Source organism: Rhipicephalus sanguineus, chromosome 8 (assembly GCF_013339695.2).
Source record: "Rhipicephalus sanguineus isolate Rsan-2018 chromosome 8, BIME_Rsan_1.4, whole genome shotgun sequence".
NCBI classification, from domain to species: domain Eukaryota; kingdom Metazoa; phylum Arthropoda; class Arachnida; order Ixodida; family Ixodidae; genus Rhipicephalus; species Rhipicephalus sanguineus.
Window position 1 is genome coordinate 160976429 of NC_051183.1, and position 72089 is coordinate 161048517.

Consider the following 72089-nt stretch of genomic DNA (forward strand, 5'->3'; position numbering starts at 1 on the left):
TCTAATGCAACATAAAAAAAAAAAAAACACCAGGCCTGCGCTGAAACCGCAGCACAGTCACAGCAAAAGCTGGAAGAGCGGCGTTTCTAGAGCCCGTTATAACTCTCTTGGGGCTACAATACAAGTAGACTAGACAGGTACCCACTACGCCATAAATCACAATTTTTGTGAAGTTGGGAAGCACCTACTAAGCCATTATTCGTCATTCTGCGGAGAAGCGAGGCACCAGCTACACGTCTGTAAGGCATTATGTGCACTTTCTTGACGCGACGACTGATGACGATGAAGAATTATGGCTCAGCCCTTTTAATGGGTTGGAAGCTTTAAACGGCCCACCAGTTATGTAATTTGCATTGGGTGACGCCCGCTCGCTATTTCCCTCTCCCGTCATGCTGTATAACATACGTCGACGTGGGAGAGAGACGGGGGGGGGGGGGGCGAATAACTTTACTGAGACCCTGAGGAAATGGATCTGCGCTTATAGGCTTCCTTGGCAACCAATAGGCTCCGTGCAGACGTAACTCCGCTCGGCGTCCCTAGCGGCAAGAAGCGCAGATTTGGCGGGATGCTCTGACGCGCTCGCAATGGGGTGAAGTCGAGGAACTATGCCTTTTACGATGACTACACTTTTCGTGCTTCTCGCACTTGGCTAGTGACCAGAGTGACGGTACGTCCGCATTATCAACGCGATCAGTCAGCCGCATGTGGTGGATGATCAGAATAATGTAGCATACAACATCGCTCCGCGATTGCACCCCTGCTCGCTCCACGCTGCCGCTGTGACGGCGCGAGGTATTTTCGCGGGCAGTTCGTTTTGTGCCGGTTCCGCTGTTCGTAGGAATGTCGAACTCCAGGAATAATTGCTGCGTTGTTGGGTGCAATAACCCCTACAGCAAATCTCCGGGCACGCGTTTTTACCGGTTTCCATTTAGAGAATATGAACTGAATCGGCGTGAACGGTGGATCGCACTCGTTCGACGACAAAAGTGAGTTTTGTAAATAGATGGGGTATTTTTTTTTCTGGGGTTGCATTTGCCCGTGATTGTTGATCTGCCGAGCAACACCTCTTCCACGACGCCGTGAACGTGCCCCGCTTCGAGGAGGTCCCCGCCCTTCTTCAGATTAGCTCCTCGGAGGAAACTATATCACGTAGCTCTCTGAATCCAAACGTAATAATAATTACCACGCTTTGCAGTGTCATGGCAGCAAAGCACGAGCCACGACGACGAACTCGGCTGCACTGATTAAGTCGGTGCAGTGAATGCAGTGCCATGGCCGTTCGATGGGAAGCGTTTTTTCATTCAGTGGCCGTGACAGTGCAATTGCTGGTATCGCCAGTTTCAAGCTGCCGCTGAGTTCGCTGCCGCGTTATCCCGAGGGTGATAAGCTGTGATTGTTTAGTGAGCGAGGCGGCCCGCGTTATACGTGCGCAGTTTCGCTCAACGGGCTCGTGACCTCCGTTGTCTTCCGCCAGCTCATGCATTTAATGTTGCCGCGTTCGCCTGAGGATACACGAGGTCTGGCGAAAAGAAGCACCCGCGCTAACGCTACGTTCTCGGACAGCTGCTAACAATTTGACGTCTTTTGGAAGCAAACGGGAAAGGAAACGCCTCAAGCGAAGCACCAAAGCACGGCGCAGTGGCTTGCCGCCGCCTGCGTTGTCTGCTCCCTTATCCCGCCAGATCTGTTGCCGTGGCCGCTTTGGCGCTGGAGGCAGCGCGCGACTGTGGCGGCTCCTAACGTATGCACGGTGCCCATACAAGTGCACTTGCGAGGAACCCACTACGCTCTAAATCATTATAATTTTTGAGAAGTAGCGCAGCAGGCACTGTGCCATTTTTCGTCATTTTACGGAGATCCGTGGTACCTGCTAAACGCATGTAAGGCATTATGCGCACTTTGTTGATGCTGTGCCTGATGACGACGAAGAATTATGGCAGAGATCTTTGTAATGTGTTGGAAGCATTTCACAACCTACTCGTTGTGCAATTCGCATTGTGTGACGCCTCGTTAAAGAATTCGCGTTGTGCGACGCTTGGTGCTTATTTTACTGTTCTACCACGCTATATTGCATATGCTAATGTGGTTCCTTCCCGACATGAAGCCTGTATAGGACCTTTTTGCTAAGCAGTTTCAAGCGCCGGCATGGCTCAGAGGTTGAATACTGGGCTCCCACGCAGGGGGCCCAGGTTCGAACCTCGTTCCATCCTGGAATTGTTTTCTTATTTCGTTTTTTTTTTCTTATTTCGATCGATACTGGTCACGGACACAGGCGGCGGCGGCGGACAACTACGGCGCCAAAAACGGCCGGTGAAATGATCTCATAACAGCTTTCGCTGTAAAAAGTCATGCAGACAACAAAAGAACACATTGCATAAACATTAAACTTTTTTTTTCATGGTTGGGGCTTATTTTCTATTGCGTAACAAATGTTGACAGTGATTCAATGTTTGCTATTGTTGGGTCAAGGCGGTTTCACTCCCTAACTGCTGTAGGAAAAAATGCGTATTTAAATCTGTTGGGGTTGCAAAAGCATTCATCTAACGTTTTGTCGTGTTTATTACGTGATATCCGGGACCTAGAGAAGTTGATGTAATTTGAAGAATTTATGTTGAAGCGGTTGTGCAGAAGGTTATGCATAAATTTTAAACGAGCTTGTTTTGCCCTAACTCTCAGTGTGACTACACCGGATGATGCCAGAAGTTCAGTGGGCGAGTCAGTACGTTTGTACTTGTTACGAATAAACCGTATCGCTTTTCTTTGAACTTTTTCTAGTTGATTTATGTTAGTAATATTGTGAGGGAACCAAACAGTGTTAGCGTATTCTAGTACTGGTCCCACAAAGGTTGTATAGCTGAGGAGTGTGATATGGGTGGGAGCAGACTTCAGGGACCTTTTAAGAAAGAACAACTTACGGGTGGCTTTTGAGGAAACACGGACAAGGAACTGCGCCCGTCTTCGTTCACTTCCTTGTCCGTGTTTACTTCGCGCAGCACCTTCTTTCATGATGTAGGCTTTGTCGTAGTGACTGCATAAGATAATTTGTGCGTCTGTATGGTACGGACCACCCGTCTTGGCTACGAGTGCGCGAGTCACTTATTTTGTGTTCGAGTCGGGACGTATGTTTTAAGAAGGATTTGATATTGTCGGAGCCGAAACAAAATGAATATAAAAATCGGTATTCGTAAAGATTTTTCGCACGTATTATATTATGTTTTTGAAAAAGTTGCGCGCTGGGATGAAAATAAGGTACATTGGCTACTTGTCGAAGTGCGCGTTTTCGAAGAACTGCACGCTTTTGTGGTGGTGGCCATACAAGCGCACAATAGGGAAGATGCGATTCAAACAAGGCGTAATATATTTGCAATTTTACCATCTCAGAAAAAAAATGCCGACAGCGAGACAGCACACCAGCGGCAGATGACACCGATTTTGAGATTGGTTCAACGTGATGGGTCCAGTTCATGTGTTCTGAAAACGTAACGCCTAATACTTTGTATTTCCTCAAAATTTCAATGGGAGCACCATCCAAGAATAATTCTTGATTGAAACAAGACTGCCTGCCTCTCGCCTTGAATAATAAGGCCTTCGATTTTGAGCTGTTAATTGTGAGAGCATTATTACGAGACCATGCCGACAGATTAGAAATTGTATCGTCAGCGTATAGCACAATAGATGCATCGCTAACAATTTCAGCATTATTATTACGTGAATGACGAGTCGGTAGACTGTAATCCTTAGACTATTGACAGGATATATTGCCACGCCCAGATCTTCTTTTATTTTGATCTATTCGGGTTTGACCAGAAAGGACGCTGAGCAACGCTCGACGCTGACCGTGCCGCAGTGTTAGAGAAGCTTCGCGATTGTAGTAGATAATTTTGTTAAGAGTGCGCGCAGGAAGCGAATAGTCTTAGATTATTCCGGAGCTTGAGCGACCACCAGTGATAAGACTGCAAAGTTCGATGCACGATGTATAAAAGACGGCGCGTCCCAGCCATTAGCAGAATATTAACGGCCGATGCCCAGTTCGCCGCTATCAGTGTACACAGCGTCTATTGCTGTAGTTTGAGTTTTCGTTTCCCGGCCACAAGTTCGGCCAAATAAACAGTTTCATCTCGACACGCCGACTGCTGTCTTCATCGACGTCACGACCACGTGACATCTGGTGCTGCTGCTTCCTTGATGTTCCGGACACCGACGAAGAGCCGAGAACCAAGCCCACAGCGTGAAGAAGACGTCGAAGATCTTATGCAACAGCGAGCTAGCCGCAGACTGATAGGAGTACCCCCCCCCCCCCCCCCGATTACGCTAACAAACGCCACGGCGACAAAGACAACAGCCACGATGACGGCCACAGTGAACCCTGCCGCAGTAGTGATGCAACCGCCCAGGGAGCCGCCGACATTCCGTGGTTCGCCATGTGAAGACCCCGAAAACTGGCTGGAGACGTTCGAAAGGGTTGCAACATTGCGAGCGTCGTCCGAAAGGAAAGGGCCGCAACCTTGCTGGAGGCACGGGTTCAACTCCCGAACGAAAACATGACCATCGTCGCGGAAGAAATGACCCGGATGTTCCGCCACGCTGACCCCAACATGCCAGAAGAGAAGGTTCGTTTCCTCATGCGAGGTGTAAAGGAACAGCTCTTCGCTGGACTTATGAGGAACCCACCGATAACCGTCCAGGAATTCGTCTCAGAAGCCACAACCATCGAGAAGACACTGAAAATGCGAACCCGCCAGTACAACCGCCGCTTGATCCAAGACAGCGCAGCGGTTCAAGCCATCGGCTGCGACGATCTGCGCGAGACCATAAGGGCTGTAGTGCGCGAAGAACTTCGCCGAATGCTCCCGTCGTGCCAGCCTCAACCTGCCTCAATCACAGACATCGTCCGAGAGGAAACCCAGCAGTCGGTGGGCATCCCCGAGTCGCTGCAGCTGCAAGCAATGAGCTACTCTGCTGCAGCCCGAACGCAACGCACCCCCTCCTCGCCCACGTCAAGACGCCGCGCCGCCCCAGCACTTCCGCCGCCACGCACCACCGCCACCACCACCGACGTCATACCACCCGCCAGCCGGAGAGCGATACACGCCGAGGAAGACCGAGGTTTGACGCGCCCCCGACCACCGTCCACTCTGCTACCATTCTTGAGAAGCAGGCCACACCTACCGCCGCTGCCAGTACCGACAGATGGGACTGCGTGGCTTCGCCATTGACGCGCCCCGTCCACAGCGGGGTGAAAGACCACATGACGTCGACCTCGCCGTGGCGGCAACCGATGGAGGTGCGGTTGCTGTACGACGAAATACCGAAGATCCTCCGCCGCCTACAACGACGCCGCGACGAAATCTCAAGAACACGGCGCAAACCAGACTTAGCCCAGACGACGAAAGCTCGGTCCCTGAAGAAGACTTGTCAACGCGACCTAGAAGCAGCGGTACAAGCCGACCTAGCCGTGACCCGATGACGCGATTTAACCGCAACGCAAGACGATGGATTAGCGACCTCGACGTACTATTCGACGGCCACAACGTCACCGCTTTCGTCGACACTGGTGCCGACTATTCGGTCGTCGCTGGACCATTCGCCACAAGATTGAAGAAAATTAGGACCGTTTGGAGAGGCCCCGAAATCCGGACCGCTGGGGGCCATCTAATAACTCCGGCTGGAGTCTGCACCACAAGAGTCACCATCAATAACCGGACTTATCCTGCGAGCTTTGTAATCTCACAGGATTGCTCCAAAGATGTGATAATTGGGATTGACTTCCTAAGCCACCACGGCACCGCCATCGATCTGAGGTCTCAGTCAATAACACCAACCTCAGAAAAAGCGTTGCCGCTACACACGACGCCAGGAAACCCCGTACTGAATGTAATAGAAGATCACGTCACCATTCCGCCTCTCTCCAGCATCATTTCCTTCGGCACCGAAGAACCCGCAGACCTTAAAGGTGTCATCGAGGGCGATCAGAACCTACTTCTGAACCGTCAGGTCTGCATAGCCGAGCTGCGTGATGGCAAAGCAAAGGTACTGCTGACAAGCTTCAGCCACGAATATAGGCACCTCAACATTGGTACGACGGTCGCCTACATACACGATTTCGTGGACGCCAGCAATGCTTTCACCCTCTTCGATGCTACCGAACCTGCTTCGACGGAACAACGAACCCAACCAGATTTCTACATCAACCCGAGCCTCCCGAAGCACAAGCAAGACCAGCTAAAAACCCTGCTCTACAATTCAAGGACTGCTTCTCGTCTTCAAGAATTCGACAGACCCCAGTCGCTAAACATCGCATCATGCAGAAGAAAGCACCCGACCAATCCGCCAGAGCCCGTACCGAGTTTCGACGCGAGAACGCGAGGCCGTCAAGAAACAAGTCGACGAAATGCTACGCGACGACATCATCCAGCCGTCCAAGAGTCCGTGGGACTCACCTGTGGTGTTAATGAGGAAGAAGGATGGATCCTACGTTCTTGCGTTGACTATCGTCGCCTGAGCAAGGTCACAAAGAAGGACGTGTACACTCTGCCACGAATAGACGACGCCCGAGGTCGACTCCACAACGCCAAGCACTTTTCGTCGATGGACCTCAAGACCGGCTACTGACAAATCGAAGTCGACGAGAGAGACCGAGAAAAGACTGCCTTCATAACACCAGACGGCCTGTTCGAGTTCAAGGTCATGCCCTTTGGTCTTTGCCCGGCACTCGCGGCTTTCCAATGTGTCATGGAGCAGTACTGGCTGGCTTGAAGTGGCAGACTTGTCTCGTGTACTTGGACGACGTCGTTCTGTTTGCCTCAAACTTCGACGAACACATACGGCGGCTGGAAGCTGTACTTCAAGAAATCAAAAGCTCCGGACTCACCCTGAAGCCAGAAAAGTGTCGCTTTGCGTACGAGGAGCTCTTGTTCTTGGGACACGTGATAAGCAAGTCTGGAGTACGCCCTGACCCGTAGAAGACAGCCGCCATCGCAACATTCCCGCCACCTGTCGACGAGAAGGCCGTGCGTCGATTTCTGGGCCCGTGCGTCTATTACAGGCGGTTGGTCAAAAATTTTGCCCGCATCGCCAAGCCACTTACCAACCTTACCAGGACCGACGTCGCGTTCAATTGGGAAACGCCGCAGGAGGAAGCATTTCCAGAACTAAAACGACGCCTGCAGACGCCTCCGTTACTCGCGCATTTCGACGAATACGCCCAAGCAGAAGTGCACACCGACGCAAGCAATGTAGGACTCGGCGCCGTTCTTGTGCAGAGGACTGACAGATTGAAAGGATAATCAGCTATGCTAGCTGTTCGTTATCAAAGGCGGAAGCCAATTGTTCTACGACAGAAAAGGAGTGCCTTGCCATAATCTGGGCTACATCAAAGTTTCGCACCTACTTTTACGGCAGGCCTTTCAAAGTTGTGAGCGACCACTACGCCCTGTGTTGGCTAGCTAACTTGAAGGACCCATCAGGTCGTCTCGCACGACGGAGCTTGACACCTCAAAAATCTGACATTACCGTCGTTTACAAGTCCGGAAGAAAACACTCTGATGCCGACTGCCTGTCTCGTGCCCCCGTGGACCCGCCGCCGCAAGACGACCAGGATGATGACTACTTTTTGGGAACCATAAGTGCCGACGACTTCGCCGAACAACAGCAATCCGACTCGGAATTCAGAGGCCTTATGGAATACTTCGAGTGCAAGAACGTCGTCGTTCCAAAAGTATTCAAGCTAGCACTGGCGTCGTTTTTCTTACGCAACGGCGTTCTCCAAAAGAAGAACTTCTCACCACTTCGAGCCAAGTACCTTCTCGTGGTGCCCTAAGAATTGCAACCAGAAGTCCTCCAGGCCCTGCACGACGACCCGACAGCAGGACACCACGGTGTTTCCCGAACGCTGTCAAGAATACAGGAAAAGTACTACTGGCCACGCCTTGCCGCCGACGTCACTCGCTACGTAAGAACATCCCGATACTGTCAGCGACGCAAGACACCGCCAACGAGACCAGCGGGCTTTCTTCAGCCGACCGAGCCACCTCGGCGACCGTTCCAGCCGACTGGGACGTTCCCAACGTCGACTAGCGGTAATAAGTGGATCGTCGTAGCTGCCGACTACCTGACCCGCTACGCCGAAACAAGGGCCCTACCTAGTGGCAGTGCCACCGAGGTGGCGAAGTTCTTTGAAGACATCGTTCTGCGTCAAGGCGCCCCAGAGGTCCTCATCACCGAGATCATCTCCGCGCTTACTCAGCCGATCTTGAGGTACAGCGAGACAAACCACCGCTGGACCACTGCCTACCACACTTAAACCAATGGCCTCACCGGACGGCTAAATAAGACCATCGCCGACATACTGGCCATGTACGTTGACGTCGAGCACAAGACGTGGGATTCGATCCTTCCGTACGTGACCTTCGCATACAACACCGCTGTGCAAGAAACGACGCACGTGACGCCTTACACGTTGGTCTACGGAAGGAGCCCAGCAACGACGCTCGACGCAATGCTGCCAACGGCCACCGACGAAGACAATCTCGACGTCGCTGCTTATTTGCAACTCGCCAAAGAAGCTCGACAGCTTGTCCACCTGCGCATCAAGAACCAGCAGACGGTCGACAGCCGCCACTATAATCTTCGACGATGCCACATGGAATACCAACCCGGTGACCGTGTATGGGTTTGGACGCTGATACGCCACGGGGACTTAGCGAGAAGGTTCTTCGGCGATACTTTGGGCCATACAAGATGCTTCGACGTATCGGCGCTTAGACCACGAGGTTATCCTGGACGGCATTACGAGCAGGGTGTCGGAACGGAACGAAAGCCGAAAACGAAAAACAAATAAAAAATGATATTTTCGACCGGAACGAAAACGTAACCGAAACTTTATCTATTATTTCGTTCCGGAGTGAAACGGAAATTTTCTCAATCGTTTTTTTTCGTTTCTATCGTTTTTTTGAACGAGAACACTTCCCAATCCGGAGCAACTGAGCTCATGCATTGTGAGCATATCTCAGGCTACAGTATTAGCGTGTACCTCAGGCAGGAATTCCAAAGCAAAGATATGTTGAAATTGTGCGAAAAAGAAAAAAAAAATCACAGCATATCCACGGAGTGAATGATGATGAGTGCGCGAAGCTGCGGAGGTTCATCGGTAAACCGTGAATCTTCCGTGGATTTTGCCCAGTACATCATCACCGACGTGAGATTGGGCGCGTTTATACTAAAGGTTCGATGAGTTATGACGGCTTGCAGCTCACTTTAATTTTACATGTTCGCTGTGAATTTTCATTGTTTTCTAAAGCAATGGTTTTTTAAACATCTGGCGTCTTTCGTTATGCAGCTGGCGTCCTTTCGTTTTGCTTTAGAAACATCTGGCGTTCTTTCGTTTTGCTTTTAGAAAACATCTGGCGTCTTTCGTTGGTTTATTTCATCAATCAACGGCGTTTTGAACAAAATTTTTATTGTTTAATCACGCACAGGAGAAATCTCACCAGGCACTACCTTGGAGGTAAACAATGGCTGCTAATGGGAATGAGAGACAGAAGAAGTCGGCTTTTAGCTAACACTTACACTTCTACTTCTACTAACGTTTCCTACTGGAACATGCCAATGGCTGCTAATGGGGAATGAGAGACAGAAGAATTCGGCTTTTAGTTAACGCGCACGCTGCGAATTTTTTATTGTTCAACAACGCACAGGAAAAATCTCCCACCGGCACCACCTTGGAGGTCAAGATCTGGTACTAGCGTTACGACTGGTTACGCCCTACGACTACACTACAAGGGACGAACGGGCGCCGCCTTAAGGAGCTTCGCCCCTAAGACAGTCGCAACCAGAGATGCTTATATTAACGCAAGTGAACTTTTGCGTTCCTGTCACGCAGGTGAGCGTAGAGAGGGCAATGTCGGCGCTGAAGTTTGTTACAGCGAAAGCTGAGATCACAACAGCTGATTTTGGCGCCATAGTTGTCCGCCGCCACCGGTGTCCGTGACCGCTATCGTGTGATATAAGAAAAAAATAAACGAGAAAAAAATTTCTAGGATCGAATGGGATATCAACCCGCGCCCTCACATGGCAGTCGGGTCTTCCACCACAGTGCCACGGTGGTGCTTGCAACTCCTTCGCAAAAATACTCGATACAGGTGTCATGTCGAGCAAGGAATCGTGTTCATAGATGTAATATAGCGTGGCAGAAGAATAAAATAACAACCAGTCATCACGCAATGCTAATAGCGCAAAGAGGGTGTTGTTTAATGCTTCCCACCAGTGTTGCGGAGTTGCCCCACCAGAACTGGAATGACTCCGGAATCATTCCACATTTTCGCGACCCCGGAATGGAATGGGGACAACGCTTCGAGGAATGAAATGGAAATGGAATTAAGCGGCTTTTGCACGTAATATAATGAGAATGGAATTACGTTTTTTTCCGAAAATAGAGCACGTTTTCGTCTAGGTGCTGTTTTTCAAACTTCAAACATTAGTAAGTCAGAGCCTCGAAATTAACAATCAAGCAGTATTTTTAAAATGGCTTGGCTGATTACAAGCACGGTACTTTTATAAGCAACGCGCCTACCAGAAACCGAGGCGAAAGTTAGGGTACAAACAAATGCATTATCCCAGCAGATACCGAAGGGAGAAACAAGTTATCTCTGCAGTTGGTTCCCATGCATTGAAACCCCCACACGAAAGTGGCGAATACTCTATGCACAGCCTGATCTTTATCTCACGAGCAGTTTAGTACCTGGCACACGTAAATACCCCTTGCGACAAGGAAGACATTGAATACCTGCGCACAGGCGAACACTGAAAGTTCTCCTCACCCCATCCATGCTTACGAGGCGCGCTTGAAAAGCGTGAGTGCTGACGAGCAGTGCGGTCCAGTGTTCTGTATTCGGTACAAAGGCAGAAGGTGCCCGAGCGGTGCACTGTTCCAACTAATACCAGCAGATCTAGAGGGTCTTATTCCCCATTAACCAAATCTTAGTTTTCTACATATTCACGACCGCTCCAGACGCGTGGCAAAACTGCTTAGTCTACTTGAATACTACTTTTGTCCGCATAAAAATACGCTATGTCGTCATTTTAGCATTAACACATTTAAGCATAAACAATATTAAACACCACCATTCGTTTAAACATGCAGACCATGCAAATACTATAGGTAGCGGGAGAACTGCCCTTATAAGCATTAGTAAGGTGGTTGCAGTGCACGATATATGTCACCAAGCTACTATCCCTCGACCTGTTAACGTGTTTTGCGTACTTTTGCAGTTAATAATGCATCTGATGACATTAGCTTTATGGGGCGTTCATTCTTAACTCGATAAAACTATCAAGATGCCTTTCCTACGTCGAGAAATTAAAGGATTGTCATTGAACTGCCCGGCCATTCCCAGAGTGCGTGTGGGCTAAGTTTTTTTTATTTCCGAGGAATTGAAAGGAATAGAATAGCGGAAAGTTCTAAATCACAGCAATGGAACTGAAATGGAATGGAGGCGCCCATTCCGCAACACTGCTTCCCATCCACTGCAATGTGCTCAGCCATAATTCTTTATCATCATCAGTCACAGCACAAAGTTCACATAACGCCTTATAGATATGTAGCGTGTGCCACGAGATTCCGAAGAATGACGAAAGATGACATAGTGGGAACTTCTCTTCTTCAGAAAAATTGGGACGATTTATGGCGTAGTAGGTACCTTGCATGTGTATTTGTATTATTGACCCAAGAGACTCTCCAACGGGCTCCACGAAGTCCGCTCTTCCAGCTTTCGTTGTGACTGTGCTGCGTGTTCCGCGCAGGCCTGGCGATCTTTCTATCAGAACAGCGGTCTCGCACATCAGAGAGAACACTCATTGACGTGCTGCTTCTGAGATTGTGCTCACTCTCTTGACACAAAGCATTGAGCCCACTAAAAAAAATCGTATTTGTCTTTTGAGAAAATGAATACTGTGACTTAGAAAGTTATTTCAGAAGGACGTTTTGCTGGGCGAGTTGGTTATATTCCATCATTAAACTTAGCTCAAAATAACACGGACAAAGTGAAGTGAAGTCTGAGCTGTGTATGTTACCACTTCACTGTGTCCGTGTTATTTTGTGCTAAGTTTAATAATAGAAAGTTATAGGGTTTGCGCTAGTTGGTGGGAATTCGTGGTACAGTTAATTCCGCTGCTCTGAAAAACGTGTTTCACCCTTTTCCCACTTTCTGAAGAGGAGGGCAAGTAACTACATCACAAATTCAATGTTCTTAATGATTACCCCAACTTCAAATTTTTGCTTAAAAAAAACCGTTACGAACCGTTACGGAACATTTTTTTTCGTTCCGGAACAGAAACGGAACGGAACTTCTTGCGGTGGAACGAAACTAAAACCGAAACGAAAAACATTTCGTTCCGACACCCTGATTACGAGCTCTCAAAGGCGCGGTGCACGATATGAAGTCGTCCATGTCGTGCGCCTTAAGCCGTTTTTTGCGCGTTAGCGAACCTGAGCACTGTACCTTTTGCTTTATTATTGTAGCCCCGCCACGGTGGTCTAGTGGTTATGGCGCTCGACTGCTGACCCGAAGGTCGCGGGATCGAATCCCGGCCGCGGCGGCTGCATTTTCCATGGAGGCGAAAATGTCTGAGGCCCGTGTACTTAGCTTTAGGTGCACGTTAAAGAACCCTAGGTGGTCGAAATTTCCGGAGCCCTCCACTACGGCGTCTCTCATGTTCATATCGTGATTTTGGGACGTTAAACCCCATATATTATTATTATTGTAATGTATTTGTGTATGCACTTGTTTTTTTTTAATGCGAAGCATTTCTTAGCGAACTTCTGCGACTTTGAGCGTATCTATCTATCTATCTATCTATCTATCTATCTATCTATCTATCTATCTATCTATCTATCTATCTATCCGCCTACGACTTTGTGCTCTCCTGACCGTTTCGTTAATAGTATTTACACCAAAAATGGTATGGCGAAACATGGCCTTATGACGAACATAAATGACAGGTCATACCATGAAAATCATGATATCCATGTCATGAACTACATGATTTACATGCCACTGTTTTGGTGCTCTTGCGGCCGTTTCGTTAATTTGCTATATACCAAAATTGGTATGGCGTGACAAGAGTGTATGACGAACATAAGTGACAGGTCCTAAAGTGCAAATCATGACACGCATGTCATGCACAGCATGACTTACGTGCCACGCTCATGGTGCGCTGGCGGCCGTTTCGCTAGCCTGATATACACCAAAATAGGTATCTCGCGACGTAACTGTGTGACGAACATAAACACCAGGAATTAACATGAAAATCATGACACGCATGTCATGCACAGTATGACTTACGTGCCACGCTCATGGTGCGCCGGCGGCCGTTTCGCTAGCTTGATATTCACCAAAATTGGTATCGCGCGACGTGACTGCGTGACGAACACAAATAACAGGTGGTAACATGAAAATCATGACACGCATGTCATGCACAGCATGACTTACGTGCCACGCTTATGGTGCGCCGGCGGCCGTTTCGCTAGCTTGATATTCACCAAAATTGGTATCGCGCGACGTGACTGCGTGACGAACACAAATAACAGGTGGTAACATGAAAATCATGACACGCATGTCATGCACAGCATGACTTACGTGCCACGCTTATGGTGCGCCGGCGGCCGTTTCGCTAGCTTGATATTCACCAAAATTGGTATCGCGCGACGTGACTGTGTGACCAACACAAATAACAGGTGGTAACATGAAAATCATGACACGCATGTCATGCACAGCATGACTTACGTGCCACGCTTATGGTGCGCCGGCGGCCGTTTCGCTAGCTTGATATTCACCAAAATTGGTATCGCGCGACGTGACTGCGTGACGAACACAAATAACAGGTGGTAACATGAAAATCATGACACGCATGTCATGCACAGCATGACTTACGTGCCACGCTTATGGTGCGCCGGCGGCCGTTTCGCTAGCTTGATATTCACCAAAATTGGTATCGCGCGACGTGACTGCGTGACGAACACAAATAACAGGTGGTAACATGAAAATCATGACACGCATGTCATGCACAGCATGACTTACGTGCCACGCTTATGGTGCGCCGGCGGCCGTTTCGCTAGCTTGATATTCACCAAAATTGGTATCGCGCGACGTGACTGCGTGACGAACACAAATAACAGGTGGTAACATGAAAATCATGACACGCATGTCATGCACAGCATGACTTACGTGCCACGCTTATGGTGCGCCGGCGGCCGTTTCGCTAGCTTGATATTCACCAAAATTGGTATCGCGCGACGTGACTGTGTGACCAACACAAATAACAAGTGGTAATATGAAAATTATGGCAAGCATGTCATGTACAGCATGATTTAGACGCCACGCTCATGGTGCACTTGCGGCCATTTTGTTAATTGGATATATTCCTAAATAGGTATGGCATGACAGGAGTTGCTAACATAAATAGCAGGTCACGCATCCTATATATGTAGGAGAATATATGTTTCATTAGCCTGACATATACCAGATTGTACACGCATGCATGTATGATAATCTCGCGATATATATATAGCGAACTAGATGTCACGACATAAATGACTTCATTAGCCTCAATGACAAACAAGACGATGTATGCAGCTCTTTGCTGGCTGCTTCGCATTACATTGATTCCCACACTGCGTGGGATCTGCCGATTTTTTTTACTTCTATGTTCTGTCACAAGCATCGGGACACTGCTTTTTCAGAGGGGGGAAAATGCCACGCCCACTTCTTGTTTTATTTTGATGTATTCGGGTTTGACCAGCAAGGACGGTTAGCAACGCTCGACGCTGACCGAGCCACAGTGTTCGAGAAACTTCGCTATTGTAGTAGATCATTTTAAGATTGCGCGCAGGACGCGAATGGTCTAGATTATTCGGGAGCTTACGCGACCACCAGTGATAAGACTGGAAGGTTCGATGCATGATGTGTAAAACTAAAGACGGCGTGTCCCAGCCATGAGCACATTATCGACGGCCGACGCCCAGTTCGCCGCTAACAGTGTACACAGCGTGTATTGCTGTAGTTTGAGTTTTTGTTTCCCGGCCACAAGTTCGGCCAAATAAACAGTTTCATCTCGACACGCCGACTGCTGTCTTCATCGAGGTCGCGACCACAAGACAATATTTACAGTAGCGGTTGCAGCGCTAACCGTTTCAGCTCAGAGCCCGGCGGGGAGAGATCTTCCTTCTCTTCGTCCGGCGCACACGCGCATGGTTCAAGTGGCCGGCAATATGCATGCAGCATAATCGCCGGCGGCAGAAGCGCCGTCTCGGCGCATCAGATTTCAACGTCACTGGGAGAGTGATAGGGCTTCAAGCGTGCGACATGTGCGATATCGCTGGCCTGTGTGGAAGATGAAGGCGACGAGGCGACAGGGGCGATTTCATAAGGTACAGGGGTAACCGCACGAAGGACTCGGTGTGGACCTGTGTATCGAGAAGAACTGTTCTTCCGCGATCCCAACGTGAGGGGTGGGAGACCACAGCAGGACCAAAGAACCGGGCGAGAAGTACCCGTTTCGGTGCTTGCAATCGTACAACCGCCGTTGGTTTTCTTGAGAAGTGAAAATGCGAGTGCGGGCGGTTTCACGTGCCTGGGCAGCCCTGGTGATAGCGTCAAGAGCGTATTCGCTGGTCGGTACTGCGGGAAACGGGATGATGGTGTCTAGGGGCAACGTTGGGTTCGGCCGAACAACAGAAAAAATGGAGAGTAACCGACAGTGGCGTGGCGCAAAGAATTGTACGCAAATGTCACGTACGGCAAAGCAAGGTCCCAGTCAGAGTGGTCGGAGGAAACATACTTCGCAAGCATGTCTGTAAGTGTTCGATTGAGACGCTCCGTCACGCCATTTGTCTCCGGATGGTGCGATGTAGTGAGTTTGTGCCTCGCTTCACATGACTGCAAAATGTCGGCTATGACCTTTGACAGAAATGTGCGGCCACGGTCCGTAAGCAGCTGGCGTGGAGCTCCATGTTGCAAAATCCCGTCGTGTAGGAGGAAGTCGGCGACATCTGTGGCGCACCTTGTTGGAAGAGCTCGTTTGATGGCGTAGCGCGTGGCGTAGTCTGTGGCCACAGCTATCCCCCTGTTGCCATAGGAAGACAGGTGAAACGGGCCAAGTAGGCCAAGTAGTAGCCAACGCGAAAGAACGGTTCTGACGAAATGTCGAAAGGTTGAAGGCACCCGGCGGGAAGCGTCTATGGTGTTTGGCGGGGCTGACATTTCTCACACGCCGCAACGTGTCTTCTGACGGAGCGTGAAAGCCCTGGCCGAAAGAAGCGTCGGCGGATACGGTCGTAAGTGCGCGATACACCAAGGTGACCGGCCTTTGGAAGGTCATGAAGTTCGTGAAGGACAGCCGAGCAGAGGTGTTTCGGAATAACAAGCAGCAGGGCTGGTCCGTCTGGATGAAAATTGTGGTGGTAGAGCACACCATCTTGGAGGACGAACGAGCGATGGGACCAGTCGGTAGACGATGATTCTAGGCGTTCGATGATAGTACGCAAGGACGCATCACGGCGTTGTTCGTCGCCGATGTTTGTCAGTAACGAAACTGAAAAGACGCAAGCGTCGGTGTAGGTGTCAGGGATGGTGCTCGATTCATCGACCGGGTAGCGAGACATGCAGTCTGCGTCCTGGTGTAGGCGGCCCGACTTGTACGTCACTGCGTATGTATATTCTTGGAGTCGCAGAGCCCAGGGACCAAGCCGGCCAGTAGGATCCTTTAGTGACAAAAGCCAACAGAGCGCATGATGGTCCGTTATTACAGAGAAGTGCGTGCTGTGTAAATATGGCCGGAACTTCTAGACTGCCCAGACGAGAGCAAGGCATTCACGCTCTGTAATGGAATAGTTGCGCTCGGCAGCTGTAAGGAGGCGGCTGGCGTAGGCGATAACGCGGTTGCGTCCCTGTTGTCGTTGGGCTAGGACGGCTCCGATTCCGTGACCACTAGCATCGGTTCGGACCTCTGTCGGAGCGGATGGGTCAAAGTGGGACAATATAGGCGGCGTTGTGAAAAGTGTGACGAGGCGAGAAAAAGCGGCGGTTTGAGCGGGACCCACGTAAAAGGCACGTCTTTCTTCAGAAGTTCAGTGAGTGGTCGAGCGATTGTTCCAAAACCTTCCATGAACCTTCTGAAGTAGGAACAGAGTGAACCTTCTGAAGTACGAACAAAACTCCGGACAAAACTCCGAACGAACCTTCTGAAGTAGGAAGAAAACTCCGGACGTCTTTGGCTGACTGGGGTACAGGAAAACTCGTGACAGCACCCCGCATGTAGCACTATCATTTACATAGAAATGAAATAAGGTAGTCGCAATACGCTACCCTGTGGTACTCCCGATTTAATTTCGCGATACGAGGAGCAGAAATTTTCAATAGCAACGCACTGAGTCCGCCCAGAGATATATATCGAAACAACAAGTTTGCCACGCCACGAATACCGGAGCCGTCCATCTTTCTAATTAAAATTTCATGGTTTAACTGATCGAATGCCTTGCTATAGTCTCTATGTATGCCTAAAGTTAGTTTTCCTGCATCAATGTTATCAATTATTAGCTCCTTTTGACATAACAACGCTGTCTCTGTCGACCTGCCTGGGCGGAATCCGTGCTGACAGTCAGACAGAATGTTATTCTTTTAAAAAAATCATTGATTCGAGCTGAGATCACCTTTCCTAAACCCTTAGACAAGGCGGACAGAATAGAAATTGGCCTGTAGTTTCCCAAATCATTTAGATTACCGCCTTTAAAAATCACCGAAACCCTGGCTTTCTTCATAGCACTTGGAAAACGGCCACTTTCTAGAACAAGATTAAACACAAATGCAAGGTGGATTGCGATGATATCAATTACAAATTTTATTGGTCTAATTTGAATACCATCTGCGTCAACAGCATTGCAGTTTTTAGGGCTAAAAAAGTACGAGAAATTTCAGTGCCATCAGTCGGCTCGAAAAAAATGCTATGCATACATCTGATAACAACTGTGCCACTGACCGCGCTATCCGATGACGTTATCATGTTCACGAAGTGATTATTGAAGCGCTCAGTTAAAGCGAAGCCCGTCACCTTTTCATTGTTTAGGGAGACTTCATGAAAAGGCTGTTTCACATTTTCTTGTCTTATGGCATCGTTGATAACTTTCGATGTTTTTTCTGAATTCTTCCTCTGTACCGAAGCAAGAAGGGTTTTATAATAGTGGGCTTTAGCCTTTCGCAGTCCTTTGTTTATTACATTTCGTAACTTCTTCAATGCAACAGAGATCGCTTTCCTCACGCGTGCGTAAAAATATATTGAATAACCTATTTTTCTTTCTTATCATCTTAACGTGTTGAGGCTGCACCAAATGCTTTCTAATACGTTTCTTTACTTTGCCTGTTTTGAGTGGAAAAGATCAATTGTAGAGACGAGTGAAAATTGACAGGAATTCGCCGTATGCCTCACTAGCATCTTTTTTGTTATATAAAGAGGAACAGTCTGTGCGCAGTGCAAGTGCGCGAAAATGTTGCATATTTTGTCTAGATAGACATCTACAACTGAACGTGGTATCAGGCAAGCATTTTTCACTGACATACAATGAGCACACTACGTATATTGGACAGTGGTCGCTGATATCATAGCTGATGGTCCCAGCTGTATAAATCTGTGTACCAGCGTTAACTATGAAATTATCGAGAGCCGATTGACAAGATGCCGTCACACGAGTAGGCGTTGTGATAACGCTGCAGAAACCGAGTGAATCCATGAGGTTAGCAGTTGCACGGGTCGAAGTGCCATCATAGAGCATGTTAATTGAAGTCGCCACCAAGAAGCACCTTGTAATTGTGAAAAGAAGCATGCCCTAAAAGGTTTTCAGTGAATTCTAAGAAATTAGACATGTTACCAGTAGGTGGTCGGTAAGTCACGACAAACAGAATGTTGTCCGATTTAACGCTGAGCACTTCATAATGGGGCGTGGTGCAGGTGAATTCCTCAAGCACAGCGCGCTGTATGCCGCGCTGAACATGCAGTGCAACACCAGCCCCACGTTTTCCTGCGCGATTAACAAAAAAGTGGCTGTACCCGTCTATGATAAGCATTTCACTGTGTTCTTGATACCATGTTTCAGAGAACATAATAACGTCAAATGAAAAAGTAAACTCAGCAAGAAACATAGCTATCTTGCTTATGAGCGAGTGAACGCGAGTTCACATGAAGGGCAGAAATATTTCTCACGTGTGAAGGCAGGGAAATTTCAGATGGTAGGCTAAATTCTCGATACATTAAGCAGTCAAAAGGAATATGAAAACTTTCGTTCATATGAAAGATTTCGTATACCGTATTCTACGCGATCTTTTGAAGGTCAGCCTCCGAAGCAATATGGATTACACTACTAGCCTCAGTTTTGCGCGCAAGTACCGTTCCATTTCGCGTCCAGACAAATCGCCATTGATATTCACACCTTCTTCCTTAAGCAAGCGAAAGAAGACGCTTCATCGCCGGACAGAGGTGCTCGTTAACAAATACTCTGGCATCATCAGGAATTCCAGCCTGGTTATTTCGCATCCTGGCCTTCCGCGCTTTGTCGAGGACTGTGTCCCTCTTCTGTACGCTCTTGACCTGAACGATTACGCTAGACTTTCCAGCTTCTCGGGTGGGCACACGGTGACAAACTTCATCATCGGAAGAAGCCATGGGCTGACCAAGTACATCACCAATTTTCCCAACGAGTCCTGCAATACATTCGTTTTCCTGTTGTATAAGCCCTTTATTTTTTCTCCGTTTGACCTGCGCGAGTATTGTTCAGATTGAACAACTTTCTTCTGAAGTTGCTGAATGACGTTATCATTCTCTTTGCACTCAGAACGTAGCTCTTCATTTGCCCTCCTCAAGGCTTCCCTTTCCGCTGTGGCCTCCCTAAGGTGCTTTTTCATGCCCTCAAACTCATCGCTCACAAATTTAACACAAATAAACACTTCATTTCAGCACGAAGTTCCCGAATTTCGGATCGGCTTTCTCTTTCACTCGTCGGCCTCGTCACGTCTTTCGAAATGAAGAACAGTAGCTTGAAACAATGTATAACAAGTGCACAGCAGGTACACAGCAACACAGAAAGGCAGCAGCGACAGCATAAACTATTCAGTTACAAACTGTGCATAATTCGTACACCAACCTGCAGTACAGGGAACAGTTTCTTAGCGTTGCGCCGAGAATAAAAGGAAACAGTAGACTAAAAAGAGAAGAAGAGAATAAAAAGAGAAAAAGAGAATAAAAACATGGCTGATCCCTCCGTCATAGGAATCGGTATAACACAAAAGTGAAACGTGTCTTCACAGAAGTAGTGCTTATTGTGTACCTATATATGAGAGCTTCTACAATGTGTATTCGTGTTTGGCAGCTATAGCACCGTTTGACGTGGATGCACCCATGTTGACAGCATTTCTCCATCGCGACGACTAATGCCCATGATCATGATTAAACCATTGTGGTAGCTGACGGTGTGAACATATATTTGGACACAGCGAATCGTGAATCCCGCGTAAGGATGATATCAACAGGTTCATAATCAACACTGGTACCCGGTATGCACTTCTTCAAAGCGTCGTCAATTAAGGAGAGAAACGGCACCGTGTGCGCTATCTAGTAATGGGTAGCCGACGCCTGTGCTCATGCATACATAACACACGCTGCGCTTCAGCAACACGGGAGGTAGAGGTTCGTAACCTGAGCCTCAAACGCGTGCGTCCCGCTGGCCTCTGTCTCGCAGGCGCTGCTCTCGCTCCACCAAGGCACGTCATTCACCCGTCGAAATCGTGTCCTTTCTGCAACGCATATTGCAGCAGTTTTGTTAGTCGGTGCTCTCGCAATTGAAGCAGTCGGCGGCGGAGAAATCTCGTTGGTGCACGTGGAAGCTGCACTACTCCGATGATCCGACGCACGCTAACACGAAGACAAAGGCAAAGAACGTAACTGCGTCAAGGGTGCCTCGGCGACGCCAGCGCAGCCAGGCTACCCCTCTGGTGTCGAGACGCTTTAACCATGACCTCCGATATCGCGTGCAATCTCGGAGTAAGCGCTAGTAAGTGTCGATCGTAAAGCATTACTTCTTTTCACCTCTCACAGACGGCGGCACCGCCCCGCTCCGCCCGCCGCGAAAGAGAATGTGTGAAAGATATAAGGCGCGTTCGCGCCGTGCCTAACATCTCCCGAGTTGGCTTAGTCGGTAGAGCGTCGGGCGCTTGCCGTCGCGGCCGCAACGTCGTGGGTTCGATTCCCAGCAGGGCATCTTTTTCTTTCTCGCCCGTTGGCGTCCATTTTATCAACGTCATATCCGTGACGGATGTACTTGGTGGACCCCGACATAAAACACTTTCGTGTTAAAAAAAAAACCCAGGCCTGCGCGGAAAGCGCAGCACAGTCACAGCGATAGCTGGAAGAGCGACATTTCTAGCGCCCGTTATAAACTCTTTTGTGGCTACTAATACAAGTAGTACATTAGCAACGCACCCACTACGCCACAAATTATAATTTTTTGTAAGTTGGGAAGTACCCACCACGATATTATTTGTTATTCTGCGGAGAAGCGAGGTACCATCTGTGAGGCATTATGTGCACTTTGTTCTTGCGGTGGTTGATGACGATGAATTATGGCTGAGACCTTTGTATTGGGTTGGAAGCTTTAAACGACCCACTAGTTACGTAATTCATATTGTGTGACACCCCGTCGTTAGTTAACTGTCCCACCACGCTTTATGACATACGTTAACCGGAGAAACGGAGAGCGAGAGAGAGAAGGAATTAACTTTATTGAGAGCCTCAGGAAATAGATCATGGGAGCCTTATGGGCTTCCTTGGCTACCAATAGAAGTACACTTGCCAGGAACCCACTACGCTATAAATCATCATAATTTTTGTGAAGTAGGGAAGCAGTCACTATGCAATTTTTCGTCATTCTACGGAGAACCGTAGTGCTCGCTAAACACCTGTAAGGCATTATGTGGACTTTGTTGATGCTGTGGCTGATGACGATGAAGACTTGTCGCAGAGGCCTTTGTAGTGGGCTGGAAGCACTCAACAACGCACTCGTTGCGCAATTTGCATTGTGTGACGCCCGGTTACAGAATTCGCGTTTGTGTTACGCCTGGTCGTTATTTTACTCTTCTACCACACTACATTACATATCTTAATGTGGTTCCTTCCCGAAATGAAGCCTGTATAGGGTCTTTTTGCAACGCAGTTTCAAGCACCAGCATGGTCCCGAGGTAGAACACTGGGCTCCCACGCAGAGGGCCCAGGTTCGAACCTCGTTCCTTCCTGGAAATTTTTTCTTAGAGTAATGCTGCACGCACGACTTCGTGCGCGCAAACCGGAAAAGGCTGTACGCACGACGCGGCGTAGTAACGCCATCCAGTGCCGGGTGGCGATGCGACTCTCTCTGCGAGTGTCTGTAGTGCGCAATGGTCCCCTTTTCCGTGCGCGAAGGTAGGGTGGCTATCGAAGGTGTTCGACAGCTTCCTCGAGTGGCCTTCAAAAATAGCGCGGCGCGACCCGGCCATGGACGCGGCAAATTCTCGAAACCTAGCCCGTGACCAGCGTGCTCGTGACGGTGCGACTAGGAAGTTACTTGGATAAATTCAGCGCGACTTCGACGAAGACTGGAGACACATAAAACACAGGCGACCAGCGCTCGTCTCTGTTTTATGCGTCTCCTGTCTTCGTCCAAGTCGCGCTGAAATTATCCAAGTATGTACCAACTCGCCGTAGTCAAAGTGCTATTGCGCAGGGGCGTAGCCAGAAATTTCTTTCGGAGGGGGGTTCAACCATACTTTATGTATGCTCGTGCGTCCGTTTGTATGTGTGCGTGTATATATACACGTGCAAAATTGAAACATTTCGGGGGGGGGGGGGGTGAACCCCCCCCCCCCTGGCTACGCCCCTGCTATTGCGACTAGGAAGGCTGGAGTGTACTAGAATACTGTGGTATGGCCGTGGCCGTCGAGATTCGTACAGTTCGGCGCGAATAGAATAGAAATTCGCAGCAAGGATTTGCTCGGGTATCCGCGCTTCGTTGAAACGAAAAGCGGGCGCATGCATAATACGTCTCTGAGCGATACGACCAAGCAGATAGCATTGCCTGCACCTCCGCACTCGCTTCAACAGCGCACGCTAAGCTCTATACATGCGGCACTACGGCTTTTTTTTCCCCGCACCCGACCTCGCATGTTTCCAGGCACCCCGTGTACGGCCAACGCCACGTACGGCTGGAGCTAAGTTCTCACGGTACCTAGGATGTGTGTATATATATATCCAATTAAGTAAAGTCGAATGCACTTTACTTAACTGCCAAACCATACAGATGTGTGATGTTTCGACGATTAATTTCGAGGGGGGGGGGTAACACTTGCAAGGAATGTTCTCCCCAGCCTGAGCACAAGAGGCGTCAGGGCTGACCCTCCCATGATTTACGCCACTGCTGGCGGCTGCCCGTTATCCTGACACATGTCCTGGAAATTAACCAGACAAGGGCAGAGATGAAGCACCCTTTTTCAAGAGGCTTCGAATTAGGGCTACCATTACCGGCAGCAGAAATGTCAAGCAAACAGTCAAGCAACTACATTTATTAAGTGCTATCCGCAAGGTAATGTCTGCAGTTGAAATTGCATGGTAAAATAGTGTTAACCCCGATGTATTTATTGCAAACTAGGACTGCCTGTGCGCCTTTGCATCATTCTGCCACGCGAACCAGTTGGACTTCCGAAATAATTTAAAAAGCTGAAATATTGCAGATGTGAAGACCACCAGGATCTGTGGCATCTGTCGGTAAAAGTCCACAAAAGTGAGAGGGGGCAAATAATTTTATTGACCTTGGTTACTTTGGAGTTATCAAAAGTGCCCCAGGCACATGGAATTCATTTGGCAGGTGCTATTCTTAACAGGCTGATGGCAGAACTTAATCAGAGGCAGCTGTGAAACCTTTCGAAGTGCACCGAGTGCAGTACCACAGCTTCCTTGCAGTTTCCTTCGTGATCCCAGCACATGGCCTGAAATGAAGATGGCTGTGCTGTGAAAATTATAGTAAACATACTATTGAAAAATGAATGAAGTGAATAAAATTTTGATTCAAAATGACAGCAAGAGCTGTGGCCACTGATGATGAACTTCAAGAAAAACAAGCTTTACAACTGTTTATCTCGAAATTGTTGGGGATAAGTGCATTTCATCACATTAATGTAGTGTTTCTTTCATTAACTATAGAAAGGGGGCCTTATCCAAAAAAAAAATGAAAAGGGAAGAACCTATGTAATTGAGTGGCTGAAACCCTTTTTAACACAGTTTAACGTTTTCCATCGCAAAATTAGCAATGAAGTTCCCAGAAAACATGCCCTCACCAGTGGAACCACTCTAGGCATTGGTCGCAGCAAACCATACTAGTCTGTCCATCGTCGATCAGCTCGCAAAGGCCACAACTCCACAGCCCTTTCTCCTTCTTTACAACAACTATGAACAAAAAAAATAGATTTTCAAAACATGGAGGCATTGAAAATGTTACAATCATTTACCTGAGGAAGTTAAAAGAGCCCGTGCATCAGGACTGAAGTATTTTTTTAGTTTAGGCAAGGATACTCTGCAGTCTAGCAGAGCACTGGGGAGGGCTTCTGGACGAACTTCCAGATCATGCTCCTGTAAGATGTAGGCACCATCTAGCACCCTTGGGCACAGGCTGTCACCAATGAGGGCAGACAATATCACTGGGAAGAAAGTGTAATAAAAGAAATCAAAGTTAACGCAAACACGGTGCCTAGAATAAATGCAAGCTTCAAATAGCAGAATGACTCTTCCTTACATTGTGTTTGCGACTTCTCAGACAGCTGCTTAAATGGCACTGGTCTGCCATCATCTTGTTCTTTTGGTCGCTTTAACCTGCTTTACAGCACCCGCTTGTTTGGACGGCCTCGGCTCTTGACTAGGGGGAGCTTTATCTCGCTTACTGGGCTGGATGCGGTGCCCTCTTGGTTCGCAGATCTTCTAGTCTCACTTCCGCTGATTGAGGGTCCCGCAGAGCACTTTTGGTTCGCAGAGCTTCCAGTGTCACTTTCGCTCATCGAAGGTCCCGTGGTGACACTGGGCTGACTCTCGTTGAGCAGCTTTTGCACTCTATCAATATGCAGCGTATCTCCAGAGCCTACACCTTGGAAAGTGGAATTTTCTGGCGCTTGCGCCTCGTCCTTTTCATGATTCCTCAGTGTCACCTTTTCCTGCCTTAGCCAGGCTGTGTTCACAGACTCTAAGAAACTGAGTCGTGCCGCAAAGACGTCTGGCTGGCAGTCAGCCAGATTGTCTGCAATAGCTTTCACCGTCCTCATTGCGTAATTGAAACGTTGGTTTCTGGGTGATTCCACGTAAGATCGAACAAACGATGGCTGGTCGACCTCTCAAACTTATTTCAAAATTTTATATATCATTGCCTCATGAGATGAAAGAAGAGATCCGCAATTTGTTTTGCCGCCAAAAATTTTTTCCGAGCACAGAAAACCAATAATGACGAAGAGGTGGAGTGAAGCGCTCATCCGCTCCGCTGTTTTGGCCAACTTTCGTTATGAATTGCACAAAATATATTAAAGTGAGGCAGCTGAAATTTCTTTAACTAAATATATGCATGTTTTTGCCTCTGCTTAGCTATTTTTAGTTTTTATGTGGGGTGTAGATGTTTTTATAAAAAACCTCAAAATTGGCCCAGGGAACGTTATTTTCTTTATTTTGAACGTCCTTATCTCAAAAAAGCCTTGTACCAGAGCGACAAAAATTCCGCATTACATTCTTCGCATGCTTATCTACCAAACTGCCGAATGTTATAGTTATATAGCGTTTCAGTAAAGAGATATGATCGGGCTAAGTTCAAGAAAACACCGAGTAATGCAAACTTCTGACGACAATGAAAAAAAACCCATTTTTTATATTTCTTAAACTCTGTCCACTTATTCTCCTCCACATCAGCTTTCACAATCATTGAAAAGATGTTGCATAATGTTGATGCACTGATAGTTACGGCCCCTCCAATGAGACCCTTAGGCAAGGATTGGCAATTGCGACTTCTTGTCCAGCAAGTGTATAAAATGCAGGCAGGATTGAATTTCTTTTTATTAAAAGGCCAGCAGTACCAAAAAAAAAAAGTGTCGACAGCACTGAAGAAGTTAATTTTGAAATTATTTGGTCACTGCAGCGGCCACGATAGCGGGGCTACCGAGCAGGCGCGCGCGCACCCGAGATGCTCGTTGTAAGAGACGGTGCAGTGAGAGCTCGTTTTCGCGTCCTCAGACCGAATGAGTTCGAAACAGCAACACCTCTCGGGTGACTTGAACGCACGTGCACTGGAGCTTCGCTATTCTATCCACCCTATGTTCGCATCGCAGCTAGGCGCTGATAACACGGCGGAGGTGGAAGCAAGATGAAATCTCTATAAGGGAGCTATGAGCGCTCGCTTCACGCACGCTGCTGCCTGAGAAACTGCGCTGCGCCAGTTGCGATGAGTGAAAAGCATGAACGTGGTGCTCCAGTGGCAGAGAAAAAAAAATGGAATGTCAAAGGAAAGAAAAGCAAAACTATCGGTAACCGGATGCGCTTGCCTATCTTAGATGTCGACAGCAAACGGCCTGAATTGGCCGCGCTTTCGGTGCTATGTTCACACTTCATTCGGCGCGGATAGGTATTGTGCTTTACTGTTGCTCTACTCCTCCTGTGCGAGAAAGTATAGCTCTGGCGAGAAAGTATAGCATGGCGAGAAAGTATAGCTCTGAATGAGTGTATTGTGGAGACTACCTTTTGAAGCACAACAAGCTTAAAGGAGTACTGACACGAATTTAAAAAAAATTCGGATTGTTGCTCTAAATAAAAATACTGGTGTCGAGAAACCTAAAACGACTATTGTGGTGTCTGGGAATGCATCGTATATATTTTAATTAGCGCCACCTTAAAAATACACTTTCGGTTTTGATATCGAGGGGGTGGCTTCTCAGTGTCGTTTCACAGCAGTGTGACGTCACGGAGATACAGAAACTCGCGACGTACTAGCGGCAAATCCGTCATCTGCTCGTGGTGCAAATAAACAACGATGAGTGAATTGTCTTGAAATGGTATAGCGCATTACGGGGAAGAAGAAACGGCCTAGCAGACCGACACAAGAGGACAGAGCGCTAACTTCCAACTTAATTAATTTCAGCACCTACTAAGCCATTATTCGTCATTCTGCGGAGAAGCGAGGCACCAGCTACACGTCTGTAAGGCATTATGTGCACTTTGTTGACGCTACGCCTGATGAAGATGAAGAATTATGGCTCAGGCCTTTGTAATGGGTTGGAAGCTTTAAACAGCCCACCAGTTATGCAATATGCATTGGGTGACGCCCGTTCGCTATTTCCCTCTCCCGCCATGCTGCATAACATACGTTGGCATGGGAGAGAGAAAGGGGGGCGAAGAAGTTCACTGAGACCCCGAGGAATTGGATCATGCGCTTATGGGCTTCCTTGGCAACCAATACAAGTGCACTTGCGAGGAACCCACTACGCTATAAATCATTGTAATTTTTGAGAAGTAGCGAAGCAGACACTATGCCATTTTTCGTCATTCTACGGAGAGCCGTGGTACCTGCTAAACGCATGTAAGGAATTATGCGCACTTTGTTGATGCTGCGCCTGATGACGATGAAGAAGTATGGCGGATCCCTTTGTAATCGGTTGGAAGCATTCAACAACCTACTCGTTGCGCAATTCGCATTGTGTGGTGCCTGGTTACAGAATTCGCGTTGTGCGACGCTTGGTGCTTATTTTACTCTTCTACCACGCTATATTGCATATGTTAATGTGGTTCCTTCCCGACATGAAGCCTGTATAGGACCTTTTTGCAAAGCAGTTAAGCATCGGCATGGCTCAGACAATAAAGAAAAAAAAAACCGGCATGGCTCAGAGGTTGAATACTGGGCTCCCACGCAGAGGGCCCAGGTTCGAGCCTCGTTCCATCCTGGAATTTTTTTTCATATTTTGTTTTTTTTTTATTTTGAGCGGTAGTGGTTACGGATACCAGCGGCGGCGGCGGACAACTACGGTGACAAAAACAGCCGCTGAAATGACCTCATAGTAGCTTTCGCTGTAAAATGGTGAACAGCCGCACGTGGTGCAGTGCTGCGCCAAGTGGGCACCTTCCATTGACGCCACCGCTCTTTCGTGCTCTTGTGAACGAATATTTAAGCATCGGCCAGTCTGGCCCACGTATACTCGGCTACACGATAGCGGTAACATGTACACGACGCAGGTTGCAGATTCGACAAAACGCGACCCGTGTTTCACATGACCTCTTATTTTCTAGGCACTTGGCTTTGGCTGCTATCTTTACGTCTATTTTGCTACATACATCGTTAAGTTTAATTGGAGCCGAAAAAACCGCCTGGCATCGAAACGATTGGCCACATTTTTTGAACCTTGGGACTATTGATGTATGTAAGGAATACCAGCGGGTTTCCATGTGTGCACCTTTCCATTTACTTTTAGGGGCGAAGCTCCTTAAGGCGGCACCCGTTCGTCCCTCGTAGTCGTAGTCGTAGTAGTCGTAGTGCGTAACCAGTCTTACGCTTTGACCTCCAAGGTGGTGCCGGTGGGAGATTTTTCCTGTGCGTTGTTGAACACTAAAAAATTCGCAGCGTGCGCGTTAACTAAAAGCGGAATTCTTCTGTCTCTCATTCCCCATTAGCAGCCATTGGCATGTTCCAGTAGGAAACGTTAGTAGAAGTAGAAGTGTAAGTGTTAGCTAAAAGCCGACTTATTCTGTTTCTCATTCCCATTAGCAGCCATTGTTTACCTCCAAGGTAGTGCCTGGTGAGATTTCTCCTGTGCGTGATTAAACAATAAAAATTTTGTTCAAAACGCCGTTGATTGATGAAATAAACCAACGAAAGACGCCAGATGTTTTGTAAAAGCAAAACGAAAGAACGCCAGATGTTTCTAAAGCAAAACGAAAAGACGCCAGCTGCTTAACGAAAGACGCCAGATGTTTTCTAAAGCAATGGTTTTCTAAACAATGAAAATTCACAGCGTACATGTAAAATTAAAGTGAGCTGCAAGTCGTGATAACTCATCGAACCTTTAGTATAAACGCGCCCGATCTCACGTCGGTGATGATGTACTGGGCAGAATTCACGGAAGATTCACGGTTTACCGATGAACCTCCGCAGCTTCGCCCACTCATCATCACTCACTCCGTGGATATGCTGTGATTTTTCTTGTGGTAGCCTCCAATAAGATTTCACACTCTTTATTAACTTCTGGGCCACCTTGCGCATTACCGTCTGAGGAAAACCCGCACCATTTAACCTTTGCAGTTGATTGCTGAAGCTGGAGAGCAACCTGTCTGTGCACGACTTGGATAGCGCTGCGCGTAAGCATGAACTACATTACATATGTTAATGTGCTTCCTTCCCGACATGAAGCCTCTATAGGGTCTTTTCGCAACGCAGTTTCAAGCACCGGCACGGCTCTGCGACATCTTTTCTGCGGATGTCGAAAACAGCTTTGAAAAAATGGACAGTGATCGACAAAAATGTGTGGAGAAAAGTGGGAGTTGTTTAAACAAGAAATTAAATTGAAAGGATTGGAGCGTTCGACCGCCATAAATCGAAAGGCAAGAGAAGAAGAATCACTTCTCGGGGCTAACTTGCAAAAAATGTTAATCGAAGAGAATGAAAGAGCAGGCTTGTTTGCTGATGACATCCGTGTAGTGAAACGAAAGCTGGAGCAGCTTGACATAAGCAGATATCATGGTGCACTTGTGCGGGGAAGAATGGAACGCATAATGGCCGGTGAAACGCCGACAAAGAGAGCACTTGGCATAGAAAAGTGGCATGCACGACGCAATCAGATTACAGAAATTGAAATCCAAGGTGATGTTACTGAGGAAGCCGATAAAATCGGGAATGCCTTCTATGAACACTATCAGGGATTCGCAAGTTCTACTGTAGAAATGGCGCGATATGAAAAAGAGTGTTTGCACTAGATGCCGAGAGTTAGCGATGAAACTAAGGCAGTCTTATACCCCTGTCACACGGGGCAACTTAAGTGCACTTTGAGGGAGTGCACTTCGCCGCTAGTGCCATTCGCACGCTGTCACACGGGAACGTGTAGTGACACTCGCTGCAAAGCGCACTTGCCGGCGAGTGCGTTCGCCAAACTCACTTCGCCGAGACGGAGTGTCTAGCCTCGATAGCAGTGGCTCGAAAATAAATAAGTTATTATCCGAAGCCGAGTTCATAGCATTTTTGAACTATCGTTTTCTTTATTAGGAATATTCTTATGCATTGAAACATACTATAACACAAAAAACTACTTTGCTATTCTCGTTCTCGGGCAGTTTACAGCCACGACCGCCAGGGGCATGCCCAGCGCACGCCGTGCAATGGCTGCAGCCGCCGCGTTTGCACGTAAATTTTATTTTAAGGGCTGGTTATAGCTGTAACACAGTATTACTTAAGAAACATTGCCTGAAATAACAAATACCTGTTGTGCTACTTAAGTACCCATCGCCATTACAATCATTTTCAAAGTGCACTTCCCTTTCTCGTGTAGCAGCGCGCTGACAAAGTGCCATTCTGGGGGCGTAAGTGCACTCGCCCAAAATGACACTAAACTTGCCAGTGTGACCGGGGTATTAGAGCATCCAATCTCTGTAGAAGAAGTTAAGTGCTCAATAGAAAAAATGAATGCTGGGAAATCGCCTGGGCCGGATGGATTAACGACACTTTTACAAAACATTCAAGCATGCTGTTGCTCCAGTTTTAGCGGAAGTGTACAATGAAGCTTTTGGACTTAACTGCTTGCCACCGTCATTTTCAAGATTGCACACTATTCTAATTCCAAAATCAGAAGACCCGATGGTCCTCCGCAGACCGACAGCATACCGCCCCATGTGTTTAACAAACTGTGATTATAAAATTCTTACGAGAATTCTTGCGAAACGTCTCCAAACTGTCATTAAGGAATTAGTAGGACCGCATCAAACATGTGGCTTTAAAGGTCGATCGATTTTCACGAATATACAGTGTGCTAATGTGCTGCGACGTAATGGGAACCGCGGTGACAATGCTGCAAATCGATTTAGAAAAGGCCTTTGACAAAGTCCCTCATGAAAACTTATCTGTCGTCTAGATTATGTCAATGTAGGAAAAGTAATTAGAGACGGAGTTGCTATGGCGTACCGGGATATCTCAACACAACTGACTGTCAATAAGGTTGCCGGTGTGCCCATCAGTGTGCAGAGATCTGTGCGTCAGGAGTGCCCCTTATCTCCGCTGTTGTTTTGTTTATACATTGAACCATTTTGTCTCAGCCTTATAAGCAGTGAATGTGTACGTGGATTTAAACTGCATGAAGTCGAAGTGCGGCTTCTCGCCTATGCAGATGAGATCGCCATTCTTTGCACTGACTATGAGAGCATTACACTTGCGGTAGAGAAGGTTAAGCAGTACTGTTCTGCAGCCGGAAGCACGGTGAATTGGGGAATGTGCATAGGTTTCTGGCATGGTGAATGGTCCGGGAACCCTAAAATTTTTGCTAATATCCCTTTCGTTAACAAACCCGTGAAATATCTCGGGGCGCCCTTACATCACTACAAGGACAGTGATCCATACGGGCAGGAACAGGCTGCTGAGTTGCGTGATAGGACGAACATATGGAATAGATGAAAATGGTCAATATTTTCTAGAGGAACTGCCTGTAACTTATTTTTGGTCAGTAAGATTTGGTATGTGCTTCAGGTTCTTCACTGTTCGAGAATTAACATCCAAAAATTTCACCGTGTTCTTGCAGTGTTCGTGTGGGGGTCAACATGGGAAAGGACAAGTCGGACTAATTTGTTCTTGCGAGTTGGAAATGGGGGGCTGGGATTGACACACCTCTTTTTGCGCCAGATTTAAATCGCTTTCTGTCCTTACGCAATGTACGGGACCCTTTTCTGCGCACTGTGTGCCAGCTTCGCCTGTGCAAACGGTTGCCGAACATTGTTGTATCCACGAAATATTTGCTGGAAGCTTACATGAATTTTTAAAAGAAGTAGTCTTAGCTAGTAATTTCTTGTCCGCTCGCTTTTCTCTCGATTATCTTTCCACTGTGGCACGGAAGAAATTGTACAAAGACCTTTGTGACGTTGTACTACCTGCACCGCTGTATAGAACCATTCACCCTGGGGGTCGATGGAGAAATGAACTAAAAAACATGGATGATCCCTCCGTCATAGGAATCGGTATAACACGAAAGTGAAACGTGTCTTCACAGAAGTAGTGCTTATTGTGTAGTGATATATGAGAGCTTGTACAATGTTTATTCGTGTTTGGCAGCTCTAGCACCGTTTGACGTGGATGCATCCATGTTGACAGCATGTCTCTATCGCGACGACTAACGCCCATGATCATTATTAAACCGTTGTGGTAGCTGACGGTGTGAACATATATTTGGACACAGCGAATCGTGAATCCCGCGTAAGGATGATATCAACAAGCTCATAATCAACACTGGTACCCGGTATGCGCTTCTTCAAAGCGTCTTCAATTAACGAGAGAAACGGCACGGTGTGCGCTTTCTAGTAATGGGTAGCCGACGCCTGTGCTCATGCATACATAACACACACTGCGCTTCAGCAACTCGGCCGGGAGGTAGAGGTTCGTAGCCCGAGCCGCAAACGCGTGCGTCCCGCTGGCCTCTGTCTCGCAGGCGCGGCACTCGCTCCACCAAGGCACGACATTCACCCGTCGAAATCGCGTCCTTTCTGCAACGCATATTGCAACAGTTTTGTTAGTCAGTGCTCTCGCAATTGAAGCAGTCGGCCGCGGAGAAATCCCGTTGGTGCACGTGGAAACTGTAGTACTCCGATGAGCCGACGCATGCTAACACGAAGCCAAAGGCAAAGAACGTAACTGCGTCAAGGGCGCCTCGGCGACGCCAGCGCGGCCAGTCTACCTCTCTGGTATCGAGACGCTTCAACCATTACCTCTGATATCGCGTGCAATCTCGGAGTAAGCGCTAGTAAGTGTCGATCGTGAAGCATTACTTCTTTTCACATCTCACAGACGGCAGCACCGCCCCGCTCCGCCTGCCGCGAAAGAGAATGTGTGAAAGATATAAGGCGCGTTCGCGCCGTGTCTAGCATCATCCGAGTTAGCTTACTCGGAAGGGTATCGGGCGCTTGCCGTCGCGGCCGCAACGTCATGGGTTCGATTCCCAGCGGGGTATCTTTTTCTTGGTTTTTTTCTTTCTCACCTGTTGGCGTCCATTTTATCAACGTCATATCCGTGACGGATGTACTTGGTGGACCCCGGCATAAAACACTTTCGTGTTAAAAAGGTCAAAAGAATGATGGTACCTGCAGGAACGAAAACATTCTTCTTTCAACTACATTCAGGTACACTTCCTGTCAAACCTTGTCTGGAGGAAAAGGGCATGTGTGTGCCATGGGGAACCTATTGGTTAATGTGCAGAAAAGTAGAAAGAATAGACCACATGTTCCTCGACTGCTGGGACGCTGTGGTTGTATGGGACGTACTGCAGCGTACCATCAAAAAAGATTTCCCCTTAGACCCCCCTCGAATTCGATATTTCTCTGTCTAAAGTGATGACGGGACACCTTTTGATCTGATAATGTTGATTACACTCCACAGCATATGGAAGTGCAGGATGGCCATACGGCACGCTGATGTGGACGCCCGTCCGGCGCGTCAACACTTCAAGAGAAAGCGTAACCCGTTTTGTTGAAGAACAAAAGCTTCTTGAAGATGTTCCCGATTGGCTAGATCATGTAGAGCTTCTTTTACAAATGAAGGAGATTTAGAGCGTCCTCATTAGTCCCAGTATGGCCCTTCCCTTTTTCCTTGTCGATCTCTCCCTTTTTACGCAACCAGTGTTGCATTGTAAATAGCGTTTCATCTTGTGTTTGTTTGTTTCTTGTCGAAAGCTGGCAATAAAGAAAAAAATACCGGCATGGCTATTAGGTAGAACGCTGGGCTCCTGCGCAGAGGGCACAGGTTCGAACATCGTTCCATCCTGAGAATCTTTTCTTATTTCCTTTTTTTATTTCGTGCGATAGCGGTTACGGACACCGGCGGCGGCGGCGGCCAACTACGGCGGCAAAAACGGCCGTTGAAATGTTCTCATAAAAGGTTTCGCTGTAAAACGCGAACAGTGATTTGTATTTAAAAAGCGGTTCCCTGCCCAAAAACATCAAAGGATGTGATGAAACATGCTCTCGGTAGGCTAATGAGAAGTGTTTTAAATGCGAATGCATTTCTTAGTCGGGCTATGTCAGGCGTCTGTCGGTGTCCTCGCGCCGGCAGGTGTTATCTCTCCGCTCTCACTCCCTCTCCCATAGCAACAGCTGCGGGCGCGCGCGCTTATCCTCGCCCCTAGCAACCGGAGCAGGTGGTGCGGGCGGAGTAGCGGAGAGTGAGTAGAGAGGAGGAGCGCGCTCTGGCGTGTGAGGGCGCTCCCATCGCGGGAGCTCGGTGGAGCTCCCGCGTGTGTGGAGAGAGTGTAGGAGAGGGTAAGTGCAGTGCTTCGCCGCTCCTCTCGCCGTTCGCTCTCTCTCCTCCCTGCGCCACCGCCTCAATGCAGTGCGTTTGAAACGCGTTTGTAGCATTTGTGCTGCCTTGGCACAGCCTGAAAACAGCGCGTTCTAAACGCGTTTGTGCTGCATTGAAGGCGGTGGCAACATCCCTGAGGTGATTACGAACGCACGTAGGAAGCGTTCGTTGAAAGAGGCGCCCAAAAGAGAGACATTTGAGCGCGTCGATGTGTCCAGCTTTACGCCATTAAAATTACTACGCGGTGTACTCTCGGCGCAAGAAATGCATTCGCATTTCCTCACGATCCCTTCGGGGAGGTGGGGGCATTTTTTTTTCTCATAGCATCTAATTTGTTGCATTGTATCATAACGTGAAGCACGGTAAGTGGCTCACCACATTTCTCTCACATAGGTGGATCACCACCTGACAAGGTGTGTGTGTGTGCTGTATGTGTGACCTATCATAAGTCTGGAGAGAGTGAATTCTGTACGGCGTGACCTTGATACCGGTGGCCAATTACCAAGCTGCGGCTTGACGAGATATAACTTATTTTGAGTTTGTCGATCCCACAAGCGCTGCCAGTAAGCTCTGAGTGTTCTCCTTAGAAAGGGCTTAAGGTGCAATGCTGGAACTGGCGCGGACGTGTTGGCAGCGTCTGTGTGAACAGATGAGGCAAGCCGGTCAGCCAGTACGTTGCAATCTATATCACGGTGGCCTGGCATCCAACATACCACGACGTGCTGCTCGGATGCATAAATTCCACATAAGACAGAGTACAGCTTAACAAGCACAGGATTTTGTGGATTCTAGAGCTTTTTAAAGCCTTCACAACGCTTAAAGAACCTGTGTATACAACAGTTTTGTGTAGTTTTGATTCCTTAATTCGCTTAGCGACAGACAATATTGCGTGAGCCTCTGCCGTACATATGCTTGTTTGAGGATGTAGCAAGCCGGTATCCGAAAAGGATGGGCCAACCGCTACGTAAGAAAAGCCAGAATGAGACTTCGGCGTATCAGTATAGGATTCGGGGCAAGAATACTTGTGCTGTAATTCTAAAAGTGCATACGAATATGTGCAACAAGGGCGTGCTTCGTGACTTCTACGAAGGACATGTCACAGTATATAGGCTGCGACTGCCACGGTGGGAGATGTATAGCGGGAGCTATGAGGCTGTTTTCGAGGAGCGGGACTGCAAATTCCTTTGCCAAACCTCTCACACGGCATGACGGTTTTCAAAGAATTGAGAGCTGGGTAAGTCACTTATGGTACAGTATGTGGGGCGTTCCTTGTTTGCATACACTTTGAGAAAATACACGAAAGATGAGTATGATCTCTGTAAATGAAGCGACCACTCGTCTGATTCCGCGTAAAGACTTTCCACAGGGCTTGTTCTGAAGGCACCTGTAGAAAGATGAATACCTGGATGATGGACGGGGTCCAGTATCTTCAGAGCGCTTCGCGTGGCAGACTGATACACTATGGCCCCATAGTCTAGGCGTGTGCGTATAAGGCTTTTGCATAAGTTAATGAGACACTTTGTGTCACTGCCCCATGATGTGTGTGACAGCACCTTTAGAACGTTCATTGTATTCATGCACTTCTTTTTAGGATATTTCATGTGTGGCACAAAGGTTAGCTTCGTGTCCAAGATTAAACCTAGGAATTTGTGTTCCACTTTGAAGGGTAGCCGCTGACCATGCAGGTCAATGTCCGGATCGGGGTGCATCTGTTTCTGGTAAATAGAACGCAGGCGCTTTTTTGTGGATTGACGGTGAACCCATTCTCTTCTGCCCATTTGGCCACCTTGTTTAAACCAATCTGCACCTGCCGCTCACGCATTGCAAGGTTGGACGACTTAAAACCTATTTGCATGTCATCGACATATACACAATAAAATATGCTGCGTGGAATGCACAGATGCAAAGAATTTATTCTTATAATGAAAAGTGTGCAGCTGAGGACACCACCCTGTGGCACTCCAGTTTCCGGAACAAATGATCTGGACAAGACATTTCCCACTCGGACACGAAATGTGATATAGGACAGATAACTTTCGATTATAGCCAACATCTTGTCTCGTATACCCAAGTGTGAGAGGTCTCTCAGTATCCCAAACCTCCATGTTGAGTCGTATGCTTTTTTCATGTCAAGGAATACCGAGAGAACCAATCGCTTATGGACAAATGCCTCGCGAATTTGTGCCTCAATGCGTAATAAATGATCTGTTGTGGAACGACTTTGTCGAAACCCGCACTGATAGGGGTCAAGCAGGAAGTGTGTTAGGCGGCAGTTAATCATTTTTTCAAATACTTTACAAAGGCAACTTGTTAATGCTATTGGCCTGTAACTTGAAACACACGATGGATTCTTTCCCTGTTTTAGAAAAGGAATTATAATAGCTTCCTTCCAAGCAGAGGGGATCTCACCGGAGGACCATATAGCGTTGTAAAGCGAAAGGAGGGTGTTTTGTGTTTCGTGTGATAGGTGTTGCAGCATCTCGTATATAATGCGATCAGAACCTGGGGCCAATTTGTTGCAGCAGTTTAAGGCCGCCTGCAGTTCTGCTAAGCAGAAAGTTTGGCTTATGCCTTTTTCGTTCTAACTTCTGTTGTAACATTTGTGTTCTAACTTCTGTTTTTCTATACGTGATTTGTGTTTTGGAAGGTTTTAGAGCAGTGTGAAGAGCTAGAAATGTGTTGAAAATGTGCGCCCAAGGAGTTAGCTTGATCTTCCAAGCTTTCACCCTGGGTATCTACTAATGGTAGTGAATACGTTTGCTGACCGTTCACCTTCTTTACTCAATTAGATACTTTTGCCTCAATTGTGTACGAGTTGACACTTCATATAAACTTTGTCCAACTCTCTCGTCTAGATTGTCAGCGCGTTCTCCTAGCCTGGGATTTGATGTGCTTGAAATTTTCCAAGTTTTCTGCTGTCGGGGAATCGCGGAGCAATGCTCATGCTTTGTTCTGCTTCCTCCGCGCACTCCTGCATGCATCGTTCCACCAGGGAACCCGTCGCTTGGAATCCATGCCGCTCCTTGGGGAATACATTTAGAAGCGGTATCAAGTAGGAAAGCTGTGAAATATTTTGCAGCATCATCAATGCTTAGGGTGGACAATTCAGCCCACGTCACTTGAGAAAGATACCGGTACTGTTCCCAATCAGCGGAGTAAACCTTCCACCGAGGGGCTTGCGGAGGAGGGTTACTTTGACATTGTGTACTCAGAATTATCGAAAAATGGTCACTTCCATATGGGTCTTTAAAAACATTCAATTTAAAATAAGTTAAAAGTTACGGTGATGAAATGCTTAGATCTAATGCGGACTTTGTTTGCGAGGCTATACGTGTGCTCTTTGGGATTGAAGAGATATAACCTAGACGTAAAAAGAAAGTGTTCAATAAGACGTCCTCGAGCGTCACAGCGAGAATCGCCCCACAGCACATTGTGTACATTAAAATCACCGAGAATCAAAAAGCGCTCTGGGAGCTCATCTATTAATGATTCTAAATCGTGTTTGTGGAGCTGATAATGCGGCGCGATGTATAGGGAGCATATCGTTACGAGTTTATTTAACGTACGGCTCGAACGGCCACAGATTCAAGGGTCGTTTGGAGTGGCAAATACTGGACTGCTACACTTTTATCGACTATGATGGCTACACCACTAGATGATGTAGCAGCATCCACGCGATCTTTACGGTAAATAATCTGTTGTCGGCTGAAGTTTGTGTGCTTTGGACGTAAGTGCGTTTCTTGCACACACATCCCTTTCGCTTGAAACTTTCTTAGACGTTCTTGGAAGTCATCGAGGTTGTGCAGTAGGCCTCTGATGTTCCATTGAATTATCGTATCCATCCTGAAACTAACCTCTGCTTTGTGTGTGTGTGTGTGTGTGTGTGTGTGTGTGTGTGTGTGTGTGTGTGTGTGTGTGTGTGTGTGTGTGTGTGTGTGTGTGTGTGTGTGTGTCTGAAAGGGGGTAGGCTCAATTTACAGGCCTTTTCAGGCCCTGTAATTCGAGCGGTCGAGGGAGGCTCGCCGCTCCTTAGGCGCTGTCTGCGCCATTTTACTAGGTGTAGCGTCCATAGCCTCAGATGAAGCGTTGGACACTCGCTCTAACGAGCTCCATTCCATAAAGGTGGATTTTAAGTAAACTGACAAAAGTTCCAAAAAGGTCCTTACCGACAAACCACAGGAGTTGCGGAACTTGATCTCGTCATTCTCTTCAGTTCTACATAACACTATTTGAAAGGTCATCGAAGTACATTAAATATTACAGGTCTTCTACATCAGTGCTGATGAACTGGCAACGCCTGGATTCGACAGTTTTAAGCAACTTGCGAGTTCATCAGAGTTCAGGATGCTAAACGGGTCACGCACCGACAGATCCTGTAGATGTGTTTGCAGAAAATCCAAGACCTCTCGCTGCCAGGTGCTTTTTTCTGTCACAGTTGCACCAAAAGGGATCCCGGGCGTATGTGTTTTTGCCTCGAAGAAAATCTGCAAATTCAGGGTTCCAGACTTTTTTAAAGCTGTTGCAAGTTTTCCCAGGTTGTGCTCGTGCAATAGGACCAGTGCTCACTTTTTGACTTTTCGAGGCTTGACGTCCACAGGATCGAAGTTCTTCGTGATGGCTTCCAACGCTTTTTGTGAGAAGGCGATCTCTGGGGCGACAACGAAGAAGCCTTCGTTTGAACTCATCAAGTGTAATTCATTGTCCACGGCATAGTTGACTAGGTCTTTGATGTTTAGGGTACGTTTTTGGTTACCCTATGGTCTTGCGACCACGTCCACAGCTTCCGCGATGAACCGCGGGCGGTCCGCCTCCGACACGTGCCACGACACAGACCCAGACATGGCAAGTCTTTCCGGTGGACTGAGCACAGGCTCGCAGCACAACTTCGGCCCCAGCTGCAGAATTTTGTTGTCTTGGGCGGAAACATTCCCGCCTCCGAGGAAGACCACAGTCACTTCCGTTGCCGTGGCTTTTTTCCGTGTGGGGAGCAGTTTGTCGGAGCGAAAGGAAAATCGAAAACAGAAACAACTGGGAGGAAAGCGTAACAGAAACTTTATCTATAATAACATTCCGGAGTGAAACCGAAATCTTTTCAATCGTTTTTCGGTTCACGAGAAAACTTCGCAATCCGGAATAACTGAGCTCATGCATTGTGAGAACTGCATGAGCTCAATTTTGTTGCAAAGATGTGTTGAAATTGTGCGAGAAACGAAAACAGTGGCAACCAGAGATGTTTACATTAATTGAAGATGACTTTTGCGCGCCTCTAACTCAAGCCAGAGTGGAGACGGCATCGTCGGCGCAGAAGTTTGTTACAGCGAAAGCTGTTATGGTATCACAACAGCTGAATTTGTCGAAATAGTTGTCCGTCGCCGCCGGTGTCCGTGACCGCTATCGCGTGAAATAAGAAAAAAATAAACTAGAAACAAATTTCTAGGATGGGATCGGATTTTAACCCGCGCCCTATGCGTGACAGTCGGGTCTTCCAACACAGTGCCACGCTGGTGCTTATAACTCCTTCGCAAAAATACTCTATACAGGCGTCATGTCGGGCAAGGAATCGTGTTAACGTATTGCAACGCCCGTTTCTTGTTTTATTTTGATGTAGTTGTGTTTGAGACGCGTGGACGGTTAGCAACGCTCAACGCTGACCGCACCGCAGTGTTCGAGAAGCTTCGCGATTGTAGTAGATCATTTTGCATGGATTGCGCACATGACGCGAATGGTCAAGATTATTCCAGAGCTTGCGCGACAACTAGTGATAAATCTGGAAAGTTCGATGCATGGTGTCTAAAAGACGGTGTGTCCCAGCCATCATCAGTGTTTCGACGGCTGACGCTCTGTTCGCCGCTATCGGTGTACGCTGTGTATCAGTGTATTGCTGTAGTTTGACTTTCAGTATCCCGGCCACAAGTTCGGTCAAATAAAGAGTTTCATCTCGGACACGCTAACTGCTCCCTTCGTCGACGTCAACACCACGTGACGTCTGGTGGAGGTGCTCCCCGGTCCATGTACCGAACGCCCCCTTTCAGCCGTGAGCCAAGCCCACGTCGCGAAGAAGACACCGAGACCATCAGCGACAGTCGAGCGAGCCGCAGACTGAAAGGACTATCCCCCCTCCTCCAATACGGACCCATACCGGACAAGACAAAAGCCACGACGACAAAGACAACACGCACGATGACGGCCGCAGGGAACCCTGCTGCAATAGATATGCAGCCGCCCAGGGAGCCGCCGACATTCCGTGGTTCGCCATGTGAAGACCCAGAAACCCAACTGCTGACGTGCGAAAGGGTCGCAACATTTAACCACTGGAACGCCGACGACAAGCTGTGCCACATGTACTTTTACCTGGAAGAAGCAGCAAGGACATGGCTCGAGAACCGGGAGTCCACACTTCGAACCTGGGATCTCTTTCGCATTGCTCTTTTGGAGATGTTCACGAGCTTCGTCCGAGAGGAAAGGGCCACAGCCTTGCTGGAGGCACGGGTTCAACTCCCGAACGAAAACGTGCCCACCTTCGCGGAAGAAATGATCCGGCTGTTCCGCCACGCTGACCCAACATGCCTGAAAATAATAACGTTCGTTTCCTCATGCGAGGAGTAAAGGAACAGCTGTTCGGTGGATTCCTCAATGCCGTCCAGGAATTCATCACAGAAGCCACGACCATCGAGAAGAAGCTAGAAATGTGGACCCGCCAGTACAACCGCCACTTGATCCAAGACAGCGCAGTGGTGCAAGCCATCGACTCAGGCGATCTGCGCTAGACCATAACGGCCGTAGTGCACGAAGACATTTGTCAAATGCTCCTGTCGTGCCCGCCTCAAGCTACCTCAATCACAGACATCGTCCGAGAGGAAATCCAGATATCTCTCGGAATCCCCGATTGAGCGCAGCCTCAGCTGCAAGCAATGAGCTACGCTGCTGCAGCCCGACGCTACGCCCCCGCTTCTCGTTCACGTCAAGACGCCGCGCCGCCGAAGCAGTTCCTCCGCCAGGCACCACCGCCGCCACCACCGAAGTCATACCACCCGCCAGCTGGCCAGCGATACACGCCGAGGAAGAGCGACGTTTGGCGCGCCCCCGACCACCGCCCACTCTGCTACCATTGTGGAGAAGCTGGCCACACCTACCGCAGCTGCCAGTACCGACAGATGGGACTGCGTGGAATTGCCATTGACGCGCCGCGTCCACAGCGGGGTGAACGACCGCGCGACATCGCCGACAACCTCGCAGGAGCGCAGTGTACACCCCGACAACCTTCCCGTTCGCCGTCACCAGACCGCTATGTCTCACCGCAGTGCCGCCAGTACACTGGCCCAACTCGGGGCTGGTCGCCTAGCCCGTATCCGGAAAATTAAGGGCAGCAACATATGGAGGTGCGGTTGCTGTACGACGAAACCCTGAAGATCCTCCGCCGCCGCCGACGACGACGCGATGAAATCTGAAGAACACGTCGCAAGCCGAACAGCGCGCTGACGTCGAAACTTCACGGCCCGAAGAAGACCTGACGACGCAACGTGGAAGCAGAGGAGCAAGCCGACATAGCTGTCATTCGACGCCGCGATTTAACCGCAACGCGAAGCGGCGGACTAGCGACCTCGAGGTCCACATTCGATGGCCACAACGCCATCACCTCGTCGACACTGGATTCGACTATTCCGTCGTCAGTGGGCCGTTCGCCACAAAATTGAAGGCCTGCTTGAAAGGGCCCCGAAATCCGGACCGCTGGAGGCCATCTGAAAACCCCAGCGGGAGTCTGCACCGCAAACGTCACCATCAATAACCGGATTTATCCTGCGAGCTTTGTCATCTTACATTATTACTCCAGCAATGTGATACTTGGAATGGACTTCCTAAGTCACCACGGCGCCGTCATCGATCTGAGGTCTGAGTCAATAACACTAAACACAGAAAAGGCGCTGCCGCCCACACGACGCCAGGGAACCCCGCGTTGATGTGATAGAAGAGCACGTCACCATTCTGCCCCTATCCAGGGTCATCATTTCCGTCGGCACCGAAGAACCAGCAGATCTTGAAGGCGTCATCGAGGGCGATCAGCACCTGCTTCTGAACAGTCAGATTTTCGTCGCAAGAGGCATAGCCGAGCTGCGTGATGGCAAAGCAAAGGTAGCGCTGACAAACTTCAGCCACGAATATAGGCACCTCAACATTGGTACGAAGGTCGCCTACATCGACGAATGTGTGGCCGCCAGCAATGCTTTCGCCCTCTTCGATGCTGCCGAACCTGCTTCAACGAATCGAAGTCCCGAACCAGATTTCGACGTCAACCCGAGCCTTCCGAAACACAAGCAATTCAAAGACTGCTTCTTGTCGTCGTCAAGAATTCGATAGACCCCAGTCGCGACATATCGCATCATAACAGAAGAAAGTGCCCGACCAATCCGTCAGAGCCCGTACTGAGTTTCGACGCGAGAACGCGAGGCCGTTAAGAAACATGTCGACGACATGCAACGCGACGACATCATTAAGCCGTCTAAGAGTCCATGGGCGTCACATGTGGTGTTAGTGAGGAGGAAGGATCGAACCCTACGTTTCTGCGTCGATTATCGTCGCCTGAACAAGGTCACGAAGAAGGAAGTGTACCCTCTCCCACAAATAGACGACACCTTAGATCGACTCCACAACGCAAAGTGCTTTTTGTCGGTGGATCTCAAGACCGGCTACTGGCAAAGAGAAGTCGACGACAGAGACCGAGAAAAGACTGCCTTTATAACACCAGACGGCCTGTTCGAGTTCAAGGTCGTGCCATTTGGTCTTTGGTCGGCACCTGCGACTTTTCTACGCGTTATGGATACAGTACTGGCCGGCTTGAAGTGGCAGACGTGCCTCGTATACCTGGACGACGTCGTCGTGTTTCCATTAAGCATGGACGAACAGCTCCGCCGCCTTGAAGCTGTACTTGAAGCAATCAAAACCTCCGGACTCACCTTGAAGCCTCAAAAGTGGCGCTTCGCGTACAAGCAGCTCTTGGTTTTGGGTCACATGATCAGCAGGGATGGTGTTCACTCAGACCTGCAGAAAACAGCTCCCATCATTGCCTTCCCGCCGCCCACCAACAAGAAGGCCGTACGCCGATTTCTCGGCATGTGCGCCTACTATAGACGCTTCGTCAAGGAATTTTCGTGAATAGCCGAGCCGCTACCACACCTCACAAAGACCGACATTCCTTTGAAGTGGGAAACGGCGCAGATCGAAGCATTTCAAAAACTGAAACGACGCCTTCAGATGCGTCCGATACTAGCACATTTCGACGAATACGCTGATACTGAAATCCACACCGACGCAAGTAGCGTAGGACTCGGCGCGGTCCTTGTGCAGAAGACAGAAGGGCTGGAAAGGGTGATCAGTTATGCTAGCCGGTCTCTATCAAAGACTGAAAGCAACTATTCCACAACAGAAAAGGAGTGCCTGGCCATCATCTGGGCTACATCGAAGTTTCGCCCCTACCTGTGCGGCCGGCCCTTCAAAGTTGTGAGCGACCACCACGCCTTGTGTTGGCTAGCTAACTTGAAGGACCTTTCAAGTCGCCTTGCACGGTGGAGCCTGCGACTTCAAGAATTGGACATTACCGTCGTTTACAAGTCTGGAAGAAAACACTCCGACGCTGTCTGCTTGTTTCGCGCCCCCGTCGACCCGCCGCCGCAGGACAACCAGGAAGATGACTGTTTCTTGGGAACCATAAGTGTCGAGGACTTCGTCGAACGACAGCCAGAAGTCAGGGGCCTTGTGGATTACCTCGAGGGCAGGACCGCAGTTGTTCCGAATGCATTCAAGCGAGGACTGGCGTCGTTTTTCTTGCGAAACGGCTTTCTCCTGAAGAACTTGTCGCCCCTTCGAACCAACTACCTTCTCCTGGTGCGTTCAGCATTGAGACCAGAAGTCCACCAGGCCCTCCACGATGACCCGACGGCTGGACACCTCGGTGTTTCCCGCACGCTCGCAAGGATAGAGGAAAAGTACTACTGGCTGCGCCTCGTTTCCGACATCACTCGCTACGTAAGGACATGCCGAGACTGCCAGCGACGCAAGACACCGCCGACAAGACCAGCAGGCTTTCTTCATCCGATCGAGCCACCTCGCCGACCGTTCCAGCAAATCGGTATGGACCTACTAGGGCCGTTCCCTACGTCGACTTGCGGAAACAAATGGATCGTCGTACCGACTGCCTCACCCGCTAAGCCGAAACAAGGGCCTTACCTAGAGGCAGTGCCATCGAAGTAGCGAAGTTCTTCGTTGAAGACAGTGTCCTGCGTCAGGGCGCCCCAGAGGTCCTCATCACCGAAAGAGGTACAGCCTTTACAGCGGAGCTAACTAAGGCGATCTTGAGATACAGCCAGACAAGCCACCACCGGACCACCGCCTACCACCCTCAGACCAATGGCCTCACCGAGCGCCTAAACAAGACCATCGCCAACATGCTGGCCATGTACGTGGATGTCGTGCTCAAGACGTGGGATGCCGCCGTTCCGTACGTGACCTTCGCATACAACACGGCAGTACAAGAAACGACGCAGCTATCGCCGTACAAGTTGCTCTACGGAAGGAGCCCGGCAACGACGCTCGGCGTAATGCTGCCAGCTACCACCGACGAAGACAATGTCGACATCGCCACTTATTTGCAACGCGTTGAAGAAGGTCGACAGCTCGCACGCCTGCGTATCAAGAACCAGTAGAGGATCGACAGCCGTCACTGTAACCTTCGGAGACGCCATATGGAATACCAGCCCGGTGACCATGTGTGAGTGTGGACACCGATACGCCGACGTGGACTCCGTGAAAAGTTTCTTCGGTGATACTTCGGGCCATACAAGGTGCTACGACGTCTGGGTGCACTGGACTACGAAGTTGTTCCGGACGCCATCACGAACTCTCAGCGGCGCAGCGCACGACCTGAAGCCGTTCACGTCGTGCGCCTCAAGCCATTTTAGGCGCGTTGAGGAACCTGAGGACTCCGTTTTTGCTTGCTGCAGTGCTGTCCTTTCGAGTTACATGGATACTTCTTTTTTACTGCCATGTTCTGTTTTACGCATCCGTACGATGCTTTTTCAGAGGGGGGGAGCATTCCAACGCTCGCTTCTTGTTTTATTTTGGTGTATTCGGGTTTGAGCCGCGAGGACGGTTAGAAACCCTTGACACTGATCGCACCGCAGTGGTCGGGAAGCTTCACGATTGTAGCAGATAATTTTGCTAGGATTGCGCACATGACGTGAATAATTAAGATTATTCTAGAGCTTGCGCGACCACCCTTGATAAGGCTGGAAAGTTCGATGCATGATGTATAAAAGACGGCGCGTCCCAGCCATGATCAGTTTTTCGACGGCCGACGCGCTGTTTGCCGCTATCAGTGTACACTGTGTATCAGCGTATTGCTGTAGTTTGACTTTCGGTTTCCCGGCCACAAGTTCGGCCAAATAAAGAGTTTCATCTCGGACACGCTGACTGCTGCCTTCGTCGACGTCAAGACCATGTGACAATATGTAATATAGCGTGGCAGAAGAGCAAAACAACAACCACTCATCACACAATGCTAATAGCGCAAAGAGTGTGTGGTCTAATGCTTGCCACCAGTGTTGCGTAGTTGCCACTCTTGAATTGGAATGACTCCGGAATCATTCCATATTTTCGCAACCCCGGAATGGAAAGCGGAAAACGCTTGGAGCAATGAAATGGGGATGGCATTAAGAGCCTTTTGCACGTAATGAAATGGGTATGGAATTACGTCTTTTTCCGAAAATAGAGAACGTTTTCGACAACGTGCTGTTTTTGAAACTTCAAACATTAGTAATTGAGAGCCTCGAATTTAACAAATAAAGCAGTATTTTTAAAATGGTTTGGCTGATTACAAGCACGGTACACTTATAACCAAGGCGCCTACTACAAACCGAGGCATAAGTTAATGCACAAACAAATGCATTATTCCAGTAGATAGTCAAGGGAGGAACGAATTACGCCTGCGCATTGGTTTCCATTGATACCCCCACGCGAAAGTGCCGAATACTCGAAGCACAGCCTGATCTTTATCTCACGAGCACTTTAGTACCTGACACACGTAAATAACCTTTGCGACAAGGAAGACATTGCATACCTGCGCACATGCGAAGACAGAAATTTGTCCCCACCCCATCCACGCTTGCGAGGCGCGCTTGACAAGCGTGAGTGCTGACGTGGAGTGCGGCCCAGTGTTCCGTATTCGATGCAAAGGCACAACTGTACCCGAGCGTTGCTGTGTTCCAACTAATACCAGCAGATCTAGAGGGTTTTGTTCCCCATTAACCAAATCTTACTTTTCTTTATATTCACGACCGCTCCAGGCGCGTGGCAAAACTGCTTAGTCCTCTTGAATACAACATTTCTCAGCATAAAAATGCGCTATGTCGTCATTTTTGTATTAACACATTTAAGCTTAAACAATAATAAAACATCACCATTCGGTCAAACATGTTGACCATGCAAATACTATAGGTAGGGGGAGGACTGCCCCTATGGGAATTAGTAGGGTGGTTGTGCTACACGAGATATGTCACCAAGCTACTATCCCTCGGCCATGGTAATGCGTGTTGCGTACTTTTGCAGTTCTTAATCTATCTGATGACATCAGCTTTATGGGGCGTTCATTCTTAACTCGATAAAACTATGAAAGTGCCTTTCCTACGTTGAGGAATTACAGGAATGGAAGTGAACTGCCCGGCCATTCCCGCAATGGGAATGGACTAAGATTTTCATTCCGAGGAATTGAAAGGAATGGTATTGCAGTAAGTTCTAATTTCCCGGAATGACATTGGAATAGAATGGAGGCGCCCATTCCGCAACGCTGCTTTCCACCCACTGCAAAGAGCTCAACCATAATTCTTTATCATAATCAGCCACAGCACATAGTGCACATAATGCCTTACAGATGTGTAGCGGGTACCAAGTGAAACGTGTCTTCACAGAAGTAGTTTATTGCTTATAGTGCATTGGTATATGAGAGCTTCTACAATGTCTACTGTTGTTTGGCAGATATAGCAACGCTTGATGTGGACGCATCTCACTCACGTTGACGCCAAGTGGCACATCGTACCAACGACTAACGGCCGTGATCATGACTTGACCTTTTCGGTAGCTGAAGTTCTTAACATATACGTGGACACCGCATATGGTGATTCCCGCCCAAAGATGGCATCAACAAGCACATAATAAACACTAATGCTCGAAATGCACTCCTTCAAAACGTCGTGAAATGCGAAGAGACACGCTACGCGCGTCGCGTTTTCCCTCTAGCCTGGCCGTTACTTCTCACAGGGCGAGCGGGGAACGCGGTGCGACAGCCAGGCGAGTATCGGATAGCTATTGTTCGATATGGATGGATGCTATGAGCGAGGCTTGGTTTAAAGTTGCCACCTCACGGTCTGTTAAAGCGTTGACGAAATTAAAATGTTATCAGAAACGCGTTGAATGGGACGGTCGTAGCAATGGTGCGTTTATTATTTTTTTTCGAGCCTGGTGGCACAGATGTCACCGCCCCGTCATAAAGGGGACGCTCATAGCATCCATCCATCAAATCAAGAGCACTGTGAGATGAAAGTGTGAATATAAAAGGCGCGTTCATGTAGCCTCCGCAACGTGTTTGGAGGTAGCTCAGTGGGCTAAACACCCACCAGCCTTTGCCGCGGACCGAGAGGTCATGGGTTCGATTCCCGTCAACGGAACTTTGTCTTATAGTTTTTTCTTTGCCATCTGATGGCGTTCATTTTGCTTACGCACATCCGTGACGGAAATACGTCCTAAAAGTATTGGTGGACCCAGGCATAAAACACTTTCGTGTTAAAAAATGACGTAGTGCAAACTTCGCTACTTCAGAAAAATTACGACGATTTATAGTGTAGTAGGTACATTGCATGTGTACTTGCATTAGTTGCCCCAAGAGTCTCTACAACGGGCTCTACAAAGTCCGCTCTTCCAGCTTTCACTGTGACTATGCTGCGTGTTCCGCGCAGGCCTGGCGATCTTATTATCAGAACAGCAGTATCGCACATCAGAGTACACTCAACGACGTGCTGCTTCTGAAATCGTGACCACTCTCTTGGCACAAAACATTGAGCCCACTAAGAAACTCGTATTTGCTTTTTGAGAAAATAATTACTATGACTTTGAAATTAATACTGGTTCGTCCTAGTTGGTAGGTAGGTAGGTAAACAACTTTATTGATTCAAGAACGAATCATGTGAGGGGGGGGGGGGTTGTGGGAGGCAGTGGAAACGGGACGACGATGGGCCCTACGGCCGTTCTAGGTGGCCGGACACTTCTGTGCTTCGGCGACCCCTCTGGCCCAGCCCACTGTCCGGAGCTGTAACTCCGGTTGCGAGCTGCGCAGTGCAGCCTCCAATCGCTCCTGGTGTTCTGACCCTTGCCACGGGGGCTTGGGTTTGTTTGTGAAATTCACAAAGACATGATTGAAGTCGGCTCTAGTGCTAGGACACAAGTTGCAACGGGGGGGGGGGGGGAGTGGAATGCACGACAACTGTCTCTCAAGTGAGGACACCTAAACCGATACACTCACGGGGGATTGGGGAATGAAGCGACAGTGAGAGTGCAAAGAATATGCTAAGAGGTAGCAGAAGTTTCGCCATGCGTAATAAGGGAGAGGAGGAAATGAGTCGTGACTGTGGCCGTTTGAAGTCTGCGCCACAAAACCTGGTCACCTCTAGAGAGAGATTTATGTGGTGAGAGATACATTAGGCGGGAATTTTGGTAAAAGAGTGTTATGTGTGCTAGCTGAGGAGTCGATGCCTGGCACCGCGAAGCGAAGGCACGTCGCTTTGTGCCCGGTTGACGAGTGCTGGCGCTTGGGTGTGAGCGGCCGTATTGCCTGGGTGTGCGCAGGGACCCAGAGGAGGGTGATGAGGCGATCAGGCGGAGGAGATAACTCAAGGATTCTAGCTGCTGGAGAGTGGATTTTTAGAGTGGTGAAATTACGAGTTGCAGTTTTAGAATCAGAGTAACTTCCGCTCTTCTGAAGAACGTGTCTTAACCTTGTCCCACTTTCTTGGAGGAGGGCAAGTAACTGCATCGCAAATCCCTTGTTTTTTATGATTACCTTAACTTCAAATTTTTGCATACAAAAAGAAACCTTTACGAACCGTTACGGAACATTTTTTTTCGTTCCAGAATAGAAACGGAACGGAACTTTTTGCGTCGGAACGAAACTAAAACCGAAACGAAAACCATTTTGTTCCGACACCCTGGTGGCCTTTGTAGGGCGTACGTTGTTCCACAACACATCGGTTAGTTGCCTTGAGGCCTTGCACCAGTCGAGATAAACCATTCTGTGAAAACTAAATTTCTTCACTCAGGCGCAGGTCACACGCAACCAGTCCGTGAAGTGGCGCTCTTGTCTCCAGCTTTCGTCGCGCAGGATTTCGCAAATTCTCCTGCTTACTAGTTAAAGGGATCCGGACACCGACCAAATGATTTAAAAACGAATGTATTGACGTTTCGGCGCCCCCACGGGAACCATGTTCAGAATAAAAGATCGGCACAGCAGTTCGCCTTTTTAAGCGCGGCGCATCACGTGACCAAGACACCTGGCGTACATCGGAGGAAGATTACCCTCGTTGCGATTAAGTGTGTGCGGCGTAGTTTGGATGAACAGGGACTCCAGATAAAGGCGTGTAGCACGATTTTTTTCCTTGGCAATCACACGGGCGTCTTTCCAGCTGATAGCGTGTGGTGTAGTTGCGCAGTGTTCGGCCACGGCATTGGACGCAACATGTTTATTCGTGACGTCATTCTTGTGCTGTTGAAGTCTCGTCTCGAAGTTCCGGTTTCCCCCACGTAGACGTAAGGGCAGTCCGCACAGGGGATGACGTACACAACACCCGGGTACCTTTCCTTTTCAAGAGGGTCCTTCACACGTACGAGTTCGTGCCAGAGCTTCCTGGACGGGACGTGCGCAGCCTGCACGTCATAAGACCGCAGAACTCGTGCAAGGGGCTCGCTTACTCCCGGAACGTACGGAATTGCGGCCCGTTTCTGTGTGGGTCCAGATTGGGCGGGCACTGCACGAGCCAACTGGCGCCCTACTGAGTCAATTAGGTACTCAGGGTAACCACACGCCATCAGCTCCTGCCGCACCAGTGCATTGTCACCCGCACGGTCTTCCCCTGTCGTGCATACCCTTTCCGCCCGACGAAGAAGAGAGCCGACAACGGACCTCTTTTGCGAAGCCGGGTGCACCGATCTGTAGTTGAGCTAGCGGCCAGTGTGAGTGGGCTTCCTAAACACCTTGAACGACAAGCCTGAGCCATCGCGTTTCACCATCGCGTTTCACGCATACAAATGCACGCCAACTTTCAAGCCAACCTACGCGCTCGTAAAGACGAGCAGTGCCACGCCAAAAAGCTGGAGAGATTGAAGCAACGCCTCACACCGCGTTTACCAGGCTCCCAAAAGAAGGTGGTGTACAACCTGTCCTCGTACCAGCCCGACGGCCCCGAGATGGCAGTCCTGAACCTCGGTCTCAACTTCAATATGGGTCCCGCAACAGACACGAAGAAGTTGGTATGTGCTGCTGAGCGTGCTGTCCGTTTGGTCGACCAGTCTCGCCGTGATGAGGCTCGCACACGCGTTGTAAACGTCTTGTCGAAGCTGCGCACTCAACCCACGGTGGCCCCCCTTATCCCAGCAGGAGCGTGATGCCGTCAAGAGGCTACGTGAGAATCATGACATTGTGATACTTCCTGAAGACAAGGGTAACGCTACGGTCCTTCTCGACAAAAGCAAGTACATCGAAAAAATGCACTTGCTTCTGAGTGATAAACAAACATACGCCTCGGCTGCAAGAGACCCTACACCTAAGCTACAAAGGGACTTGCAAAAACTTCTGTCCGACATCTTCCGCATGGTAACGCCTCAACACAAGCAGCTGTATTATAAATTGCTTTGCCACAATGGATCAGCTCCAGCTATATACGGCCTACCGAAGGTACACAAGACCGATATCTCCCTGCGGCCTATAGTGGACTTCACTCGCTCCCCGCTCTACAGGCTGTCAGGTTTTCTTCATAGGGTCATCTCGCCCCTGGTAGGCAAAGGTGCTTCCTATATACGCAACACGTATGACTTCATCGAAAAGGTCAAAGACACAATAGTCGATCCGGACGAAGTCTTGGTTTCCTTCGACGTTGTGTCACTTTTCACGAGTGTACCCATAGACATGGCCATGGATGTGTGCGTTGCCGCCCTCGACAAGGACCCGACATTGCCTGAGCGATCTCCCCTCGAAGTGCACGACCTAGGCAGGCTACTCAAGTTTTGCCTGTCGAACACCTACTTCACCTTTCAGAAGAAGTATTACCGGCAGTTACACGGTGCGGCGATGGGGGCGTCGATTTCGGTGACAGTTGCTAACCTAACAATGGAGGCTATCGAAGCTCGGGCACTTTTCCTCGTTTACGCCGCAACCGAAGTGCTTTCTGAGGTATGTCGACGACTGCTTCAGTGTTTTGCAGCGGCAGAACCTCGACCTATTCACGGTTCACCTCAACAGTATGCATCCAGCAATTCAGTTCACAGTAGAAGCGGAGTCTGAGGGCCAGCTACCGTTCTTGGACGCCCTGGTGAAACGCGATGGCTCAGGCTTGTCGTTCAAGGTGTTTAGGAAGCCCACTCACACTGGCCGCTACCTCAACTACAGATCGGTGCACCCGGCTTCGCAAAAGAGGTCCGTTGTCGGCTCTCTTCTTCGTCGGGCGGAAAGGGTATGCACGACAGGGGAAGACCGTGCGGGTGACAATGCACTGGTGCGGCAGGAGCCGATGGCGTGTGGTTACCCTGAGTACCTAATTGACTCAGTAGGGCGCCAGTTGGCTCGTGCAGTGCCCGCCCAATCTGGACCCACACAGAAACGGGCCGCAATTCCGTACGTTCCGGGAGTAAGCGAGCCCCTTGCACGAGTTCTGCGGTCTTATGACGTGCAGGCTGCGCACGTCCCGTCCAGGAAGCTCCGGCACGAACTCGTACGTGTGAAGGACCCTCTTGAAAAGGAAAGGTACCCGGGTGTTGTGTACGTCATCCCCTGTGCGGACTGCCCTTACGTCTACGTGGGGGAAACCGGCAACTTCGAGACGAGACTTCAACAGCACAAGAATGACGTCACGAATAAACATGTTGCGTCCAATGCCGTGGCCGAACACTGCGCAACTACGCCACATGCTATCAGCTGGAAAGACGCCCGTGTGATTGCCAAGGAAAAAAATCGTGCTACACGCCTTTATCTGGAGTCCCTGTTCATCCAAACTACGCCGCACACCCTTAATCGCAACGAGGGTAATCTTCCTCCGATGTACGCCAGGTGTCTTGGTCACGTGATGCCCCGCGCTTAAAAAGGCGAACTGCTGTGCCGATCTTTTATTGTGAACATGGTTCCCGTGGGGGAGCCGAAACGTCAATACATTCGTTTTTAAATCATTTGGTCGGTGTCCGGATCCCTTTAACTAATATGTTTCATCCAGGCCAGACGGGTTTCCGTCATACTCTCAACTTCATCCAAATTCTCCTGCTGTGTTCCGTGGAAGGTTCTATGAAGCCGCACAGCACCTGGACGTCGGCGGGGCACAAACCGTGAAAATATTCTTCCTCGGCAGGTGCAAACAACAATCAAGGAGGCGAGGGAACTTGGATTAGTGATGTTGAAGTAATTAGCACATACATCGGGACCTTTGCTATCTAATCTTTGTAATCGGGCCCTTTGCTTTTTAGGAGCAGTGGCATCAAACATAGGTATGTAGACGATTTCCTCGTGGTCGTGAGGCCTGGTTGTTTGGAACGCAATGTTTCCGATGTTTTGAGACTGTTTAAAGGGCCCCTCACCCGGCCACATAGCAAATTTTAGTTAGACGTTGGAAATTGTTGTGGGCCGAATGAAGAGCAGTATGCCGCAATAATTTTTCAAATCGGTTCATTACGAGCTGAGAAAAACAATAATTTGTAGCGGCGCGAAACCATGATGCGAGGAGGCAAGTTTCAAACCCTTGCTACTCGCCCCGTATAGCCTTCGCAAGCCAAATCCCTTCCCTGCCCTCTTCACTTGACACATACGCATGAACACGTCATGCGCATGCATGGTCACGTGCGCATGACGTGCCCGAGCCAGCCCGAGCACGCGGGCGTTGCACGGTCGCTACCTTTTTTTTTTATGTAGCGGCCATGGGCGTTTTGTCGGCGTTCTCTGAGTTCTCTGTGGTGTACTGCCTGTTTCCGCGGGACGGACATGAAAGTTGAGACATTTGTACGGGCACGAGAGTGGCGGTATCATGAGCCAGTGCCGCATTGACGTTTACTTGGACGCGGTAGAGTAAACGAGCATAATGAGTGCTCGAACGCGCCAGAACATTACTTTCGTTTCCAGGGCTGGCGTCTGCTCGATGCGCTTACCGCGGGGACACGAACGCATGGGAACGGGAGGCACATTAGCTCCGCATCTCGCTGCGATTCACGAAAAAAAAATGAAAAAGACGCACACATTCCCTTTCTGTGTCTCATTATTTCTCTCAAGTTTTATTAATCTATTCAAGCAAGAAATTACACAAACTACACATGTCGTGTCAAATAATTATCGCAGCGTCACGTGCTACTGTTGGCGACGTCACAGCGCTACCATCAACGTAGGGCCATTTTCTCATGTACGTCATCCCCTCATTCTCTAAAGCGCGCGCCCGCGAGAGGAAGGGCAAGCAGCGTTCACATTGAAATTTGACCCATTTTCGCGGCGCGTAGCGTTGCAAATTTTGGCAGACGTGATCGTGAACACCCAGTGTATGCATTGCGCTCGTTAGCTCAAAATTGTCAAACCTGGTGAGGGGCCCTTTAAGGAGTACGGCCGCGGGCAAAAATATACAGTAGAGCTACTAAAAGAAAAAGAACTAAAGTTTTTTTTTTTAGATTTAAGGCTATTCGCTGAAGATAACTATGTGTGCTGGTCGTACTTTCCGCGCTCGAAGAAGCCAATTATAAACCTTAATTCAGGACATTCAAAGGTTGTGAAAATTGGGATTGCCGTGTCATGTTTACGCGCAGCGCTATCCAAATCGTGCCCAGACAAGTTGCTCTCCAGCTTCAGCAATCAACTGCAAAGGTTAAATGGTGCGGGTTTTCCTCAGACGGTCATGCGCAAGGTAGCCCAGAAGTTATTAAAGAGAGTGAAATCTTATTGGAGGCCACCAGAAAAAGTAAATGGAAAGGTGCACACATTAAAACCCGCTGTTATTCCTTACATATATAAAATGTCGCACGGGTTAAAAAATGTGGCCATTCGTTTCGATGTCCAGGTGGTTTTTTCGGCTTCAAGTAAACTTAACAATGTATGTAGCAAAATAGACGGAAAGATAGCAGCCAAAGCCAAGTGCCTAGAAAATAAGAGTCGTCATGTAAAACACAGCTCGCGTTTTGTCGAATCTGCAACCTGCGTCGTGTACATGTTACCGCTATCGTGTAGCCGAGTATACGTGGGCCAGACTGGCCGATGCTTAAATATTCGTTTACAGGAGCACGAAAGAGCGGTGGCGCCAAAGGAAGGTGCCCACTTGGCGCAGCACTGCACCATGTGCGGCTGTTCACCCTGTTTCGTTGACGCAACTGTTCTATCTAGGACGTGATAAAACCATTCGTGAACTAATCCAAGTGTTCCATATTAAGAGGTGTGGGGATTGATGTGTCAGCCACCCGTATATTGCCCTGATAGAGAAAGAGTACTCCTATTTGATTAACACGCTTCGCTAACTTTTAGGGGCGTAGCTCCTCTTAGTCTAACATTGTCACGTCTCCGTTGTCCGGCGTATCTCCCGGCAGCCGGCAGTAAACGGCAGTATCTGTCCGGTGGTGGTGGTGGTGTGCGGCGTGACCCCCCTTACTGCGCATGCGCATACCCTCTCCACACACTTCCTCTCCACTCCCCCTCACCAATACCCAGGTCCTCTACCCCTCTCCACTTCCCCTTCCCCTCTCCCATACCCCTCTCCACTTCCCCTCTCCCATAACCAGTCTTAAAAACGGAGGGGGCGTGCACACATGAAGGCTCCCTAAAGACAATGCGCTGCGACAGTACGTGATATGTATCGCCCTCTCCTCTCCTACGCTTACCCCTCTTTCTCCTCTCCTACGCCCCCCCCCCCCTATCTTGCCTCGCGGCACAGCGGCGCCGACGCAGGCAGCGTCGCGTCAGCGTCTTGATTGAAAAAACCGACCGCTCGCGCTGCACAACCGTTCACTGACCACCCCGTATATATAGGCACTGGATTTTGACCTCCATGGTAGTGCGTGTGTGCGATTTCTCCTGTGCGTTATTAAGCAATGAAAATTCATAGCGTACATGTAAAATTAAAGTGAGCTGCAAGTCGTCATAACTCTCATCGAACCTTTAGTATAAACGCGCCCGATCTCACGTCGGTGATGATGTACTGGGCAGAATTCACGGAAGATTCACGGTTTACCGATGAACCTCCGCAGCTTCGCCCACTCATCATCATTCACACCGTGGATATGCTGTGATTTCTTTTGCTTCTTACCAAACCCGACACGCCCCGTTTTTTCCTTTTTTCTCTTTGTTTCCTTTTTTCTTGCCCCCCTTCTTTTTCATCGTGACGCATGTGCCCTCACAAATGAGATGTGGAAAGTCAATCTATTTCTATAGGCGAGAGAACCTGCACCACGTGCCCAACTTGTAAGCTTTATATGTGTTGCTTCTTCAATAAACTTCCAGTTGCGAGTGGTGCACCTGTGTTGTCGGTCTCCTCTTTACGTTCCTGTTTTATTTTGCGCCTCCCCTTCTTTACCCTCAAGATATAAGGAAAGAGGGTGCAAGAAGCTGCGCGCACACAGCTAGCTTGACTGCTCCGCAGCAACGAACAACAAAAACATAACATTCATTCCCGCTTAATTTTCGAACCGTAGTATAGGCTTCCGAATTCGTGTCAATCACCTTAGTGGGGGCTGTGCGTGGTCAGTCGTTTCCGCCGTCGCTTCGACGTCAGAAACTCGCTGCGCCTATCGATCTGAGTCGTCAATGGGGACCGTCGGTGGCTGTTCGGCCGCGCTCGCTTCCTCGTCTTCTGCACAAATATCTTTCGGGGCCACGCTGGTCGCACCTGTCAAAGTGGCAGTACTAGTTGTGTCAGCTCGCCCTTCTGACCTTTTTCTTGAGATGGTTCCATAAGGCGTCCTTCCAGGCTTAGCTTCGTGACGGTGGTGGGAGCTCCTCTAGTCGGAGAAGCCGCTGCACTACTCCGGCCGGAGTTTCCACCTTTGCCATTCTGGCTCTGGACCGCGAGTGCACGTGCCCTGGTGTCCACTTTGGTCTGGTGCCATAATTCCGCACATATAGACTGCTGCCTGGCGAGACAGCCCAGTCGTCCATGCCTGCTGCGGAACCTGTGGAACTGGCCGGCAAACTTGTGTCCAGGCGCTAACGTAGCTGCTAGACCAACAGCAATTCCGACGGCGACTTTCCTTCGCTTTTGGGGGTGGGCCTGTAAATAGGCAACAGTCGTATAGGTTATCTTCCAGCGTCCCTTCTGTCATCTTCTGTCACCTTCGGACCGCTCTCTCGGCGGCTCCGTTCGATTGCAGATGGAATGGCGCTGTCCGCAAGTGCACGATATTATTCCTTCTTACGAACGTAGCGAACTCGTGGCTTGTGAACTGAGTGCCATTACCAGACACGATGGTGTGTGCTACTCCGAACCGGCAAAACATGCTTCTCAAACAGCGCACTGTACAGGATGTGTTCTCGTGCCTCATGGGAACCGCTTCAATCCACTTGTTATGTATATCAACCGCCCAAGTATCATCTGACTTGCTATCCGCCCTGCAAAATCAATGTGGATCCGGGACGACCTGTCAGATGTTTTGGGCCAAGTTACCGGCGGGGCTGCTACCGGCATGGGTGCATTCTGCACGCCGTTTTTACACCGCCGACACGTCCTCGGTGTCCCTGTCAACACCAGACCACCAGAACAATGACCGAGCGACCGATTTCATGGACAATTAGCCCTGGTGCGTTTCGTGCAGAAGTTGTAACATCCTTCCTTGTGCCAAAGACTGTATGACAACTCGACTTTTCCAGTATACTAGCTTGTGGGCCCTCGAGTGTTCTAACTAGTGGTCAAAAAAACGGCAGCGGCGATTTCTCCACTCCTTTAGCATTTCTCAGCCACCCATGCAATACATAGCGTGTGACACGGACTCATATTGGGTCCTTGGCAGTTAGCTCTTATAATTCGTTGGTGTTGACAATAATTTCATCCAGGGCCTCCAAGGAAAAGACGTATTCGGGTGGGCCGCCATCTGACGCTACATCTGTCACCTCTGCTGGCGGCCTGCTGAGGGCGTCTGCTGTCAGTAGTTGAAGAGTGGTAAGCGCGACTAGACAGGGACGAAGAAAGAAAACAGACAAGGACCTGTCTTCGTCCCTGTCTAGTCGCGCTTACCACTCTTCATGGATGCAAACCAACTAGCCCGCCAACGTGTTTTAGTCAGTAGTTGCTTTCCAGGCACGTACTTTGGCTTGTACTGGTAGCCGCCCAGGAACAGTGCCCACCGTTAAATTCAAGCTGCCGCCATCGTCGGTGTCTGGCGATCGGGCCTCAGAAGCCCAAGCAGGAGTCGATGATCGGTGGCTAACGTAAACTGCCGACCTAATGGAAAATTCCGAAAACGAGAAACAACAAACATAAGTGCCAGGGCCTCTCGTTCGAGCTGCGAATAGTTCTGTCCCGCCTTTGTTAGCGTTCTGGAGCGGAATCCAATTGGCCTATGCTCTCTTCCTTCAGAATAAAACAGAACTGCTCCCGCGCCATACGCAGACGCGTCGCATTCTAGCTTCAGCTCTTTGTTGGGGTCAAAATGGATTAAGAGTTGCGCGTTTTTCTGGCTCTCCTTGGCTTTTACGAATGCAACCTGATGCGGTGGCAGCCACTCCCAGCACGCTTTCTTTTCCATTAGCGGGTACAACGGAGACAAAAGCGAGGACATATTCGGCAAGAATCGCGCATTATACGTGAGCATGCCCAAGAATGAACGCAACTCTATGACATTACGCGGTCAAGGAGCTTGCATGATAGCCTCTACGTTCGTTTCAATTGGATGAAATCCTTCCAGATCTACGCAATGCCCAAGGTACGTGACTGATGGTTGTCAGAAGTTGCATTTGTCGTACCAAAGTTTCACTCCGTGGTCTCGAAACCGTTCTAATACTTCCTTGAGCTGCCTTCCACTGTCACTGCTAGGCTCCGCCACTAACACGTCGTCAAGGTACAATTGGACACCGGTTAACCCGCTCGGTATCGCATCCATCTTTCTTTGCGAAATAGCTGGCGCCGAAGCTATGCCAAACGGCAGTCAGTTATAACAATACAGAACATGTTGAGTGGTAATGACGCACAACTTGCGCAACGCGTCGTCCAGCGGCACTTGACTGTACGCGTTCTTCAAATCGAATGTGCTGAATTTCTCACCCCCATTTATGTTAGCGAACATGTCTTCGACAACCGGCGGCGGGTAATGCTGAACATCAAGGGCTGGGTTGAGGGCGACCTTAAAGTCTCCGCAATTTCGAAAATTACAATCTTTTTAAAGACTACTACAATAGGTGTAGCCCATTCCGCATGCTCTACCAGCGACAACACCCCCAGAGACACCAACCGATCAATTTCGCTTGAGACCTTATCACGGAGCGCGTAAGGAATAGATCTAGCCTAACAGAATTTTGAGCATCGAGCTTCAGGCTCGCAGGGAAGGCCTTGATGATCCCAAGATCCGCCAATAAGACGTCTTAGTAGTCAGCAAGCAGGCTTTTCTTCCTGTATGTGACTGAACTTGGAACGGCAGGCAGATCCGGCGCTGTCAGCTGTTCAATTGGCACGCCTCCTTTTGCTGAGCGCTGTTATCAGATGACGTCCACACAGACTCGGTCCTGCACAGTCAAGCACTTCTAGCGTGCACATGACGGACACATTTTTGTATCGTACAGATAGTTCTACTTCAGCCAGTACGGGTAGTCTTCCCATGTAGCACGACAAGTTCAATTGAGGAGCCGTCAAGCGCGGCCACTGTGCGCTCGTAGATTTGTCGTGACATGACGCACACTGGAGATGATGTGTCGATTTCCATGTGTAGTTCAACGTCTCCCTTGTAACAGTCAGCTGAAGTAGGAACAGAGAGAACGTTTATTGATAGCAGCTGTTTCGTTTTAGAGGCGAAGGAGCTTATGGCAGAGCTCAATCCGGTGGTGTGTGACGTGACCACTCTAACTGCGCATGCGCAAATCCTCTCCACACACCTCCTCTCCACTCCCCCTCTCCACTTCGCGCCTGCCGAGATCGCGGATCAGCGGGTGGAGCAGCGGAACGCTCGATGCGCCGAAGCGCAACGTAAACATCAGCAAGCGGACCCCGATTCCGGGCTAGGGAAGCCCAGCGCAAACGGCAACGTCGGCGGCAAACTGCTACGGATGAAACGCGGGCTCGACATGTCGAAAAGCAACAGCAGCGCCGGCAAGCAAACCCCGCCGTACGCAACGCAGACGTCGAAGTCAAGCGTCAGCGCCGGCAAGCAAACCCGGCCCAACGCAACGCCGACGTCAAAACCAACGCGTCGGTTGCGCACAGACGACGCGAGTCCAACGCCCGTCCAGAACGCCTCGCTAGACAACGTCAACGCCTTCGACGGTGCCGACGCCCGGTTCCAGCAGGAATTCTTCGACCGGAGCTTCGGGCACAGCTGCAACGTGTGCGACCGACTTTGGTTCGATAACAATCTGACCGAGGTCGGTAGCACGCGCAACGACCGCCAACGGAACGCGATCGTGCAAATGCTCCCGCTTCGCATCGCCTCATGATTCTCTTTAGCGGGAGACGGTGTAATTTTAAAGACGATAGTCTTTCTTGGGGCACTTAAACGCAGAAATTTTGGTCTGTCTGTCTGTCTAGTAGACGGTATTCAAATGGCGCGCGCGCGACCTTCTTCCTGTTGCGCAATCCGCCACATAATCAAAGCGGCAATCGTTGCGTTCTGATTGATGAAGGTTTGCCCATCCACCTATTTTTGCAGCACTTATTCTAAGTAAGACATTGTTTTTGTTTACGTGTACAGATAAGTGAAACAAGAATAAAGAGCAGAGTTTGTTTGAATGTTTTATTGCCTAAACGTACCATTTATACAGTAAAAACACAACTTGAATATGTTACGTCTTTAGTCGCATACAAAAGTCACATCCCGATATGCCGTGCAAGCGTAGAAAAACAAAACCAGCAGCATGCAGATCGTACCTTTCGTCCGCCGGGATCCGAAAGAATTTTATGCCGGTGTGGCGTGAAAAATTTCGACACCACTCCGCACAGCACGATTTGTGATGACGGCACGAATCCATTGATGCGTCTGTTTCGCTGAAGCTTGTAAGGGTTTCGCTGAAACAAACTTTACGGTGGTAAAAGCGGTCCTTGGGACACCGTAGGCCGTAGCATACGTGGGCGCGCGACAAGAAACGCCCCTTTTTTGCCGTGAGAGATAGGACGATGCAGTTCCCGCTTTCCACTCCGGGTGGCGCTCGTATTTTCGCAATCTCGAACTGCAAATTTTAGGTTCACTTGCCTATTAAATACTCCGGAGTTAATAAGTAACCTGGTAATAAATATAAAACGGAACAACAACGTTCATTTATGCTCGTAGGTAGTACAGCCCCCAAACATTAGGATCGCTGCGGTCACGGGACAGAAAAACCGCGAAGTTTCATCCCCCTGGCACAGCACATAGATACGCTGCCAGTTTTTTTTTTTATAGCGGCTGGCACGTGCAAGCAAGTATGGGCGTTGACGTCAAGAGTCGGTGAGAAATGCCGCTAGTATACAAAGCCCATGCGTAGGTTGCATGATACATCTTCCCCTGGTTATCAGTTCTTTGAAACGGGTCACTCAGACGTCATTTTTTTAGGGCAAACAGGAAGAAAAAGAACGAACTCGCTGAGAAGAGAAGAAGACAGTGCACAGGGCAAGCGCTAAACATCAACTGGCTTTATTTAGAAAAAAACACGGAAAAGACAGATCACCTAAAGCGCATGCGCGCAGTCGTAGCATAGCTAATCAAACATCGAGCTGAATAATATTGATACGAAGTGTCACTGTCGGTGAAAAACAAGGGAAGCGCGGGTAGAGAAAGAGGACGACGACGTAGCTCCTACGATTTCCGCGGTCTCTGTGCCCATTAAAAACCCCCTTACGCTACTCCAGAGTACGTAACAGATTGGTGGAGGTGCTGGGTAAGACGAACCCAACAACGGAAGCTTCACTACCTGAACTTCGCCGCAGCCGCCGCCTTGCTGGACTCCCGCCTTCGCCAATCGAAATGTCCCAAGAGCAAACCTCTGCTGCTTCGACGCCAACTCCGACGGGTTCCGTGCTCTACTACCGAGTGCCACCAAACTTCGGCGGAACCTCAGAAGAAGACGTCGACGTGTGGCTCAAGAACTATAAGCGGGTGAGCAGGAGCAACGGCTGGGACTCGGAAGCACAGCTCAGGCATGTTGTGTTTTCGCTAACTGACACCGCTCTCATGTGGTACGAGAACCACGAGGACATGTTTACGACTTGGGACCGTTTTGTCGAAGAAGTGCAGAAGTGCTTCGGTGATTCTGACGCAAAGAAGAAGCGCGCGGAGCAGACATTGGCTCAGAGGGCACAGCTTCCAGGAGAGACATGCACGACATACATTGAAGAAATCTTGAAGCTGTGCAAGATAGTCAATGCTCGGATGTCTGAAGAAGACAAGGTTGGACACGTTCTTAAGGGTATAGCCGAAGACGTGTACAATTTCTTAATTGGAAAGGAAAGCCTGAACTCCGTGTCTGACGTGATGAAGCACTGCCGTACCTTTGAATCGCTGAAGATGCGACGGATCTCTCCGAAATTCGGCCGCTTGTCTAACGTCCCAACTGTGGCTAGCGTCGAAACAGTGTCGCCCAACGACCTTGCCTTCACAATACGGCAGATTGTCAGAGAAGAGCTGCTTCGATGTCAGCAAACATCTCATCACCCCAACAACTTTCAGGAGGCCTATGCAAGAGAACCAGAGCATGCGCGAACTCCGGCTACTCTTGCTCCATGGCAGCCATCGGTCAACGCAGCTGATCCCGATGAATACCGAGGCACACGGCAGTCTGGGTTCTCACATCGCACACCACCCAATTACGGACGGCGTTTCCGCTCGCCTGGTTACCGTCAACGAACGTCGCTTGGCTACGGTGCCCCTGAAGAGCGGCACTACTATTCCATGCCTTCTGAGAGGAGTGGTTACTCTGAGCAGCCGCCTGTATCTCGACCACATCCGGTGTGCTACAACTGTGGCGTCCCGGGTCACATCGCACGTTTTTGCAACCACCGCAGCCCATACCAGCGACAGCCTTCTCAGCCTTTCGACCGTCCAGTCTACACGCCACGGCCACCACGCGCACCAACCGGATTCCGCTACCCCTCGCCGGCTTCTGATCGAAGTTTGACGCCGCCACCAGCTCCACGAGCTCCGCGATCACCGTCGCCACGGCGACGCACGCGGTCACCGCCGCCGGAAAACTAGTCGGTGCGGCCAATGGGGGTGAGGCCGCGAGATACCAGGCGCTATCTACAGATATACCCCCGTCAGCGTTTATGTTGAAGAACAGAGTTCACGTACTTGTTGATACGGTACCTACTATGGCACTTGTAGATACAGGCGCGACGATCTCTGTGATGAGTGTAAATTTTAAGAACCTTCTCGGACCTAAAGTGATGTTTTGCCTGAGCCCTGGTGTGACATTCCGTGGTGTGAGCGGTGACGCGTTGTGTCCAGTGGGATTTTGTACTGCGGACGTATCCTTGTGTGGCAAGGTATTTTGCACAGAATTTGCGGTTATTCCACGGTCTACACATGACGTTATTTTGGGTATCGACTTTTTGCGTGAGTGTGGGGCAACTGTTGACTGCAGAGGTGGGCACCTTTCCCTGCATGGTACTTTTCCAGCTGCGCTCTTAGAGAATTCCTATCGTGATGGCTGCATCTTTTTCGTCTCCGAGGACACAGTCGTTCCTGCGTTTTCTGCCGTGTGCGTTCCCGTGACTTGTTCTGGTAACAACTGTGCCATGTTTGACGCCACACTCGAACCGATTCCTTTGGCCCCTGTCTGAAGAAGAACATTCTAATTCCCCATTGCGTGGTGTCTGTTGTTGATGGACGAGCAGGTGTGTGGACAATGAACACTTCCATGGAGCCTGCAGTTTTGCCAGCCGGCATGAAACTTGCATTATTTAAACCTGAATCGTCTACGACGCTGGTTGCGCTTGTTGATGCTACAGACCAGAATGGACGCCCCGATTCGCAAGGTTCAGAGGATTCCCAATTGCTACAAATGATCAGCAAGTCGCTTGGCCAAGGCGAACGTCATACACTGCTGGACGTTCTCTCTAAGCATTCAAAAGTGTTCGATTTTTGTAAAGATAGCCAAACGCCCTCAATTCCAGCGTCCCGGATACGTCATCAGATCCACACCGAGTCGGCGTATCCCATACGGCAGAAGCCTTACCGAGTGGCACCATCAGAGCGCAAAATCATCGACGAGCAAGTCCAAGAGATGCTGGAAAAGGGGATAATTCAGGAATCGGCGAGTCCCTGGGCCGCTCCCGTCATTCTAGTTAAGAAAAAGGATGGTACGTGGAGATTCTGCGTTGACTACCGCCGCCTGAATTCTGTTACCAAGAAAGATGTTTATCCGCTGCCGCGCATCGATGACGCCATTGATTGCCTGCATTCCGCTTCCTACTTTTCTTCTGTTGATCTACGATCAGGTTACTGGCAAATCCCGATGCACGCAGCTGACAAGGAAAAGACGGCATTCGTTACGCCTGATGGACTGTACGAGTTCAACGTAATGCCATTCGGATTATGTAATGCGCCTGCGACGTTCGAGAGATTCATGGACTCTATTTTGCGTGGTTTAAAATGGCAGATCTGTATGTGTTACCTTGATGATATCGTAATATTTGGACGCACGTTTCAGGAGCATAACACGCGCCTAGATGTTGTGCTCACCTGTATTGAAAAGGCTGGCCTTCTACTGAATTCGAAAAAGTGCCACTTTGGCGAGCGACAAACATTGGTGCTGGGCCATCTCGTCGATAAAGATGGCATTAGACCTGACCCACAGAAGACAGCGGCCGTTGAATCGTTCGAGCAACCCAAATCTGTGAAACAACTTCGCAGCTTCATCGGGCTATGCTCGTATTTCCGGCGGTTCATACCCAGGTTTGCGGATGTCGCTCATCCTCTGACGAGACTTCTCCAGAAGAACAGCCCGTTTCAGTGGAGCCCCGAGTGTGATGCCGCTTTTCGCCAGCTGAAGTGCTTGTTAACTTCACAGCCGATACTTCGGCACTTCAATCCCTCGTCGCCAACAGAGATCCACACGGACGCAAGTGGCATCGGTCTCGGCGCCGTTCTCGTTCAGCGCTCTGGTAACAAGGAACACGTCGTGGCGTACGCAAGTCGTTCTTTAAGCAAGCCTGAACGCAACTACACAGTGACCGAACAGGAATGCCTAGCGGTAGTCTTTGCAGTACAGCGGTTTCGCTCATACATCTATGGCCGCCCGTTCACCATCGTCACAGATCACCATTCCCTGTGTTGGTTGGTCAACCTTCGCGACCCCTCCGGCCGCCTCGCACGATGGGCCCTTCGTTTGCAAGAATATGTCTTCACCATTTCGTACAAGAGTGGTCGTCGACACGCTGATGCGGATTGCCTCTCTAGGATGCCACTACCTACGACGGATTGTGAGGCCGATAACTTCGACCACCTTATCGCTTCGCTGTCGCCTGGCTTTCCCGATGCCGTGACTTTCGCCGCTGAGCAGCGCAAAGACCCAAGCTTGAAAGCTCTCTTCCCTGCAACAATCGAGCCAATACCCGAAGGCCAGTTTTGCGTCCGAGGTGGTCTTCTTTACAAGAGGAACTTGTCAACGACGGGCGCCCGCTTTCTGCTGGTCGTTCCTGCGTCTCTTCAAACATCTGTTCTGCGTCTCACGCATGACGACCCGACCTCTGGTCATTTAGGAACCGCACGAACACTTAGTCGCACCAAAGAGCGGTTCTATTGGCCTCAAATGCGCAAGACAATTGAAAAATATGTGGCCAGTTGTACGCAGTGTCAGAGCCACAAGCGGCCCACCTCAGGTCCAGTCGGTCATCTGCAGCCCGTAATGCCCCCCAGTTCTCCCTTTGAAAAGGTCGGCATTGATCTTATGGGACCATTTCCCCGTTCTTCAAAAGGCAACCGGTGGATAATTATATGCGCTGACTACCTGACGCGGTACTGCGAGACGGCTGCCTTACCCTCAGCCACGGCAGGCCAGGTTTCGGAGTTCCTGTTGCATTCAGTCATACTCCGGCACGGGCCACCTCGCGTGGTGATAAGTGACCGTGGTCGCCAATTTACCGCCGATGTGGTAGAATCATTACTTCGCTTGTGTGCCTCCAAGTTCCGACACTCAACTGCTTATCACCCACAAACTAACGGTCTGACCGAGCGCACAAACCGAACGTTCATCAACATGTTATCCATGTACGTCACCTCCGACCACAAGAACTGGGATGAAGTATTACCGTTCGTGACGTACGCCTTCAACTCTGCGAAACACGAAACTACAGGTTACAGCCCTTTCTACCTGCTCTACGCTCGCTCGCCTCGACACACGCTGGACACTATCTTTCCTTTTGTCGTTCACGACGACTTGTCAATTGCGGAGACTTTGTGTCGCGCAGAAGAGGCTCGTCGACTTGCACGCTTACGTACATTGGCAGCGCAAGACTCCTCCAAAACACGCTACGACAGTCAACACCGGCATGTAACCTATGTTCCCGGTGATCTAGTGTGGGTGTGGACCCCAATACGCAGACGTGGCTTGAGCCAAAAGCTACTCGCACACTACGCCGGTCCGTTCGTGATCCTCCATCGTCTAAGCGAGGTAAACTACGAAATCGCACGTCTGACTACTAGTGGCCGACGTTCATGCAAGACCGAGGTGATGCATGTTGCCCGCCTGAAGCCGTATACACGAAGGACACAAGAATGACTCGCCCAGAGGGCTTCGTCTGAGAGAGAAGGAATGATACGAAGTGTCACTGTCGGTGAAAAACAAGGGAAGCGCGGGTAGAGAAAGAGGACGACGACGTAGCTCCTACGATTTCCGCGGTCTCTGTGCCCATTAAAAACCCCCTTACGCTACTCCAGAGTACGTAACAATATGAACTCGTTGCCGTACAAATGTATAGACGTATCACTAATACACTCTGTGCCCTTACTCTTAATATGGAAAGCTTCCAGCAACTCCCTTCCGAAGGTATCACCACCCCAACCCAGAATCTTGATCTCGCTTAGCCGCGGTGCACACGTGCAGGCTGCGAAATGAACCGGTAAATGGGCATTACTACCATTTTTCAACGACAACTCATGTTCCCCGCGCACGATCGTTGATGCACCTCCCGGTCTGACCTATGTAGGTCTTCCCACATGATAGTGGTATGGCATACACCACGCCTATTGCGCACCTCACGTACGGCCTGGCATGGATGCAAAAAGAACCACCTCACGTACGGCTTGGCATGGTTCTTTTTGCATACCACTATTATGTGGGAAGACCTACATAGGTCAGACCGGGAGGTGCATCAACGATCGTGCGCGGGAACATGAGTTGTCGTTGAGAAATGGTAGTAATGCGCATTTACCGCTTCATTTCGCAGCCTGCCCGTGTGCACCGCGGCTAATCGAGATCAAGATTCTGAGTAGGGGTGGTGATACCTTGGGAAGGGAGTTGCTGGAAGCTTTTCATATTAAGAGCAAGGGCACAAAGTGTATTAGTGATACGTCTATATATTTGTACGGCAACGAGTTCATATTATTCAGCTCAATGTTTGATTAGCTATGCTACGACTGCGCGCATGCGCTTTAGGTGATCTGTTTTTTCCATGTTTTTTTTTCTAAATAAAGCCAGATGATGTATAGCGCTTGCCCTGTGCACTGTCTTCTTCTCTTCTCAGCCAGTTCGTTCTTTTTCTTCCTGTTTGCGCTAAAAAAATGACCTCTGGGATACAACACCAACTAGCCCGAGAGGAAGGTTTATTGAAACGAATTTTAGCATTGCCATTTTTTTGGGCGTGTTGGTGAACGGAACTCGAAAACATATTGAGCGCTTACAAACAGGGACGTAAGGGAGACGACAACACAATGCGCTAATGTGTTGTCGTCTCCCTTACGTCCCTGTTTGTAAGCGCTCAATATGTTTTCGAGTTATTGAAACGTGTCACTAATTCACTTGATTGAAGTGGAGATCTTCGTGCAGCCTGTTTGGCGGCCTCCTGTTTCTGGTCAAGCTCCTCACCTTTGGTGTATACTGTCCATCGGCCGAGGGTGTAGAGGCTGCAGGGACCTGCTGTCTAGGACTCGGCTCCTGCTTGTTGAGGGGCTCGCTCTCGGACTCGTCTTTTTCCAGTGTTCCGCGCTCGAGAGGTTCGAGCGTCGCACTTAGATACTTACGGCGAAGCAGCTTGTCTTCTGTAAGCACCCGGTATGACCGTGGCGCTGCCTGCCCTACTACTTGCGCATTGCGAGTCCACTGTTTGTCATGAACCCTCACCACTTGTCCTTTTTGGAGGCCCGGCAAAGTTTTTGCACCAGTATCTGGCGGCTTGCGCTTGAAGACGGTTGTTTTCTTCTGCCGGCGGAAGTCTGGAAGCCGTGTACGCAGTCTTCTGCCTTGCAGGAGATCACCCGGCGACCGACCGCCTTCCAGCGGCGTCGCACGGTAGGAGAGCAGTCCTAGCCAGAAGTCCTGCTGTGTCTGTTGCGTTTTTTTAGATTTTTTTTTACAATTTTAACGCCTTTCTCGGCAAGTCCATTTGACTGTGGAAATCCAGGGATCGATGTGATGTGCTTCACCTCGTACCTGGATGCAAAAACAGCAAATTCGTGAGAGGCAAACTGGAGACCATTATCCCTGCAGATTTCCACTGGAATCCCGTAACGGGCAAAGATGCCACTCTGTTTGTCAACTGTGGTGCCGTTTAACTTTTCAACTTCTGGGAAGTTGGACAAGGCATCATACGCGCACAAGTACGAACTACCGGTATGCTGCAAAGTATCGATGCCGACCATGTGCCAAGCATAATTTGGTGTTTCTCGCATCAGAATTGGCTACCGTTCTTGTTGGTACGCATATTTCCGGCAGACAGCACAACCATTTAGCATCCTTTCGATGTTGCCGTTGAGTCCGGGCCACAAAACTAGCTGCACAGGTCTTGTTTATACCCAAGTGACCCTCATGTATCTGTTGAAGCGTTTCCGCCCTCATCGACTTGGGGACGACTGCTTCAGTCCCTTTTAACACAAGGACTTCAATCAGTGATAATTAAGCCGCGAATGGCTTCATGCTGTCGACCAAGCATGTATTTTATGTATTGTATGACTCACTGCACATCAGCATCTTTCGCGCTGACCTCAACAAGCCGACTCAGTGTTTTGCTGCTCACCATATCCTTGACCACACCAACCGCATAAACCTATGTGTCGTCTTGGGAGCGTCCGATGACCCGTCGTTTTTGGGAGCCCTTGACCGCATAGAGGTAATATAGTATATTAACTCTATGCTTGACAGCATGTCGGCCAGCAGCAACTCTTTTCCTGGATGAAACTGAAGGGAATAATCGTACCACGGCCGCTGGATGAAAACGCGCACGGGTACGGCCTGCCGCGTGCTCCGAAACCGGCGTGACAGGTCTAGTTTCCCGGACCACCACCGCTGCGCCACTGGGAGAGGGGAGGGGAGGGGGGAGGATTTCGCGGGCACCCGCGGGATCACATGCGCGGCGCGCTTGCGGCAGTTATGTTTGATCGCGTGCGTTTTCATGTGACGCCCAAAATCTTCCGTTAAAATCCATATAGCCTGTAAATATCAGTTAATTACCAATCTTGCTTGTACATACCTGCAGCTCTTGTGAATTTTCAGTTTTGCATTGCCCAAGATGCAACTTCGCGCACCGATCGCTTTTCGCGGAAGTAATCGTGAGCATATTTTGCTGTTGTCTAAGAGGACCACAACTAACTGACCTGGAGGCGCTACACCTTTCCTAATGCATCACGCTTCTTTATTTTGACTCTAAAAATGTCGCTTCAGATTTAATCATTTCATTTAGAAAAAGTGATCTAAAAAATTGCAGCGGCCACTGTTTATTTAACACAAAACACGATAAATTTTTCACTTTCTCCTAACATGTCTATTGTACACATACGATACAGTATCGCATGCAACAGCCACGAAATAATGCTCAGCATGTGTGCGACCACCTCGCAGAAGGATTTTCGAGCCACTTTGAAATTTCAGTCGGCGGTATTTTTCCGGGAGAATATCCTAGAGCGCGCATACAAGTTGGCGGCCCGCAGATATACAGTCACACTGCGAAAACGTGGTCCTCCAACCACTGCCGGCCGTTAGTCTGTGCCGTCCGTGTCGTTCGTCAGGTTCCCTATCTATTGAACAGATCCAAGGAGCCAAGTGCGCGCCAAGGAATAGCACACACAAAAAAAGTGCTACATCCCGTACCAGCCAAGCATATGTTTACGTTCAGTTCAGTTTATTTTCTTTAAATGCCCCGTTAGGGGTGTTACATAAAGGGTGGGGCAGATCATGTGATGGGTAATTCCAAATAAAAACGAATGAACTTTCCAAAAAGAGGAGAAAAAAAGCAAAATGTTGATACACTGTGCAAACGAAAACGAAAACACGCGCTAGGTAATTAATTTGGTAACATTAGGAGAAACAACATAATGTGGCAATATAAAGTAATAACTGTTGAAAATCTTGCACAAAAATAACACTGTACACATAATTGCAACATAAAAAGAATGAACCGTTGTAGAAATAAATACTCGCGTTAAGTACAATCAATGGCAATTAATTTGGTAAAACAGAAGACACAGCAGCATTGAACATATGGTTGATATTTGTAGATACAACATGGTGCGGAAGGGCATTCCACTCTGACGCTGTTCGAGAAAAAATGAAGCAGCGAAGGTAGTTGTGTGTGAACGCGGTTTTAAAACCTGTAGCATGTGACCAGTGCGTTGCGATATTCTTGCTGGTGGAGTGATGTACGGCATGCGGTTAAGTGAACTGTAGAAAAACATGAAAAAGACCAAGGCTGGTTATCGTACGACGGTGTAAGAGTGATTGTAATTTAGATTTTTCTTTTAAGGCTGATATGCTGACGTCATACGAGTACGATCAATGAATGTATCTTGCTGCGCCATTTTGAAATGAGTAAAGTGCGTTGATGAGGTATTTTTGATATGGGTCCCAGAATGGTGGAGCATATTCAACTTTAGGCCTGATTAGTGATATGTACGCTAGTAGTCTCACGTCGCGTGGGGCATGACGTAAGTGGCGCCTCAAAAAGCCTAGTGGTTGGTTCGCCGAGGATAGAATGCTGTTGATATGTGTGCGCCAGTTAACATCAAATGAAATTAAGACTGCTAAGTACTTGAATGATGGGACTGTTTCAATGAGGCTATTGGCTATGTGTAAGAAGAAGGAATGGGGCTGCGGCTACGGGTAAATGACATATGTTTACATTTTTTGGATTAACAGTCATTAGCCACTGGGTACACCAAGTCTGTACATGGTTAGGGTTTCGCTGCAATGTATCCGCGTCAGTAATATTGTTAATGGTATGATAAATCACGCAGTCATCTGCGAACACACGGATTTTACAAGTTCCATGGAGGGGTAAGTGGTTGATATACAGGGTGTCCCAGCTATCTCGCAGCACGATTTAAAAAAATAGGAACAGCGTTACGTGATGCAAACCTACTGCATATTGTTCCTAGTACACTAAAGTACCCACTGCTATTATTTCGTTAAGGAGGTTTAATTAATTAGTCGTAATTATATTTGTAACTCCACAAGTACTCACCTAATTGTCAAAATGTAAATGAGGCGTATGTAGGCATGTTGAAATGGCATCTAACTGTGCTACTTTCAACAATGTGCTAATTGTGCGCTCATTTTTTCTGCTTGATCAAGACCGCGAAATATGAAAAGTGACACGTGAATAGACGGTTGCGCGCGTCTAGAACCAGCGCCCTCAAACAGGCTCCCTATGAGGTGAGACAGTATCTTTGTAGATGGGAATGACTTTCCCAATTTCCAGTCGTTAGGGATGCAACCTACTGAAAGTGACCGAGCAACCAACGGACACGAAAATGCCGAGGATTTATCCTTAGTGTTTTATAGCAGTTTTGAGTTAATACCATTGATACCGGCACACGACGAAAGTTTTAGGTTATCAATCACATTTGAAATACCATCTACGTTGAACGTAATGGCCGGCATTCTAGATAC

The 72089-nt window shown here is 49.1% G+C and overlaps 1 protein-coding gene and 1 pseudogene across 1 annotated transcript; one reads left to right on the forward strand and one right to left on the reverse strand.

Moving 5' to 3' along the window:
- Positions 1-23937: 23937 nt before the first annotated feature.
- Positions 23938-39306, reverse strand: LOC119403644 (uncharacterized; annotated as a pseudogene).
- Positions 39307-41184: 1878 nt separating this feature from the next.
- LOC119403645 (uncharacterized) lies at positions 41185-57087 on the forward strand. The gene is made up of 5 exons (XM_037670563.1): positions 41185-41374; positions 51066-51184; positions 51312-52019; positions 52135-52688; positions 57003-57087. Exons 1-5 carry the CDS (start codon positions 41185-41187, stop codon positions 57085-57087), a joined length of 1656 nt encoding a protein of 551 aa, XP_037526491.1.
- Positions 57088-72089: the final 15002 nt, after the last annotated feature.

Coding starts and splice junctions, on each gene's coding strand:
- LOC119403645 (XM_037670563.1), top strand. CDS start 41,185: ATGCCTGAAAATAATAACGTTCGTTTCCTCATGCGAGGAGTAAAGGAA. Junction 51,185..51,311: donor CAACAGACACGAAGAAGTTG/GTATGTGCTGCT, acceptor TTATCCCAGCAG/GAGCGTGATGCCGTCAAGAG. Junction 52,689..57,002: donor GAAAGGTACCCGGGTGTTGT/GTACGTCATCCC, acceptor CCGCACATATAG/ACTGCTGCCTGGCGAGACAG.